We start from the raw sequence: 72089 nt of genomic DNA on the forward strand, positions 1-72089 counted from the left end.
CTCATTTTTTTAAAAAATTTAACAACTTATTTATGAATTTTATATTTTACTGTAATATTTTTTTGAAGAGTTTTTTCTTATTTAATTTAATATAATAAAAATAAAAAATAGTTTTTTCTTATTTAGTTTAATATAAATAAAAATGTATTAATAATTTTTTATTTAATTTTTATTCACGACTTATATTAGTAGTAAGGAATTGTTTTGTCTAATATTTGATTATTACTCTTTTAGTATTTGATGAATGAGTTTTTATTATTATTCAATTCTTAATTCTTAATTAATTTATTTTTGTGTTGAAAGATTTTTATTGCTGAAAGAATTTTCATTGTTATATTTAATTATTGGGATCAAACAATTTTAAAATAATTAATAATTAATGTAAATATAAAAAAAAAAGAAATATAGAGTTAAAATAATTAATAATGAATGCTCATATATATAAAATAAAATTAAAATAATCAATCATAATAAATAATAAAAAATTATAAAAAAGATAAAAATAGAGTGAAATAATAAATGGAAAGGAAAGAGAGAGAAAATATATTAATATTTAATTAATAAATATATAAATTTAAAAATAAAAGTTAACACGGTTATTAAGAGGCTAAATGAGTTAATTTTTGATAATACATACATTCAAATGACATTTTATTAATACATACGTTTAAATGAGCTAGTTGTACATATGTATAAGAGAGTTTTTTTCCTTGATATTATTTTGTAATTAAAACTAATACTAATATCTTAATTTTATTTTTTATTATATTGTATTTAATTAAAAATATAAAATATTATTTTTTTATATCATAATTATTTAAAATATATAAAATATTTAAGTGTGTCATAATTTAATAAAATATAAATATCTAATATCATATCATACTAATTATATTTTTTCATAATAAAAAAGAGTTAAAAATTATAACACAAACATAAATAATATAACACAAATGGATAAACACGTTTAAGTTAAATATAAAGTTTTATCTAATAACATTTATTATAACATTGTTCAATTTTTTTACTAATTATAAATAAAAAACTATCTACAAAACATAAATAATAAAAAAACAAACTCTTTAAAATATTATATATTAACAGTGATAAACATATTTAAGTTAAATATAACATTTTATTTAATAACATTTATTATAATATTGTATAATTTTTTAATAACATTTTTTAAAAATATTTAATATCTAACTTTTTTTTACTATTTTAAATATTTTTTTTATATAAAATTGTTATTTTATTTTTAAGTTTTTATTAATTGCCACGATATCATATCATATCATATCAGGGTGGAAATGTCAAAGATATCACATTATATTTACCCTAATTATGAATTCTAAAAGCACATATACATACATTATAAACGAGAAGAGAGTGAGACTAAAAACCTAAAATAAATAGAGAAAGTTTAGTGTACGTAATCTTAATTATAACTTTATTGAATTGATTCTCCGAAAGTAGGACGTATGACATTGTTGGTCCGAACATAAATAAGATTCTTGTGTCCACTAGTAAAAAATTGATTTTTAAGGAGAGCAAAAACCTTCGGAGAAATATAATATGCCTTCGGTAATAGTGGTCGGTGAAAAAAAATAGAGTATTTGGGAGGGCATATATAACTCTCGGAAATAACTTATTTGGGAGGGCATAAGGGCTCTCAGTGATAATTTATTTGGGAGGACATAAGGGCTCTCAGTGATAACTTATTTGGGAGGGCATAAGGGCTCTCGGAGAAAACTTTAATTTATTAACGAGAGCCTTCATATTTACCAAAAGTAGTCGCCTGTTGCTCTCGACTATTATTAGTTTTTTATTTTAAAATAAAACGATTATAAACCGAATATTACTTATTTAAACCAAACAATTTCAGACATAAATCATAAACAAATTAAAAATATAAATTCCATATACCAAAATTCCAATAATCCAAAAATACATTAATCTAATAAACCTAAATCTCAATTCATCCAAAAATACAATTATTTAATAAACCAAAAGCCCAATTATCCAATATAACGTACAAAATATTAAAAGATAAAAACAAGTCTAAGTACTATATCTACCAGACTGGTCCGGAGGTGGAGGATATCTGATATAGCTTAGAGTAGATTTAAACTGATAACCTAGTTATAAGTAGGGGTGAGCATTAGCTGGATTAATCCGAAATCTAATCCAATCTGAATCCTAAATACTAATTCGGATTGGATATTTCGAATTGGATTGAGATCGGATCGGATTGAATTAAATCAGATTGGATTAGGATTATTCAAATTATCCAAACTATCTAAATAAAAATTTATTTTTTAATTTATTTTTCTTTAAATTATATTTCATCTAAATATAATATATATTTTACTTATCATCACTTTGACAACGATATTTATTTTTCTTATTATTTTTTTATTATTATTTTTTAAAATTCAAATTTAATAATAATAATAAAATTCGGAATTTTATTTTTTTTTTAAATTGTGTTGACTAATTTCAAGTTAATATATATAAATATTTTTTAGTTTGGATTATCCAAACCATTTTCAATCAAATCCGTATCCGATCCGTATTAATTAGTAAAATGGTTTGAATTACGGATTGGATAAATTTAGTTTGGATTTAATACGGATCGGACAAAACGGACTGGTTTTACCCATTCGCTCACCCCTAGTTATAAGTGAGAGATACCTTAAATTTAAGTGGAAAGTAGAATATATGGAGGATGAGAATGAGATTCACAATTGCAGTCTGCAATTGAAAATATTAGGTGAGTAAGAAATTAACGATAAGGAAGAAGAAGATAGGAGATAGAAGATAGAGAGAGAAGTTGACCTTAGAAGGTTTCTGTAAATATGTCGGGTACCCTTGCAGAATATGATCTCTTCTTTATATACCCATCATCTGCCATAATTAACTTCCCGCCAATTCCATATATTTGGCTACTATCTTATTAATAATTATTTATTTCCATATAAATAATTATTAATTAATTATTTCATATTCTGGCTAACTGCCTTATTTATAATTATTTATTTTGCATAATTAAAAATAGAATTGCTAACATGAGTTACGTTTACCCGGTCAGCTTATTTTAGGGTTAGGAAACATAACCCTAACAATCCCTTGTAACATTAGCCTCCCCTTTAACGTTTGTTCGACCACGAACAACACAATTAAAATGAGAAGTTGATGTATTGCCAACCAATCCGAGTTCTGGGAATTCTGATTCCAACCAAGAGTCATCCTCCCATGTAGCATCATCGTCGTTGAATTAGACCAATGAACTAAATATTGACCAATGTTGTGTCCATCTTTCCAAATAACTTTTTCATCCAAAATAGCAATCGAAACAGCTGTTGACTAAGTTTGTAGGGATGGAATATGTGGCATAGCCACTTCATTTCCTACTTTCTTTTTAAGTTGCGACACATGAATCACATTATGCATCTTAGCTGTAGTAGGAATATCCAATCTGTAAGCCACTTGTCTCACTCGCTCTATAATTCGGAAAGGTCCATAGAACTTTGGGCTAAGTTTATGAGTTTTCCTTCTAATTGACATATGTCGATAAGGCTGTAGTTTAACGAACACCCAATCATCCACTACCAAAACACAGTCCACTCATTTCTTGTCTGTTTGTTGCTTCATTCGATGTTGGGCTCTGTGAAGATGAAATCGCAATAATTTAAGAGCTTCCTCTCTGGCTAATAAACTTCTATCAAATGCTTCTACTCTGGAATCACCGGCCAAGTAAGGATAGTGAACCGGAGGTGGCTGACCATATACAATCTCATATGGTGATGATAGTGTAGCCGAATGAAAATTTGTATTGTACCACTATTCGGCTAAAGGCAGCCATTTAGCCCATGTTTGCGGTTTTTGACCAGGCATACATCGCAGATATGTCTCCACACTTCTATTTATCACTTATGTCTGACCATCGGTCTGAGGATGATACGTTGTTGACATCGCTTGGGTAATTCCCTATAATTTGCACAATTCCTTCCAAAACGTACTGACGAATATCTTATCATTGTTGCTGACGATAGTGAGTGAGATACCATGTAACTTGAATATATGATTCAGAAAGACATGAGCAACACTACTTGCTGAATAGGGGTGTCCCATACTAATGAAATGTGCCATCTTTGAAAGTCGATCAACTATGACTAAAATAACTGTATGCCCTTGTGATTTTGGTAATCCTTCTATAAAATCCATATATATGTCACTCCAAATAGAAGTAGGAAACGTCAATGGTTGCAGTAAACCCTTCGTACCTTGATTTTCCCATTTTTGTTGCTGACATTCAAGACAATTCATAAGGAACTCCCTTACATCGCGCTCCATACCACGCCAATAATATGACTGTCTTAGTTTCTGATATGCCACCATCACACTTGAATGGCCTCCCACTGCTGAGTTATGCATTGTAGATATTATGTATGATCTGAGTTCCTTATCAACGCCCACCATTATACGTTCGTCTTTTCTCAACTTCCCATTGATAAACGAAAAACCATTAATACCTTGAGGTTTTTTCTTAGTAACAACCTGCTTCAGATTCACGTCTTCATCCCATGTCTTAGCAATTTTCTTTAATAATACCGATGAGAATCTAGATAACGCTAGACAAGTTCCCTCTGAATTGACTCTAGATAGTGCATCAGCAGCTACATTCTCCTTGCCCTTCTTGTATTGCACTGAAACTCAAACCCCAACAGTTTGTAAATCCATTTCTCTTGATTAGGGTGTTTAATCTTTTGCTCCAAAAAGTGTTTCCATAGAATATCTGGTGGTTCTTCAAACCACACAAATTGTCTCAAAATATTTCTCAACTGTAAGGCATAAGAACAATTATAGAACTCTACATCTGGTGGTTCTTCAAACCATAATAAGTATTTGCATTTCATCCATGTTTTATGCCATAAAACTTTTTGAAAGCAAGATCCAACATCTTGAGGTTTCTCGAACCACAAAGTCTCGACCAAGTATGCTTGAGAAATGAGATCAAACGACAACATCCTATCTTCAAGGCCCAAAACATCTTCAAATATTTCTTTAAATTGTACTTCTCCCAAGTCAACCCGATAATGACCATTTTTTCTAACGTAGGTTGTCTTCGCATTCTCTCTGTCATCGTACACTTGGGAGACTTGTAATTTAATAATTGAAGAACTTGAATTATCGTAGATTTCTTCATCGAGATCAAGATTGTCGTGTTTTATATCATGAGTATGTGAAGTCTCCATTTCTTTTCCATAATAGGAGATGCGTCTTCCACTTTAGAATAATCGTCATCAAAAGAGGTTTCGTCTTTGTTTAGAGCTGAATATGTCAATGGGGAAGGCATCAATTGTGAATGTGTCAATGTGTAATGTGTCGATTGTCCAACATCTTCTACAGGTTGCTTGTCATCTTCCAGTAACTCATCAGATTCAACTATCAATTTTTGACGATTGTTTTCCCACTTTTGCCTTGTTATTTCTTCATCGGCCTTTTGTTTTTGTCTTTTAATTTCATTAGAGATCCTTCATGATTTTAACAAGTCGGTTATTTGTTGACACTGTTCTGCGATTACCTTCCACTGTTTTGACTGCACTTTCTTTTGTATATGGCGTGGATCGTCCCTTGCACATGACCCAAACTCACGTCGTAATAATTGTTTTAGCTCTGTCCACGTCAATCCTCTATTGAGAGTTTTCATGACCACGTGTTCCCTAAGCCATCGTAGTGCCTTTTCCCTCATGTGACTTGTCGTAAGATGAACCTTGTCTTCTTTAAGCGTATCGTTAACCCGAAAAAATCTTTCTTCCTCATAAATCCAGTCTTCGACATCTTTGACATTTTCTCCATAGAATTTTGGAAAATTCATTTTGACAACTCAGCGCACTTTATTCATTCATGCGATCGACTATTTTTACGAATTTCATTCAACTACCCGTCGATACGTGTTTCCACCATATTGCCAAGAACGTCGCTCTAATACCAATGATATAGCTTAGAGTAGATTTAAACTGATAACCTAGTTATAAGTGAGAGATACCTTGAGAATGAGATTCACAATTGCAGTCTGCAATTGAAAGTATTATGTGAGTAAGAAAATAAAGATAAGGAAGAAGAAGATAGGAGATAGAAGATAGAGAGAGAAGTTGACCTTAGAAGGTTTCTTTAAATATGTCGGGTACACTTGCAGAATATGATCTCTTCTTTATATACTCATCTTCCAAAATTAACTTCCCGCCAATTCCATATATTTGGCTACTACCTTATTAATAATTATTTATTTCCATATAAATAATTATTAATTAAGTATTTCATATTCTAGTTAACTACCTTATTTATAATTATTTATTTTGCATAATTAAAAATAGAATTGCTAACATGGGTTACATTTACCCGTTAGCTTATTTTAGGGTTAGGAAACATAACCCTAACAATCCCTTGTAACAATATCTCAATTCTTCTCTTTGTCTTTCTAGTTGTATTTTCATTTGTCTTTTTGTCTCAAGTGCTTCTCTTTGTGACTCAAGTACTAAAGACTCCAGTTGTTCTCTTTTCAATGTCTTCTCTTGTAATTCAGTACGCAAATGCTTGTACTCTTGCTCCTTACGCTGCTATGTTGCTCTTTACACATTATTATGATCAAGCATTGAACCTAGTATGAAATATGTGACTTGTTAAATACATTTATATAAATCTGTAAGAATTTCATAAATGCCAAAACGAGCTCTTTCTACATGTAGTCAACCAGCCCAATCCATTGTATAAACCTACATAAGTTAGTTATAGTAAGAAATCAATTTTTGATTCCAAATATGACAATCAAGCTAAAGAATAAAAGAAGTGTGAATATAATTGATATAATAATCTTCAAATTTACACCACTATATGTTAATTAGTTCCGAATTGATATAATAATCTTCAAACATGTAATCACAATCAATAGATGGTAAAACTCTCTCAATTTGTACACTAAATTTGTACATATTAAATCAAATAAGTCAAATAAACTGGTGATATCTTAACACAGTAATGTATCTGCATTTCACAGGTTTGTGAATAAATAGACAAAACTACAATAAGAAAATATATTATAGCTGCAAATAACCAAATTTAAACAGGACAAAGAGATTTGAAATACCAACAACAATTAAAACTTGATGCAAACATTTGTGTAGCCTAAAACTCTACTGCACAACAAAATATTGTTTAACTTGTACATAAACCATAAGGATACTAGATTATTAAATCCAAAAGGTTTTCAGAAGAAGTTGCTCTCGAAGAAGCCTTGAGATGGGTCTAAAAGTAATAGGCATTAGGGTAATTGTGGATGAGGTTGATTCGGTTTTTTAGCTAAACAACTATATTCAGACTTATATCTGATTAATCATAAAAGACCAGTTTGTAAGATTTTAATTGAACAACTCACTATCTTTTAATTGAGCAAATGTATCAAATACAATAGATAGTAGCAGTTTGTATAAATAATTTTAATTGAACAAATGGATCTGTATTTTATAGATCAATAACCTATTAAAATTTTCTAGTTCACCAATGAAATCAAGTAGCAATAACAATTTTAAATCTTTAACACTTGCAGAAAGTACACCAATAAAACGCAAATAAATCATTTTTATTCCTAACTTCGAAAAGTGAACCAGTTTAAGTATAAGTACCTAACTAACAATAGATAGAGATTATGTAACAGATTATGTAACACATTATGAATGTAATTGTAAACTAAGAGATTATAAGATTTACCCGTTACCAAAAGAATGAATTACAAAAAGAATAAGATGCCCGCGATTGCCTCTTGAACTGTCTTACATAGACTTAAGAATCAGTAATCCACTTACATGATAGAATGCTATCTTGCTTGATTAACCATTAATGATTATGGTAGTTCTTAATGTGAATAAATCAGTGGACGAATATCCAAGCTGTGTGGAAGATGTTCACAACAATCATCTATGTCCATCTGTTCAAAACACACTTTAAAATTTTATCACTTGAAGAAAATACATATGGAGTTATTATTATTATTACCTCAAGCTGCCTTAACATTTCTACAGTTGCTTCCAAGTCTCCCTTATTAGCGAAAAAGGCCTCTGCCAATGATTCTTCTGATATACCTAGAAATATCATCTCAAGGTATGTCAAACTCATATCAAACTATTCTTCCATATTTATCTCTTTATCATCATCTTCACCATATCTATCATCTATTGTGCTTCTTCTGTTGTTGCTGCTTTCGGATGTTAAACCATGGATAATCTCATTGGATAAAGCTATTTGGATAAAGCTATTGTTTGCTAGTACTGGTGTTGGTTTAATTTTACATCTTTAAGATCATTATTTCCCATCAAATTGTAATCAATCTCTTTCAATGCTTCATTTCTTCTTGAAAGTGGAATGTATGGTTCAACATATGGGTTCGGCGAAGAAGATTTTCCAGACTTCATTACACTGTTGGATTTTTATTAATCAGCCACATATATAGTGATGAACTTTAATTCTTCCTCTCATCAATCAAATAAAACAAATATGTTTTCATTAAGGAAAACCTAATGCATTCCGATGAGTTGATTCCAACAGATCAAGTTATTTAATATATCAAGAAACCAAAAGGAGCAAAATAGATAGAGAGAAAAAGAAGTTTCCATGACCTAATAATATGAATCAAATGAAGAACAATCTTGATAGTGGGATACATAACATGATTAAGAATATAACAGAAATCAAAACTCACATGATGTTTTTGTTCTTCTTCTCCAAGATTCCAGCCTGTGGTCAAATCAATCTAGGCGGAGGACGGAGCAGGCGGAGGACGGAGCAGGCGGAGGATGGAGCGACGGACAGAGCGGAGGATAGGTGGAGCGACAGATGGACAGATGAGCAGATCGACGGACCGACAAACGTAGCGGATCTGTGGATGGACGGAGCACATCTAGATGCGGAAGCGAGAGAGAAAGAGAAAGAAAAAGAAAGAAATAATGAAGTAAATTAAAGAATGTCAACGAGAAATATATTCTATCAACGAGAAATAATTACTTCTCTCGGTGACTTTGTTATCTATTCGCCAGGGAAAATAAATTCTCTCGGTTAAAAATAAAATATTCGAGAGCATTAAATCGCTCTCAGTGAGCCTCCTCGATAATTACACATTTTCAACTAGTGGTCGTTATTTCATTATTTCTTCCTTCAAAACTATTGTTTTGCATTCCACTACGGTTGTTATTATTTCATTTTCATTCTTAGGGTGATAGTTTTTCACCACAAACTGGTATTAGAGCCAATTATTCTAAGGCGGCCACAAGTCGTTTTTTTTGTGATTTTTATTGATTCGGTCAATTATTTTGATGATTTGAGATAGGGTAGACTTTTAGGGTTGATATCGAGAAGTTCAATGGGACAAAGGACTAAGAGATATAGAAGATGAAGTGGAAGGCACACTTAAGCAACATGGGAGTTTCTAAAGCACTCGAGGGGAAATCACAATTACCGTCATCGATGGATGCGGATAAAAAGATAAAGGTATTGGAAATGACCTATAACACCTTAATTCTTAGTCTCAGTGATATTGTGTTGCGAGAGGTTGTTAATGTCACAACGACAATAGAGGTGTGACTTTAGTTGGAGTCTTTGTATATGACTAAGACATTGTCGTCTCGGATTTACATTAAGTAGATATTCTTCAAGTTTAGAATGGATGAGGGGAGGGACTTGGAAACGCATCTCGATGATTATGTCAAAATTATTCTTGATTTGGAAAACACTATGGAGAAAATATAAGGATGAGGATAAGGTGTTGATGCTTTTGAACTTTTTTACCGAAGTCGTATGAGATGTTCGTAGACATACTCGAGCATGGGAGGAATGATCTTACCATCAATGATGTGATGATTAGGTTGAGATCGAAGGACCAAAAGAAGTAGAATGTAGAGAACCACGTAAGTGGAGATGGACTCTTGGTTCGAGGAAGAACCGAAAGGAGAGACAATAAAATTAAGAAGAAGAGGCGTTCGAAGTCTATCGGGAAGAAATTTAATAAATGCTACATTGTGACAAGGAGGGGTACTTTAAGAGAGATTGTCCATATTTTAGTAACGACGGGAAGAAGAGCGGAGAAGCGGCGGTTTGTCAAGTGTGGATGTTTTCGTTGTCTCAACTAATTAGTCCGACAAGTGTTGGATTATGGATTCCGAGTGTTTGTTTCATATGACACCTAACGAGAGTTGGTTTTAGACCTATGAGAAGACTTCGATGGGAGATGTTTTGTTAGGTAACAACAAGTCTTTCAGGGTGATGGGGATTAAAATAATATGTTTGAAGACGCATGATGAGATCGAGAGGGTATTGACGGATGTACAACATGTCCCAGACCTTCGGAGGAATTTAATCTCTCTCGGCTCACTAGACCATGATAGTTTTGCATGGAAGTGTTAAAAGAATGTATTGAGGGTCACAAAGGGGTCTCTAGTGGTAATGAGAGGCGTAAAAGAGAAGAGTCTTTGCGTCTTTCAAGGAAGCATCTTTGTTGGTGATATGGAGGTAGTGGCGGAGCCTCAAGATGTATCACCCATGAGTCTATGGCATAAGAGATTGGGGAACGCAAGTGAGAGGGGTTTGTAGGATTTAAGTAAGAGAGGCTATTTTGGCAAGACAAAATTTGATGATTCGAAGTTTTGTGAGAACTACATATACGGTAAAGCTACGAGGGTGAAGTTTGGGAGGTCGGTTGAGGTGACTCATGAGACACTTAATTATGTTCACTCAGACTTATAGGGGTCGGCGAGGACTACAGCTCCAAGTGGAGTTTGGTACTTTCCCACCTTCATTGATGATTGTTTGTGCAAGGTTTGGGTATACATCTTGAAATGCAAGGATTATGCATTTTCTAAGTTCAAGGAGTGAAAGATGACGGTAGAGACTCATATCGGGAAGAAGGTTAAAAATGTCTGAATAGATAATGGTTTGGAGTACCTAGGCGAGGAGTTCAATTAGTTTATCAAGGAAGAAGGGATGGATCGTCACAAAACCGTCCGACAAATACCACAATAGAATGTCTTGGCGAAGAGAATTAATAGAATTCTACTTGAGCGTGTCTAGTATATGTTGTTTGAGGTTGGTCTACCGAAGTGGTCTTGGGGTTAGATGGTTAACAATGTGGCTTATCTTATCAATTGTTGTTGATCGACGACATTAGAATGCAAGACACCAAAAGATGTTTGGAATGATGCTCCTCCAAAACTCAGCAACCTGAAGGTATTTGGGTGTGTGTCTTACATGCACCAACGGGGTGGAAAACTTGATCTGAGAGCGAAGAAGTGTATTTTCGTCGGAAACTCTGAGGGAGTAAAGGGTGAAAAACTTTTACAAGGACGGGGAGACCCCAAGTGCATCATTCGTTGTGACGTGGTCTTTAGGGAAATCAAGTCCTAATATGGAGCAACACAGTCAGTCAAAACTGGCGAAGTCGTTAGAGAGAATACCAAATTTTAGGTGTAGTTTCTAGGAAGGATTACTAAAGAATCGGTAGACACGGGAGAGACTAGTGAAGAGGATGAAACAGATGGTCCGGTAGAGGAGGAAGGTAAGGATACAAAAAAGAACATTAACTCCTACTAGTTAGGGTCGGCCCCAAAGTAAGGCAAACTATGCAGTTGCATAAGTCCCCCAACCTTCATAGGCCCCCAATTTTTATTATTAATTATATATTATATTATTAATCTTTTTTTCCTTTTTTTCTTTCTATTTTCATATAACATATTAAATATATATTATACAATATATATAACTTTTTTTTTATCTTTTTCCGTATTATAATATATTAACCATTTATATCTCATTTTATATTATATATAAATATTAATTATATTTCACGCTATTTTCTATTCTTGAAAAAATAAAAAATAAAATTATTTACATGTTTATGGGCCATAAAATTTAAATTTGCATTGAACCCCAAATCCTCAAGGTCGGTCCTGCTCCGATTTGAGATTTGAGAGATTTGGCTACTCCGATTTGGTGGTTTTTGCATTTCTTGTGATAGATGAGGTACAAGATTCAGAGTTGAGATTGTTGAGAAGCGATGGAGAGAAAGAAAATAACTGAATGGAAACATTCTATGGAGGAGGAGATGATATCACTTGACCAAAATGAGACATGGGAATTGATAGACAAACTCAATAATCAGCTGGTGGTTGGTTCAAAGTGGGTGTTCAAGTGCAAAGCATGTATAGAGAGTAGTAATAAGTCAAGGTTTAAGGCGAGAATGGTATCTAAGGGTTTCACAAAATGTGAAAGTGTCGACTTTAACGAGATCTACTCCCTGGTAGTGAAGCACACGCCAATTTGTGTATTGCTTGCTCTGGTGAATCAGTTGACTTGGAGCTCGAGTAATTGGATGTGAAGATGACATTTCTTCATGGGAACTTGGAGGAGAAGTTCTTCGTGATGCAACCGGAGGGGTTCGTCAAATTCGTTGATGAAGAAAGATTTGTCTCCTTAAACGCTCGCTTTATGGTTTGAAACAATCCCAAGAAAATGATATTGTCACATAAGTATCAACTTGGTAAATCACTATATTTTTAATCAAATTAAGAACTATCCTATTATATGCAAATCTTTCATCAACTTAAACATGTATAATCGACTAGTGTGTGCCATGCATGATATTATATGTTCTTTGCTTCTTAGGTCAATTTCTCTATAATCGATCCTAAATGATAATATACATCGGTCTTGGAGAAGGAAGACAAGATTATCTTAGTGACATATCCAAAGTACTTCTCGATGACATTAATTCATTTCTTATGAGGTATGTTATATCCTAGGTGAATATTTATGTCAATGTCTCATGATATTGTAGAATTCATGGGACCAAGTTTGTTGAGATCCCCTAATTGTAACATGTGAAAACTATCGCAAGCATGTGATGCGTAGAAAATTAATAATTTAAATTGAATCGGTGAGTTATTTATTGTTTTAATTTTCAATCATTGTCCTATGTTATTATAATCTATATCTTTCTGGGCCATCATTTCATCACATGACTAATTTCTCGCTTTATACTCTTTATCATCTTAAAGTTGAGAACTTGGTGATCCCATCCACCACAGAAATGGTTGATGCAAGGATTAAAAGATATGAATTTATGGAGATTAAAAATTCATTAGGAGATGATCTAATACATAGAAATACATTGATGTTCCATGCATTTTATCCAAACACTCGTAGGTGATAATAAGAAACATGTATATTTGTCCATACTTTATTTGAAACTTCACTGTCCAAAATAATTGTAAAACTTAAATTAATAACATGTACCACCGTGTGTAATGCTTCACCCCAAAACATTAGGGCAACTTTGTTTCTGAAAACAATCATCTAATCCTCTCAATAATTGTCATGTTCATCCTTTCTGCAAGGTCATTCAACTCAGGAGTTTTAAAAGTGTTTTCTAGTGTCTTATCCCATATTGTTTGTAGTATACATAAAAAAGATCACAATACTCACCACCATTATCACTGCGAATGCACTTGATGTTCTTTCTAGTCTCTCTTTCAACAAGATCATGAAATTCATTAAACTTGTTTAAAACCTCATCTTTAAACATAGATCCAAAACTTCCTAGAATGATTATCTATAAACGTTATAATGTAAACAACATCACTAATAGTTCATACATGTAAAGGTTCACAAACATCTGAATGCACCAGCTCTAAGATATCTGACTTTATTAAGGGAGGATTAAGCGCTTGAACGACACTCGAGTTTATTTTCCCACATCTGAAAATGAGAACAATTCTCCAAATTTGTCTTAGTCAAACCCGAAATAGCATTTTTTTAACCAGCAAATTCAACCCATTTTCACTAATGTGACCAAGTAAGTCTCCGGTGTCATAACTTCGAAGCTTCTTTACTTTGTACAACATTCACATTATCTATATTTATCAAAGATTGCATTAATTATAAATTTTAAAACTTATCTTCTTGAGCTATAACTAGGTTACATTTCGAAAGTTTCTATTTTACAGAACCAAAAGAGCTTAAGAAACAATCATCATCAAGTTTTTCAGTTGAAACCAAATTCAACATCATGTCTAGAGCATGTCGAACATGATTAATCAACAATGTCGACCCATTGTTAGATTCTAAGAAAACATCTCCAATACCATTAACATTATTTACGGAATTATTATTCGTCTTCAATACTCTAAAATTACAAGAAGTATAAGATTTAAAGTCATCTTTTTTTGGCGTAACATGTATGGAAGCTCCTGTACAAACACCCAAGTTAACTCGTCGCATAAAAGATTAATTGTATTCGCGTCGTGAACAGTAAAGAGAGCATACATAGTTGTTGAGATGCGATCTTTATAATCAACTTTCTTTTGCTTAGATCCATTCGCTTCATTTTTAGCTTGTAATAGTTCTTCTTCATTTGTCCACTTTTATCACAATGGCTAGTATTTTGACTTAGACTTGTTCCAACTCTTATATCTCGACTTATCTTTCTCACCTCTACTATCATGTATTCCCGGTTGTCAACAACAAACACATTTGACTGTGATGAAGAGCCTTGAGATTTTCGTCTCAATTCTTCATTCAAGATACTACTTTGGTCATCTCCAATGTTACTACAACAAAGAGAAACTTTAAAAGTCTACCATAAATCAGATAGAGTAGTCAATAACTAAAACCCTTGAACATCGTCTTCGAAGTTTATTCTCATTCCTGACATCTGATCAAAGACACCCTAAAACTCATTCAAGTGATCAGCCATAGAAGCATTATGACTATATCTCAAATGAATAATCTTTTGGAGCAAAAATAATTTGTTACTTCATCTCTTTAAAGCATACAAATTCTCAATCTTACTCCACAAAGTATGTGCATTTGTCTCATGTTGTATGTGATTATAATCATTTTCTTCAATAAATTGACGAATGAAACCACATACTTGTTTATGCTCAAAAACCCATTCCTCATCAGATTTAAAGATGAGTTTTTCACTACCAAAACAGGTATATTCAAAGACTTCAAAAATAGAAGATCTTTCATTTTACCCTTCCAGATATGATAGTTTGAACCATTCAACAAAATCATTATGTTTGTGTTAATCTCCATAAATCAATCAAAATAAAAATGCTTATAACCATGATCTGATACCTCTATGTTGGGAATAAAGAGGAATAATAAAACTTGTTATAATAAACTATTCCCTAGAAACAACAAACATAAAAGGAAATATAAATAAAACTAAAACACCAAGAATTTAACATGGAATCCTCCTCAAATCAATGAGTAAAAACTACGGAACTTTTGTTCGAAATGAGCTTCACTACAATCAAATGTTAAAATACGAAATAAATGAAAATAACAGCTAAACAAATAAGAGATCTCACTATCTCTCTACATGTGTATAATAGATAACTTTCTCCAACTTTTATAACAGATCGAGAACAACTCAATAGTCTTTTTCTAATTAGACAACTATGCCCTTGTTTAACACAAAAGAACTCTTGAACTTATGGACTTCTAGGTTTCTGAATTTCTAGGCTTCTACACTTCTTAAACAGGCTAAGATTTTTTATTACATATTTGGGATCCCAAATAAATAACTCAACAACTATTATATTATACAAGAGATTAACCCTTTGTCAACTTTTCATAAATTTTTATCATTATTATTTGTGCACACACATGTGCATTGTCTTAGTGTTACATGTTCTATGTAAGCCTATGTGCTTCATGTTTTCATTCTTGCAGACAAATGAATGAAAAAAAGATAGCCATGTAAGTCGTATGATATTGTGGACATGTTTGATGATCTTAGGATGTGTTTGATGAGGGGGAATTGGAATTGGAATTGACATTGGAATTCTAATTCCAATTCCATGAGAATTGGCATTGAATTACAATTCAATTCCTATGTTTGGAAAAATTACAAAATTGTAATTTAATTCCAATTCCTATGTTTGGGAAGATGATAGAATTGTAATTCAATTTCAATTCCTATATTTATAAAATAAAATACCGGTTAAAAATTGTTAACCTCTTAAATATGTGTTTATGTTTTTGACACGTTTAACACGTTTTTGACACGTTTAACACGTTTTTGACATTTTTAACACGTTTTGACATGTTTAACACGTTTTTGACATGTTTAACACATTTTTAGCATGTTTAACACGTTTAACACATTCAACACGTTTTTTACACGTTTAACACATTTTTGGCACGTTTAAACTCGTTTTGACATGTTTAACACGTTTTCACACTTAAAACACATTTTCACATGTTTAACATATTTTTTCACGTTTTTGATATGTTTGACACGTTTTTGACATTTTTAATACGTTTAATATATTTTTCACACGTTTTGACAAGTTTAACACATTTTCACGTTTTTGGCATGTTTAACATGTTTTTCACACGTTTAACATATTTTTCACGTTTTTGGCACGTTAAACACGTTTTTGGCATGTTTAACACATTTTTCATACACTTTACACATTTTTGACATGTTTAATACATTTTTAACGTTTTGGCACGTTTTTCATGTTTAACACGTTTTTCACGTTTAACACGTTTTTCACGTTTTTGGCACATTTAGCATGTTTTTGACATTTTTAATACGTTTAATATGTTTAACACGTTTTCACACGTTTAATATGTTTTCACGTTTTTGGCACGTTAAACACGTTTTTAGCACGTTTAACATGTTTTCACACATATAATACATTTTCGACACGTTTAACACGTTTTTCACTTTTAACACGTTTTTCACGTTTTTGGCACATTTAACACGTTTTTGACATTTTTAATACGTTAAACACGTTTTTGGCATGTTTAACACGTTTTTTACACATTTTACACATTTTTGACATGTTTAATACATTTTTAACGTTTTAGCACGTTTTTCATATTTAACACGTTTTTCACGTTTAACACGTTTTTCACGTTTTGACACATTTAGCACGTTTATGACATTTTTAATACGTTTAATATGTTTAACACGTTTTCACACGTTTAATATGTTTTTCACGTTTTTGGCACGTTAAACACGTTTTTAGCACGTTTAACATGTTTTTCACACAATAAACACATTTTCGACACGTTTAACACGTTTTTCACTTTTAACACGTTTTTCACGTTTTTGGCACATTTAACACGTTTAACACGTTTTTCACACGTTTAATAAGTTTTTCATGTTTTTGGCACGTTAAACACGTTTTTGGCATGTTTAACACGTTTTCGCACGTTTTTCACACGGTTTACAAAATTTTGACACGTTTAACACGGGTTTCACGTTTTGGCACGTTTTTCACGTTTAACACGTTTTGGCACGTTTTTCACGTTTAACACGTTTTTGACACATTTAACACGTTTTTGACATTTTTAATACGTTTAACATTTATAACACGTTTTCACACGTTTAATATGTTTTTCACGTTTTTGGCACGTTAAACACGTTTTTGGCATGTTTAACACATTTTTCACACGTTTTACACATTTTGACACGTTTTGGCACGTTTAAAACGTTTTTGGCACATTTAAAACATTTTTGACATTTTTAATATGTTTAACATGTTTAACACGTTTTCACACGTTTAATATATTTTTCACATTTTTTGGCACGTTAAACACGTTTTTGGCATGTTTAACACGTTTTACACATTTTAACACGTTTTGGCACGTTTTTCACATTTTTCACGTTTTACACGTTTTTGGCACATTTAACACGTTTTTGACATTTTTAATACGTTTAACATGTTTTTCACACATCAGACACATTTAACATGTATTTCACGTTTTTGGCACGTTTAACACGTTTTTGACATATTTAACACGTTTAGCATGTTTTTTTATACATTTGACACGTTTAACACGTTTTTTGTATAATCTACACATTTTGGCGCGTTTAACACATTTTTGGTATGTTTAACACATTTTGACAGGTTTAACATATTTTTGGCACGTTTAACACGTTTTTGACATGTTTAACACATTGTTGGCATATTTAACACATTTTAAACATGTCACAAGTGTGTTAAACGGGCCAAAACATATTAAAAATGTCAAAATATGGTAAATGTGCCAAAATTTATCAAACGTGTTAAACGTGCCAAAAATCTGTTAAACATACCAAAACGTGTTAAACGTGCCAAAAATCTGTTAAACATACCAAAATGTGTTAAACGTGCCAAAAACGTGAAAAACGTGTTAAACGTGTCAAAAATGTGTTTAACGTGCCAAAAATATGATAAACATGTTTAATGTGTTAAAAACGTGTTAAACGTGTTAAACGTGTCAAAAATGTAAAGACGTATTAAACATATCAAAAATATGTTAAACGTTTCAAAAACGTAAAAACGTATTAAACGTATCAAAAATGTGTTAAACGTGCCAAATAAGTGAAAAACTTGTTAAATGTGTCATAACGTGAAAAACATGTTAAAAACGTGTTAAACGTGTCAAAAACATGTTAAATGTGTTAAAAATGTGTCAAACGTGTCCAAAACATGTTTAAAACGTGAAAAACGTGTTAAACGTGTCAAAACGTATTAAAAACGTGAAAACGTGTTAAACGTGTCAAAACGTGTTAAACGTGTCAAAAACATGTTAAAAACGTGAAAATAATGTTAAACGTGTCAAAATGTGTCAAAACGTGTCAAAATGTGTTAAAAACGTGAAAATTGTGTTAAACGTGTCAAAAACGTGTCAAAACGTGTCAAAAACGTGAAAAATGTGTTAAACGTGTCAAAAACGTGTTTAAACGTGAAAATCATATTAAACGTGTCAAAAACGTGTTAAATGTGTCAAAAGCGTGTTAAAAACGTGAAAAATCGTGTTTAACGTGTCAAAAACGTGTCAACAACATGAAAAACGTGTTAAACGAGTCAAAACGTGTTTAAAATGTGAAAATTGTGTTAAACGTGTCAAAAACGTGTTAAACGTGTCAAAAACGTGTTAAACGTGTCAAAAACGTGTTAAACATGTCAAAAACGTGTTAAACGTGTCAAAAACGTGTTAAACGTGTCAAAAACGTGTTAAACTTGTTAAAAACGTGAAAATCGTGTTAAACGTGTCAAAAACGTGTTAAACATGCCAAAAACGTATTAAACGTGACAAAAACATAAAATCATGTTAAACGTGCCAAAAACGTATTAAACGTGTTAAACGTGTTTAATGTGTGAAAAACGTGTTAAACATGTCAATAACGTGAAAAACGTGTTAATTTGAAATTATAATTTCGACCTAAAAACATTGGAACTGAGAACTATCAAATTACAAATTCCATTGGAATTCGAATTCCAATTCCAATTCTTAATATTAAAGTGTCTAATAATCATAAGAATTGGAATTGGACCAATTTCAATTTCAATTCCAATACCAATTCCAGGGTTATCAAACACACCCTTAGAGTTTACTAGGTTGATCTAACTAGGTTTTACCTTTTGTCTTGTTTTATGATTTTCTTTGTTTTTTTTTTCTCTTTACGCCATTGCTATACTTTTTCCTCATGTTTTGGTTTCGTGGATATCAATCTAAATCGTATAAGAACTCAAATTGGGTTTAAATTGGAATGTTGATTTTGATAATTCTTAAAAGAGACAAAGGTACGAACTAATGAAACTCCATGATTAAATGTCATGCTAGCTAATTCTCCTTAATTCAAATAAATAAATATATATAATGTTTTACTACTATTTTTTCATATTAATATAGGATTGACAAAGTAAATAATTATATATGGATTTAGTTTTAAGTTTATTTTTTTATTAATTTATTTTCATTTCATCCATAAAGGTTACTTCAACTTTTAACAAAATATAAAGTAAGAAAAACATATCAAGAAGAAAGAGAGTTGTGATAACGTGGGTTCTAAATAGAAGTCATAATGTAACTAATATTATATTGCATTTCTTAAAATATTCAATAAAATTTAGGATGACATTTTTGTCTAAAATTTCCTTCTCCTCAATGACATATTTTTCATATAATATTTTTGATATTGTTCACTTTAATGTCAAAAAGTATAACGTTCTATAGGTTGACTAAATTTGAATTTTATTTTAAGTTTTAATGAATTATCTTATTATAATTTTCGAGACATGTCTATATTATAGTTCTTCCAAATGAAAACATTTTTCCCATTTATAAATGGAAAGAATGCCAATTGTACACCCCAAGTTGTAAGAAGATGTCAAATTTACTTATTAAGTATCAAAATTCTATTTATACCTATTAACTTGTAAAAAAATGTCAAATTTATTTGAAATAACGGAAATGTTAAACACCGTCAAAATTTTTGCCAAATATAATATCCACATATTTTTTATTTATTTTTATATTGTCATTACTTTGATTATTTTTTCATTCAAACAAAACATTAAAAATTGTCCTTGTCCATTATTTCTCTCTTTATCCCACAACTATTTATTTTTCTTCTTAACTTTTCCCTCTTCATCTCCTCTCTAATATGCATAGGGATTGTGTAGACAAGTCCCTTCCTAAAATGAAATTGAGGCACTATCCTTGTAATCAGTTCATTCAACCTTTATCCCTACTTTTAATTCAAATGGAGATATAAACACAATCTCTTTATATTATAAATCAAAAATAATTTATATTAAATTGAGTCTTTATAACTATCCAAAAAAATTGTAAAATTAAGAATTGAACTACAACAAGTTCAACTAAAATGACATTACATGATTCAAAATGAATTATGTGTGACAAAAATTTACTGTCAATTTAATATAATCTATTAATTTTGAATCATGTAATGTCATTTTAGTTGAATCGGTTGTAGTTCAATTCTTAATTTTATAATTTTTTGGGGTTGTTTTGAAGTTAATCTGTTTAGTTAGATATAAAGACTCAATTTGATATAATTTATTTTTGGTTTATAATATAAAGAGATTTCTTTCCATTTGAATTAAAAGTAGGGATAAAATGATATACGATAATATGATGTGTAGAGGGATAGATGTCGAATGAACTGCCTACAAGGATAAGCCTCAGTTTCATTAATTAATTTCATTTTAGGAAAAGTAATCTGTCTATACAATCTCTATGCATATTAGAGATAGAGATGAAGATGGAGAGAGAAAAGTTAGAAGAAAATGGATAATTGTGAGATAAAGAGAGAGAAAAAAATGGATAAAGAAAGATTTAATGTTTTGTTTAAATTGAAAAATAATTAAAGTAATATCAATTGACATTTGCATGTGGCAAAGTAATAATTAAAGTAATATTACATGTGGCAAAAAAATTAACGGTGTTTAACATTTCCGTTATTTTAAATAAAATTAACACTTTTTGACAAGTTAGTATATATAAATAAAATTTTAATACTTAATAAGTAAATTTGACACCTTCTTATAAGTTGGTGCGTAAAATTGACATTTTCTTATTTATAAATTATGTATATGTTCAAGTGATAACCTTCTTATTTATAAATTATGTATATGTTCAAGTGATAACCGTTCATTTAAAAAAAAAAAATGCTTTATTGGCAAGGAAGGCAGTGGACTCCTAGTAATTAGAAAGGTATATAATAATAATAATATTTCTTTCAAAAAGTAAAAATTTAAATACCTTGATTTTGTAAATCTATAACCAGATTTCATATTAATGATAATAAAATATTTTCATTTTGTAAATCTATAACCAAATTTCATTAATGATAATAAAATATTTTGATTTTGTAAATCTATAACCAGATTTCATTAATGATAATAAAATATTATGATTTTGTAAATCTATAACAAGATTTCATTAATGATAATAAAATATTATGATTTTGTAAATCTAGGCCCCTCATATAAATTTAGAACATTCTAAGAACTTATCAAACACATAGAGAAGTATTGTGAACAGTGGTGACGAGGAAGCATTGAAACAAACGGTTAGTCAAATCTTGATTTTTCCAGTCAGTAATTTTCTATTTTCTGCCTTCTTCATTGTGAGATCTAAAAGAAAAAGGATAATGTTTTTGCAAAAAGAAGGGATTTGTTAATAAGAACATTAGGTTTTTCAATTTTCTTTGTACCCTTTTAATTTTGATAGTGTTAGAGATAGAACTTTTTTGATTTAATAATTGTTGGAGAAAATATCTAAGAGTAATGTTTCCTTTTATATATATTTAGAAAATAGATGTGTTAATAAACAAGGAATAATAATTGTTTTTGCATTCTTTGAACAGGTAGTTTAATTTGGATCAAAAGTATTCTCTACTTAAAACTTATTGAGGCTGCACAAAAGCAACACTTCCCAAGAGTAACAAGAATCACAATGGGTCTAAATCCAAGATCTATGAGTAGTGGGGGTCAATCAAGTGAAACTTCAAGGTATCCTCTTATAAGAACAATACTTGCTTGGTTGGTTTATAACAAAATAATTCAAGAGAACACGATTGTTCGATATATAAAAAAAAGGAATGATAGACCTGTACTAGAGGGAACAATCAAAGGTCATGGCATCTTATGCCATTGTTGCTCTCAAATACTAACCGTAATGGAATTTCAAGCACATGCGGGTTGTGGAGGCCAAAACCGACCATTTGCAAACATTTGTAATGAGCTTCAAATTTCATTAATGGACTACATGGTTGAAGTTTGGGATATAACCCAAAAAGGAATTAAATTACTTGAGCACAATGAAATAGAGCGAAGAAACAAAACAATTGATGGGTACGATGCTGCATGTGTTATCTGCACAAATGGAGGGGATTTGCTAAGTTGTGCCAATTGTGTTTCAACTTATCACCTAGGCTGTGTTGGTGTAAAGGTAACTTATTAAAATGTAATATTTATGTCGTTTGTCTATTAATAGCTTAGGAAAAGTGTTTACTTAAAGTGAATTACTTGTGAATTTTAAGCAGGATGTTGTAGAAGGAAATTGGTTATGCCCCTATTGCATTTGCAAATTTTGTGGGAAGCCTTCTACAAACAAAGAATGTTTGATCCCATGTTCGCAATGTGAAAAGCGTTGTAAGTTAAAATATTTGGAAATTTCAGAACTACTCAAATTGCATTTTCTTTATATGATATATAAAATATAATATTGTTGTATATTGGTTTTAGATCATTGGAAATGCTTTCAAGAAAGGAGGACTGGAAAGCCTACATATTTGAACATCACATGTACACCAGTATGTGATCACAAATGTAGAAAGGTTGTTTTTATTTCCCTTTTGTTATATTCAATGAAATTTGACTTAAATTATCTTCCATATATATATATATATATATATATATATATATATATATATATATATATATATACATTGTACATTGAGTTGTAAATATTTGTTATTTTGGCTCAAAAGGTATATCAAGAACTAGTGACTAGAGTTGCGGTTAAAAATGAGCTTGGCGATGGATATTCAATGACTTTACTCCATCGAATTCACCAAGAGTTTGGAGCTACGTTTGATGAGGTGTATCGGTATATTGTTGGTCATGCAAACCTTGCAATAGCAAAGAGACTAATGGAAGATTGCTTTCAATCTACTAATGTTGGTCACACAAGTATCAACTTGATTGATCACTTTATTTTTAATCAAGAGTAAGAACTTTCATAGAGTTTTTCTGGTTATTTATTAAAATAAATCTGTTATATTTCATCAACTTGAACATTCAACCTTATCACTCCTATGTGTCATGCATAATATGAGTTATTTTTTTCCTTCTCAGGTCACATTTCTCTGTAATCGATTTTAGAGGATTTTATACTGCTGTTTTGGAGAAGGATGGCATGATTATTTCAGTCGCATGTCTCAAGTACTTTTTGTTTATATGTTTATTCATTTATTTTGAGATATCTTATATTCTAGATGAATAGTTATGTGCAAATGTCTCATGGTTTTGTAGAGTTAATGGGACCAAGTTTGCTGAGATCCCCCTAATTGCAACATGTGAAAACTATCGCAATCAAGGAATGTGCAGAAAATTAATGACTGAAATTGAATCGGTGAGTAATTTATTATTTTAAATTATTACTATATGTTATTATAATCTATATTTGTTTTGGTAAACATCTCATCACATGACTATTTTCTCACTTCAGACTCTTAATCATCTTAATGTGGAGAACTTGGTTATTCTATCCACCAAAGAAATGGTTGGTGTGTGGATGGCAAGATATGGATTTAAGGAGATTGGGAGTTCATTAACAGAGGATCTAATGCATAGAAATGCATTGATGTTCCATGATACTGTTAGATTATACAAGAGATTAACCCCTATTCAGGTTTTCACAAGCTCTTTATTATTTTTATTTGTGCACATATGTGCATTGTCTTAGTGTTCCATGCTCTAACTAAGCCTATATTGTTTTGCAGACAAATGAAAGAAAGGCATCGCCATGTAACTCAGACGATATACTTGAAGAACATAGAGCTTAATAGGTTGATTGACTATGTTATACTTTTGTCTTGTTTCATGGATTTCTTTGCATTTTTCTCTTTTTGCCTTTGTTGTAATGTTTCCTCCTGTTTTGATTTTGTGGACACCCATCTAAGTATGGTTTATTTTCACATTACAATAATTAGAGCTCTAAATAAAAATAGATTTGATGCAACCAACATTATAATTTTGACCTCCCTAAAATATTCAATAGATTTACCCCATTCTTTGTTATTCAACAAAATTTACAATGTGATTTGTCACAATTATTGAGTTGTCATATCGATTCTTAGTGATAGCTAGGGTATGCAAGTTCTGAAATAGTATATACGATCAGATATTTTCATTTATCTTGAATACTCTTTAATTATTTTCAAATATGCGGTCTAGAAAAGATTAATGATCGGGACGACCAACATTAATTTTAATTGATTTTATAATTTCTTCCATCTCAATGACTCCAATAAAATACTTTCAATATTATTTACGAGTTTCAATATCAAATCAATCTTTCATTTAAATATCTTTACGTCTTTGGGGTTAAGAATAATCATTTTAAATTAAAAAAAATTTTAAATAGTAGAGGCAGGAGGGATTAAGAGGATATGCAAATAATTGTAATTATGAGTTTTGTATTTTCACCTCTCCACCATTTAAAAATATAACATTCAACTATAAAATCTGAAAAAAATTGTTTTCAATTAATTAATAGAAGAAGAAATCTTGATCACATCCCTTACCTACAGGCTCGTAGAATTTGGGCCTAATGCAAATTTAAATTTTGGGCCCTTAAAATAATAAAAAAAAAATATTTTTTTAAATTTTAATAATATGAAATGAGATAAAAATGGTTAATATATATTAATATAGAAATAAGAGATTAAAAGATATAAAAAAGTTATTTATATATATATTGTATTATATATATTTAATATTAAAAGAGAAAAAAAAAGGAGGAAAATAAGATTAATAATATAGTACTATTAAATATAAAAAAAATAGGGACCTATAAAGTGGGAGCCCTATACAACTGCAAGCATATGCATAGGTTGTCTTACCCCAAGTCCGGCATAATTACATCCTTGCTTGTGGACTCTTCAAGTGATTTTTTTAATTTGTTTAAAGGGCCTCCGCCATAGTTAAAAATTAATTTTTGTTTCTTTTATCCCTTTGCTTTTTTATTTATAATAGTTTTGTTAATTATTTTTTCAACCCTTATTTAAAAGTTGATAGTTATACTCAAAGACCCACTCCTCGTTCAATTTCCTAAAAAAAATCATCAACATGAAAAATATTAGTATAAGCGTTCATCTAATGTTTCTCACTAATGAGATTGGTTATTAAAAGATTAAGATTCACATTAAACTAAAATCTTTACTAATTTGAATTTGTTAATTAAAAAATGTTTTATTGTATTCTAACTAAAGTAATATTTCATTTTAAATAATACACCAATTATTAGTGTTGAAAAATATGATAGGAATCTGAGACTAATAAGATAAAGAAGAGATAAAGTATCAACCAAGAAAACACGATAAATGCCACAAGATTTACATGGAAATTCAAGACGGGAAAAACCACGAGCAAATGAAGAAAAATTCACTAGGGTTAAAGTAGAATATTACAACTTAAAAAGAGAGAATAATAATTATGACAAATATTATGTGTGTAAATGTTGTAAATAAAATTCTAACTAAGACTATATATTTATAGGTCACATAATTAGGTCTAGTGAGCCCAATATCAAACAATTAAGATTTTATATTATATTATATTATATTGTATTATTATATTAACCTTCTCGTATTCTTTGAAAATGATAGTGAGGTAGTTCTTTTGCTCCTTTAGATGCCCATTTAGGAAGCATTGTCCCACTTCTCGGGATAACCCACATAGGCCTTGTGATCAATCGGTTATCTATAGCGATGAAATTTCCCATATAAGGGAGCATAAAGTCATGACCGAACTATTTGCACATGTCATGGGTGTAATAGAAGGTGACCCATTCCAAGCCCATAAACATGATCATAGGTTCATCATCCATTATGTATGTCATCTTTTTGATGGGATACCACATGATTAATTCTCTAACTTCGTCACCATTCTCTAAAAGAGGTTTAGGAGAAATTTTCTTCATTCTTCGGTATTGAAGAGTAGGGGACATGATGTCTCTAGAACATACTAGCGATATGAGTTCAAGTTTATCGGACAACCAAATGTAAAGAACTAGAGGTGAGACTCTTTTTCTCACTATAGAGGTTAAGAATGAATCATTCAACCCCATCAGTGTTTCAACCAGAATGATACTCGAGGGTCCTTGTTTTTCCTACGCATGTGGTATTCTACCTCCAAGATTTTGGAGGATGGCTTGTCATCCGCTAGAGCCAGGAAGAAGTGTGTCAACATGACCGTTATTTTCATCATGGAAGAGCCCATAGTTAGGGGATTTTTCCATCACTAACCTCCATTTTTGTCCATTTTTGAAAGTCGATGACATTCTTTTAGAGGATTGTCTCGGATGTTGTCTTAGTATATCTGTATTTCTCTTGCAAGAACTTCCTCAAGGATATTGATTCCACAAATAGCTTCAAATGCAAAATATTTGTGTTGTCCATCATAAGGATAGTTTAGAATTCCTTTATGGTTGGGAATATTTTGTTAAGTTATGGAGCCTACACTTATAATAAACTCTACATTGTTAATAAGAGTTTATTGAGTTTTTTTTTTGTTTTGGGCTTGGGCCTGACCAAAGTTATTTAGGTTTATTACCTGAATGTTTACCCTATAAATATGTGATTATTAAGGGTTTACATTGGAGAGACTTAATTCTAGAGAGATAAAGTGTGAGGCAAAAACTTTGTATTCCTTCTTCTTCATAGTGAAATCTAGTGGTGCCTGAAGTGGATGTAGCTCAATTTGAGTGAACCACTATAAATTTGTGTCTTCTTGTGTTCTTCTTTCTTGCATTTTTACAGATTGTTTCAAGCTGATCGGATTTAGGAGATACAAATCCTAACAACTGGTATCAGAGAAGTTAGGCTAGATTTGAGCATTGGAAACAATGGCAAGTGAGAATAGTATAGGACATGGGATTGGAAGATTCGATGGAACAGATTATGCCTTCTAGAGAATGCAGATTGAAGATTATCTATATGGAAAGAAGCTTCATGTTTCTTTGAGTGAGAAACCAGAGAAGATGGATGAAGCTGAATGGAAACTCCTTGATAGACAAATTTTGGGAGTTGTTCGATTGACGATAACCAATATGGTTGCTCATAATGTAGCAAAGGAGAAGACCACCATGAGTCTGATGAAAGCTCTTTCTGATATGTATGAGAAACCATCTGCTAACAATAAGGTACACTTAATGAAAAGACTCTTTTACTTAAGAATGGTTGATGATACTTCTGTCACTACTCATTTGAATGAATTCAATACAATTGTGAATCAATTGTTATCTGTTGAGATTGATTTTGGGGATGAAGTTAGTGCCCTCATTTTGTTAGCATCTCTACCAAATAGTTGGGAACCTATGAGGGCAACAATTAGTAATTCAGTTGGAAATGCTAAACTGAAATTTGTTGAAGTTGGAGATCGTATTCTTGCTGAAGAGGTTCGAATAATTGATTCTGGTGAAACATTCAAAGGTTCTACTCTGAATGTGGAAAACAGGGTTAGAGATAATGATAGAAATTTCAACCGAAGTAAGAGCAGATCTATGTCAAGGAGCAGGAGGAGTCAGTCCAAGTTTGGGAGGACATTTGAGTGCTGAAATTATGGTAAACAGGGTCATATAAAGAGGAACTGCAAAAAACCGAAGAAAAACGGTGATGATAAAAATGATGCAGCCAACGTTGTTACAGATCTGTCACTGATGCGTTACTTATGTATGTTGATAGCCCGATAGATTCATGGGTTTTTGACTCATGAGCGTCTTTCCACACCACTGCTCACAAAGAATTAATGGAGAATTATGTGCCTAGAAACTATGGGAAAGTTTATATCGCAGATGGTGAGCCACTAGATATTGTTGGCATTAGTGACATCAAATTGAATACGGCAAATGGTTCTGTTTGGAAGATTAATAAGGTGAGACATATTACAGGTTTAATGCGCAATCTGATTTCTGTTACACAACTTGATGAAAAAGGTCACAATTTTAGTTGTGGAAATGGTGTGTGGAAGGTGACTAAAGGAGCAATTGTTGTTGCTCGAGGTCACAAAACTGGAACGTTATACACGACTTCAACTTGTAGAGAAACAGGTACTGTTGTAGTTGATGACTCGAAGAACAGTGAGTTGTGGCATTGCAGGTTGGGCCATATGAGCGAAAAAGAGATGAAAATTCTTTTGAAGAATGGATAAATTCCAGAACTGAAGTCTGTTGAACATCAGTTATGTGAAAACTGCATTCTTGGAAAACAGAAACAGATTAGTTTCTTAAAGATTAGAAAGGAGCTCAAGAAAGAAAGGCTAGAGTTGGTACACACTGATGTGTGGGGACCTACACCTGTTTCTTCTATTGGCGGATCACAATACTACGTAACGTTTATAGATGATTCGACAAGAAAGGTATGGGTATATTTTATGAAGCACAAGTCTGAAGTATTTGCTATTTTCAAGAAATGGAATGCTTTGGTTGAAAATGAAACAAATCAGAAAGTTAAGTGCTTGAAATCCGACAACGGAGGTGAATATATCAATTCAGATTTCAAAGAATATTGTGCTGTGAATGGGATCAGTATGGTGAAGACTGTTTCCCGAACGCCTCAAGAGAATGGAGTAGCTGAATAAATGAATCGAACATTGAACGAGCGTGCTAGAAGCATGAGATTGCATGTAGGGCTGCCTAAAACCTTCTGGGTAGAAGCTATAAATATTGTTGCCTACTTGATAAACAGGGGACCCTTTGTTCCTCTTGAATTCAGAATTCCTGAAGAAGTCTAGAGCAATAAAAAGGTAAACCTTTCTTATTTGAAAGTGTTTGGTTGTTTATCATATGTTCATATTAATGAATGTGATAGGAGCAAGCTTGATCCAAAGTCTAATAAATGTTTTTTCATTGGTTATGGTGATATCGAGTTTAGTTATCGTTTCTGGGATAATCAAAATCGGAAGATCATTCGTAGCAGAAATGTTATCTTCAATGAACAGGTTCTCTACAAAGATTGTGTTGGGAAGATATCAGATGGTGATTCCAAGTTAGAAGAGACTGGTACAGTCGATTTGAGATATTTTTCAACTAAATATATACCGACTGTCGAAGAAGAAAAATGTGTTGTTGAAGATGAAATTGTTGAGAATGTGGCCCCAGAGGTAAATCAACAAACATCGGTTATACAGTTAAAAAGATCGTCAAGGAATCGAAAACCAGTTGAGAGGTGGTCTCCATCTCTGAACTATATCTTGTTGACAGATAGGGGTGAACCTGAATTCTATGAGGAAGCAATACAATCTGATGAATCAGTTAAGTGGGAGTCTGCAATGAAAGATGAGATGGACTCTTTGACGTTGAATTAAACTTGGGAGCTCGCTGAGCTACCAAAGGGAAAGAAAGCTTTCACAACAAATGGATCTTCAGGATTAAAGAAGAACATGATAAAACCATGAGGTACAAGGCAAGGTTGGTTGTGAAAGGATTTCAACATAAAGAAGGTATTGACTATAATGAGATCTTCACTCCAGTAGTTAAATTGATGACAATCAGAACTATTTTGAGTTTGGTTGTGAAAGAAGACCTTCATCTTCAACAAATGGATGTCAAAACTGTTTTTCTTCATGGTGATTTAGATGAAGAGATTTATATGAGACAACCAGAAGGATTTGAAATCAAAGAAAAAGATGAGCTTGTGTGTAAGCTTCAAAAGAGTCTGTATGGTTTGAAATAGGCTCCAAGGCAATGGTACAAGAAGATCGATAGCTTAATAAAAAGTAACAATTTTCTAAGATGCGAAGCTGATCATTGCTGCTATATAAAGAGATTTGATAAATCGTACATTATTCTACTCCTTTACGTTGATGACATGTTGATTGGTGGAGAAAGCTTGTATGAGATTAACAAGCTCAAGAAAGAGTTATCTGAAAAGTTTGTAATGAAGAATTTGGGTGCTGCAAAACAAATCCTTGGGATGAGAATTTTCAGGGATGAAGAAGTTCTCAAGCTTTCACAAGAAGAATATGTGAAGAAAGTTCTTAGCAGGTTCAACTTGTATAATGCAAAACCAGTTACTACCCCCTTAGCTAGTCACTTCAGACTATCTAAAGAGTAGTCGCCTTCAACAGAGGATGAGAAAATTTACATGGAAACTATTCTGTATGCCTCTGCAATTGGTTGTATTATGTATGCGATGGTTTGCACAAGACCAGACATAACACATGCAGTGGGAGTTGTTAGCAGATTCAAGAGCAATCCGGGTAGACAGCATTGAGAATTAGTAAAGTGGATACCACGATACTTATGAGGAAGTACGGGTCTCTCTTTGTGTTTTCGAAAGTCTAATATGGGTTTGGAATGATATGTTGATGCTGACAATGGTGGTGATGTTGATAGTAGGAAGAGCACAACATGGTACATTTATACTCTGGGAGGTACTGCAATCAGTTGGGTTTCAAAATTGCAGAAGATTGTTGCTCTTTCTAGTTGTGAGGCAGAGTATGTTGCTGTGACAGAGACGGCTAAGGAGATGATGTGGTTACAACCTTTTTTGCTAGAATTGGGTCAAGACTACAAGGAAAGTGTGTTGAGATGCAGCAGTCAGAGTATCATTCATTTAACAAAGAATCCTGTTTATCATGGCAGGACGAAGCATATACAGATTCGTTATCATTTCATCCGGTCAGTTTTAGAAAATAATGTATTATCTCTTGAGAAGATTCCCGAGAGTGAGAATCCAGCTGATATGTTGACGAAAGATGTGACAAATGAGAAACTGAAGTTGTGTGCAACTTCAGTTTGTCTTCTTCGTTAAGACACCGAATGGAAAGCCACTACCGATCGAGAGATGATGAAGTTAGTCTCCAAGTGGGAGATTGTTGAGTTATGGAGTCTACACTTATAATAAACTCTACATTGTTAATTAGAGTTTATTGGGTTTTCTTTTTTGGTTTTGGGCTTGGGCCTGACCAAAGTTATTTAGGTTTATTACCTGAATGTTTACCCTATAGATATGTTATTATTAAGGGTTTACATTGGAGAGATTGAATTCTAGAGATATAAAGTGTAAGGCAAAAACTCTATATTCCTTCTTATTCTTCATAGTGAAATCTGGTGGTGGCTAAAGTTGATGTAGCTCAATTTGAGTGAACCACTATAAATCTGTGTCTTTTTGTGTTATTCTTTCTTGCATTTTTACAGATTGTTTCAAGCTGTTCGGATTTGGAAGATATAAATCCTTACACATTTGTCTTTCTTTCATAAAGTATACCCATCCCACGTGGCTTCACCTCCTTTTTAATTGCATCAAGAAGTTTTCTTTTATCTTAAAGTTTATAAACCTCATGATGGGGGTCATTCCATATATCTCATGGTTCCACTCGTTTTCGTGGAAGTTATCGATCAATGGGACTTGGGCGATATACTTCAGCATAGACTTCATCAAAGATTGAAATTCAAAATATTAACAAAATGTGTTTGTTTTGAAGAATGAACATTTTTTAGATGTTAACTTAGACTATAAATGGATACACATTATACATATATAGTAGTCACGTAAGGGTTGTAGTGACGAGGTTTAGTTGTTTGGGCATGACAAACAACCAACTTGGAGAGAGTATCCAGGTTTTTTGTGCTAAGGGGAATTATAAGAGAGTATCATTCACCGATAATGGAGGGGATAAACCATCGCCATAAACTAGGGAATGTCAACTCAATCAGGAATTCCCCCCACCTCCATAATGCCTACGTAATATTGGACGACTCATAGCCAAAGGGTGGGGTCGATCCCATGCATTTTAGTTTTTCTCTCGCAACATCACTCATTTTGTAACAAGTTGTCGTTCCTCATCGACAATATTTTCACATAATTGTAGAAGAACTGACTCAAATCGTGTACTTCTTAGAAGTAATGTTAGGGTTATGTACCTTTTGAAATTTAGGCATTTATTAGGATGAAACATATGCGTCCATTAGGTATTGTACATGTTGGGATATGCATATTAAAATAAAAACGTGATTCACACATTTTTCAAAAACTAAGGCGGTGTTTGATAAAATTGAAAATTAAGATATGAACACTGAATAATGGATTTTAAGTAATTATATATTACTTATATAATTAATAAATTTAATATAATCAAATATATAATTTAATATATTAAATAAACAAGAATTAAAATAAATATTATATTTTGTTAACTAGTATATTAAATTATATATAAACAATAATAAAAAATATACAAATTTATCTCAAAAGAAAAAGAAGAAGGATTATAATGAGAAAAAATTGGAAAATTAATAAGAATTTATTTTTATATATATCCATATGAAAGATAATATATATATATATATATATATATATATATATATATATATATATATATATTCTTATTTTTTATTTTATAATTAATTTAGATATAATTATATTTTTATTTGATAATGTTTAAAAATAATTTCGTCAAAAATAATTGATAAAGAAAAAAAAATTATTGTACTTATAATATGAAAAGAAGAAAATAATATGAATTTATATATATAGCATTAAATGTGAGTTAATGGTAATATATTATTTTTTATTTAATAATTAGTTTAGATATAATCATATTTTTTATTTTCTGTTATTTGAAAATAATCTATTAAAAATAATTAAATGAATTATCATCAAATAAAATAAAAGAGAGAAAAAAAAAGTAATACGGCTTTATAACAGCTTATTATTTTCACTTAAATCTATAATAATAAGTGATTATAAATATGTTATCAAATATACTTATTTTAAATAAGTACTTAATATATTCAATTAAGTGATAAGTCAAGTTATCAAACACAATCAAGTTTATCTTTTCGAGTTAAACAATTTAATCCCTATAGAGTCGCCAAAAAGTTATAACACTGTAAATCCATTTTCCTGTAAAAGCTTCGAGGTTTGAGAATATCAACATCGATTTTTTTGATCCAAGGGCTTGGATAACTTCATAAATCTCCTAGGAACATCATGAACATCGTCTCAAGGTTTGATTCAACCTGGATGATGTTTGATTTCATCAAATAATTTTTTACCATAATTAGATTTTTGGTTTTAAGCTGTAATGAAGTGTAAGAAGTTTGTCAATAGCTTCCTTATACTTCATATGATTGATTGGTATCAAAACATGAACACTAGTTGTTCATTTGGACCAACTAAAAAACTTAAAATTTTCATTTATTTTGAAATTTTTTATTTTGACAAACATTATTCAAATAGGTGTCCAACATCATTGGAAATATGTTAGGAAGCTTCATGGGTTGTTGTTCTTGAGGATTAGCTCAAGAACAAAAAATCCAATTTTAGATTTTTCCAAATTCAAATTTGGGTTTTTTATTTTCGATCGATTGATCAGTTCTAGCTTTCACAAAAAGTTTGTAAATGATCATATAATCGTTTTCCTATCAAGAAATCTAACAACCATGTAATATACACACTTATTAAAACTGAAATATAAAAATTTCAATTTCAAATTAGAAGATTGAATTAGAAGAAGATTAGAAGTTTACTAAGAATTATAGAACACTCTTAAGACCTTAAGAAAGCTTTTAAGATGTTGGATCCGAGCTTAAGAATTGGTATGAAAATTTCAAAAATCCAGAAGCTTGTAGCTTCAATGACGAATTTTTTAAAAATTTTGATTGAGGTGGCTTGAGAGTGGATCTCTTGCCTTCAGAATTTTAGCGACACTCGATTAAGGATTTATTTATTTTTATTTAAAACCTTTAGGTTTTAATTGAATTGATTTTTTTTTCACCCTCTTGACTTTATTTTAAATCTTTTAAATATACAAAATATTTAAAATAAATATAACATTTATTTTGTCAATGTATTTTATTTTTATATATTTTGGGTTCAATAAATAATTTATTTGAGATGAAAGGAATATAACATTTAGCCTAAATTATTTATTTTAATTCTTTTAATTTTTTTAAAAATTAATTTGAGATTAAATTGGTAAAATATTTATCCCAAATTATTTTATTTGACATTATCCTTAATTAATTTTGAATTTAATTATTATAATAATTAATTCAATTAATAATTTATTTAAAAATAATTAAAATAATTATTTTTTAATATATAAATTAGGTATATAGAATTTTAGTTCTTAATATATATATATATATATATATATATATATATTTAATATATTATTAATTAAAAAGATTGAAATAAAAAAATAAAATAAAATATTTACTAAATATAAAATAAAAATTATAAAACAAATTAATAAAAATATTTAAAATAAAATAATTAAAAATATATTTAACTAAATATGTTAAATTTTAAATTTATTAAAAATTATATTTAAAACTTGTTTATTATTATAAAAATTATAAAAAAAATGTTTTTTTTTATTTAATTATGTATATATATATATAATTTTTCAATTAAAACCCATTAAAATATTTCAATAATATTATTTTTATTTAAAAGGCTTATATGTAATTAATATTTTATTTATATTCATATCCGTGAATTTGTACATATTGATTAGTTTTGTAGAATTAATTTAGTTAGATAGATATTATATAATTTATTAATTTTGAAGGGTTATTCAAATGATTTATGATAAATAAGTAAATTTGTAGAGAATTGTTTTCAACATTTTGGTTGGTTGTGATGTTGTGATTAAATGAATCACTTATAGTTTTATACTTAAAGAGAATAGAACAAAGAAAAAGGTTTGTTTAAACAAATATGTTCGGATGTATCTAAGTCGTCCTCCCCTCGTTACCATGTCAATCCGATGTTTGTCAATGGTTACCCTCGTCGTCTTACTCTTATCAATTCAAATCCCTTCTCTTCTATTCTTTTTCACTCTCTGAAGAACAACTACCCAAGCAAGAAGAGAAGAAGAAGATCTCAAAATCTCCCTCAAAACCTCCTAAACCCTAAGTCCCACCTCACAATGACGACCATTCAGCCTCCTCCGCCGCCGCCGTCCTCTTCCAATCGCAGACCCACTTGTCCTTCCTGCGCCAAACCTTCCCGCTTTTGCCTCTGCGTCCGAATCCAAAACCCCAATCTCCGTAACTCCATTGCCGTCACCATTCTCCAGCACACCCTCGAAAAGAAGCACCCTCTCAATTCCGCCAAAATCGCCACTTTAGGGCTGCAAAACGTTGCCGTTGCCTCTGTCTCCGATGTTAACATCCACGCCACTTTTTCCATTCGTGTGATGATGGAAACTCAGAACCCACCCAAAAAAAGTTCAGATTTTGATGAATCTTTATTTTACTTTGACATCGCCAAATACGGAGAGATGAAATCACCACCACTAGAGTCTATCAATCCTGAATTGACAGATGATGCGCTGTCAAAAGGGTTTGTGGTGAAAAAGATTGACAGTGCGGGTTGTGAGGAGTTTGAGATAAATGTTCCAGCAGGATCTATGCTTCTCTTCCCTAGTGAAAGAGCAGTTGGAATTCGGGAGAGGAGGAAGAGTGATGATGGTCATAAAGAAGTAAAGAATTTGATCGTTCTTGATGGGACATGGGCAAAGGCAAAGAGGATGTACAAGGAGAATCCATGGCTGGATCTGTTGCCCCATTTGAAGTTGGAAATGGAGATGATGAGTTTGTACAGTGAAGTAAGGAGTCAGCCAAGGGATGGATGCTTGTCCACCATTGAAAGCATTGTATATGCTTTGAAAGGCTTGGGAGATGAAACTGATCATGGGCTGGATGAACTATTACAGGTCTTTGGCTCGATGGTTGAAGATCAAAGACGATGCAAGGATCAAAGAAGATCAATGACCGGTATGATTAATTAATTTTTTATTTATTTCATTTGGACTAGATTAGTGTATCATCTCATCAAATCCAACAACATTAATATACATGCCATTAAATTCATTCTGTTTTGTGTTCTTCCTTCTTGTTGTTCTTAAGACATCCTCCTCTTAATCCAGACAAAGAGATAATCCATGTCTGATCTGACATCATGGATTCATCATCTTGATTTCTTTGCCAACTCCAAAATGCATGAGTTGAGTTGACTATCAGCTCGCCATGGCCGAAGCTTGCTTCTCTGAAAACAGACCATTCAGGCCGTGGCTTTACATACCTGCAAATCAAGCCTTTAAAACATTTAAACGTTAGAATATGAACAACACCAGCAGCAACATACTCGTATGCTAAACGTTCTATTTTCCCTCCATCACCAATTGTAATATGGACAGTACCACAAGGATTCAATCTTCCATTATACACACGTACCTGCCAAATAACCCAGAGAAATAAAAGATCTCAAATTCGATTCTGAATTAAACCACTTTGATTAGTTCTGGTCTCGAGTCATACTTGAGCGCTCATAAGCATGAACGTGGCCGGCAATAACAATGTCTGCACTGGCACCATATAACAACGGTTCTATTGTGGTCATCATATTATCCCCTTCACCATGATGAGCATAATAACTGTTATACAATGGAACATGAAACACTACAACCAGCCAAGGCCTTTTCTTCATTCTATCCACTTTCAAGAGATCAGTCTTCAGCCATCTGTATTGATCAGAATACATATCATACATGGTGTAACAACTAAGCATGATAACATGAACTCTGACAACATCAAACGAATAATAATGATTCGAACTCGATCCACTCTCCTCAAACGGCATCTTCCATCTACTTTCCTTTTCATGGTTACCTTTCGTACCATCCAAGGCCTCGAACTAGCCAACGGCTGAACCAACTTGCCAAACGTGTCACATCTAGACTGAATATGATCGGCTTAGGACAAGTCTCCCGGGAGTAGGTAAACGTTGTACTCACAATGTTTGATGTGTTCAAGTGTTGTTTTAGTCCAACTGGACTGACCTAAATCACCAGCCACAGCAAAAGTTAATGGGTATTTAGATGGAGGGGTTTTAAACTTGAATTAGGAACCTAATCATCCACATCTATAGAAATAGATAGTTTCATGTTTCAATGGGCCGATTATAGTAGAATGAATCTTTCCTGATTTGTAGAGTAGAGATAAGTGAATGAAGTGGATGATCAAATATTTTTTATATTTATTCAACTCTATCTATATAAATAAAAAAATGTGATCCAAAATCATACCAAAAAAAAAAATTTATGAGATTATATTATTTAATGATGTATATCTATATTTTTTTTTATAATGTTTTTTCTAAGAAAAAGAAGATTTTTTTTCTTATAATAAATATGATAAATATTTATATCTCTTATAATAAATATGGAAAAGAGAAAAGAAAAAATAAATTAATAAAATAACATTTTTCTCTCTCTATCTTCTTTCTCCTTCCCTTTTATGTGTTTTGTTTTTCTGATTCAGTCATATTTTCCAATATTTTTTATATTTATTCAACTCTATCTATATAAATATAAATTTCTCTTAATACATGAAGAAATCATAAATAAAAGAATGAAGAAGACTAACTTACTGATGTTAACCAATAAAAATAAAAATAAATCAAAATTATCTAAAAGCAAAAACAATAACTATAAAAAAATTAAAACAAATTTAATTACTAATAGGATTTTGTGAATTAATGAGATATGAAAAATGAAGAATGAAGAAAGAAGAAGAAAAATAAGAGATGAAGAGTAAAAGAAATTGTGAAAACTGAATAAGAAGTATATAAGAACTAAAGAAAAATAGATAAGAGTGATTGAAGAATAATAATAACAAAAGAAGAAGAAAAATTAAAAAAGAAGAGATAAGAGTTATTGAAGAAGAATAACTGAAGAAAAGATGAAATAACGGTAGAATATGATGAATGAAAGATATATTAGGAATTAGAGTTTTACTTTAGGGATTATGGGCCTTCATATTGAGCTTTGAAGAGAGAGGAAAAACAAATATTGTTTAAAATTTTAATATTAAATAAAAAATATTTATATATTATGAGGCTCGAAAAAGCTCGATAAGCCATCAAACAAACTTTATATGAACTCGAGTTTGACTCGAATAATAAACGAGTCGGCTCAAGCTCGACTCGAACTAGGTCAAAGTCAAGCTCAAGTCGAGCTTTGACCGAGCAACTTGCGAGCGGCTCACGAGCGACTTTACTCATTTGCAGCCCTAGGTGGTTGTGATGGTGGTTGAATATTTGGTAGGATTAAGGTAAGTTGAACATTTGGTACAAGTAAAGAATCTTGAACATTTGGTGTGGGTAAAGGAGCTTGAACATTTCTAATTTTTGTAGCCTTTTCCTTTGTTGAGGTATTTTTTATGTTTCTTTTGGTGTACTATCTTCCTCAATATCCCTAAAATAATTACACCAAATAAGTATTATAATTAAATTCATATCTTAAGTTCACATAAATAAAATAAGGCTTTTGAATAATACATCGTCTGATTCTAGAACTGGAACTACTTTTTATTTTCTTTAACTTATTTTAGGCATATCTTATTGTGCGTAGAAGACTTTTTATTAATAAGAAACACAGTTGCAAACGAGACAACTGATAGAAATTGGAGAATCTACCCATATGAATTTAATAGGGAAATTTGTAAGTCTTCACATTGTGAAATTAAATAATTTATGTGGTATGGGTCAACATGAGATGAGACGAGATCAATCATATACGACAAGTTAGTTCACAAAAGTAGAGACAATTTCTTACATTAAATTCTAATATGAAATTGTTAAGATTGTTAGATTCACATAATGTTACATTGTATAATATTATAAATCATTGTCTAGTCCACTTAAGAAGTTCTCATCTATATTTAACATAGCATTCTCTAGTATTTCTAGCAAGCAAGGGTTGCCTCCTCTTTTACCATCTAATATCTCAAGGCCTAATGCTTTCAGAACTAAGTCAGACAAAATATATAGTTTAGTTTCGAGTAATTCTCTTAGAAATGACAATTTTTATCAATTATATCCCACATTTGAAAGATTTATCAAGTCAATCCACTAATTTCTCAAGGCCTATTGCTTTTAGAACTAGATATATTGATGAGAAAAATAAAAGATTTATCATTTTTTCAATTAGATCCCACATTTGATAAACCAGATATACTAATTAGAAAATATAACTACATGTTGTGGATAAAGAGTTTTCTTGAACTGCTCAATTAACATTTAAGAAGTGTATAAGGTATTGAAGGGAGAAATGGGAGGGAGAAATGAGGGAAAAGAACATTTGAAAAGTGTATAAGATAAAATGCTCATCCTCACTAGGTAGTAGTTACTATATAAAATAAATTATGTTGTTGTGCTACATTATTTTAAATTTTCTTTTATTACAGGACAAATTTGTTGTGATTAAACATAATGAGGCCCGATCGTGTTTGGATGTATAAGAAAAGATCCACAAATGAATTTTTAAATGGTGTTGAAGATTTTATGTCATTTTCTACGAGTCAGCTTTGTTACATGGATGACGACAAGATTAGGTTCCCTTTTATAAAATGTGGTATTCAAAAATTTATCCTAAAGATTTTTGTCAAAGACATTTGTATACAAATGGCTTCATGAATAACTATTATACGTGGACCGCTCATGGGGAACAAATTCAAAACTCAAATGTATTCCAATATCCGAAGAGAAGATCAAGTCGAGGAATGATTGAATCTAGTGAACAAGTTAATGAAGAACATTTCAATGCATATGAGGAAATGATATTCAATATTGCATCAAGTAGCCAAACTAGTGTCCAAAATTAAAGTTCAACTTCTAACTCGTATCACACACATCACTTATCTGCAAATTTTTGGGAAGCATTGAACGAGGAACATCAACCAATCTATCCTGGTCATCCAAGTGAGACTAAATTATCTGTCACTGTAAAACTTCTTATTATAAATTCTGAGAACAATTGGTCTGAGAGGGCTTTCAACCAAAATCTGGATTTTATTAGATCTTTATTTCCAAAAGATAATAATCTACTAGAGAATTTTTATAACACAAAAAAGTTGGTCAAAGACTTAGGATTGCCTGTAACGAGGATTGATATTTGTATAAACGAATACATGTTGTTTTGGAAGGATGAAAGTGAAGGAGAAGTATGCAAGTTTTGTAAACTTTCCAGATAAAAGGAATATAGTGATAAACGTAGGTCGTACAAACAACTCTTTTATTTGTCATTGGCTCCAAGATTGCAAAGGCTTTATGCATCGAATGTGATAGTCAGTCATATGACATGGAATGCTCATCATGTTGCTGAAGAAGGGATAATGTGTCATCCTTCAGATGGAGAGGCGTGGAAGACATTCGACAACTACTATCCAGAATTTGCAAGACAACATTGGAATATCTGATTGAGACTTTCTTTTGATGGATTTGCACCATTTGGTCGTGTTGGCCCGTTATTTTAACACCTTATAATCTTCCTCCGTGAATGTGCATGACAACGCCATATATGTTCATTTCTCTAATTATTTCGGGGCTAAAAAATCCAGATAAAAATCTTGATATATTTCTTCAACCGTTAGTAGAAGAATTGAAAATATTGTGGAATGACGCTGTGCCTACTTAAGATGTTCTAAATGAGAAATATTTAATATGAGAGCAATGTTGTTGTGGACAATTAGTGATTTTCCTACATATGGTATGTTGTCTAGATGGAATACTCATGGGCTAGATGGGTGTCCAATTTGTATGAAAAAGTTTAAATCATTTTGATTAAAATACGGTCAAAAGGCTTGCTATTTTAATTCTCATAGGCAATTTTTGCCTCAAAATCATCTCTACAGACTTGATACAAATTATTTACCAAACATCGATTTGAGATGACCCCTCCACCACATAGGCTAAATGGTGATGAAATATGGTCTCATCAATACGAGTATGCTACAAAGAACCCTCACGGAAATCCTCCTAGTTTTAATGATTCTCACAAACGGGCGAAAAAAATCATTTTTTGGGAACTACCATATCGGAGAAAACTTTTATTCGACATAATTTGGATTTTATGCACATTGAAAAAAATATATTTGAAAATGTCATAAATAAGATTATGAATGTTAAAAGTAAGACAAAGGACAACTTTAATGCTCGGAAGGATATGTTTCTTATTTGTAATCGGACAGAATTGCATATTGATCCTCAAAGTTTAACGCATCAGACCAATAAGGCAACTTACACTTTGACGCGGGATGAAAACATAATTATTTGTCAATGGCTAAAAGGTTTTAAATTTCCAAATGGATATATCTCAAATATTTCTAGATGCATTGATAAAGATGATTTTAGGTTGATTGAATTGAAAAGTCATGTGTTTCTCAAAAGACTCGTTCCTATCGCATTTAGGAGATTATTGCCAAAGTTTGTGTGGGGAACATTGACTGATCTTAATAATTTCATACATGAACTAAGTTCCATATCATTGAATATTTCTAAAATGCAAACATTGAATCAAAAATTCTTGTCACACTTTGCAATATAGAAAAAATATTCCCCCTACATTTTTTTATTCAATGGAACATCATTTGGTGCATCTATCATATGAAGCCAAAATAGAAGGCCCATTTCAATATAAATGGATGTATCTCTTTGAGAGGTATGTACTTCTACATATATCTTACAAATTTTATTTGTAGTAGTAATATTATTCATTAATATATACATGTCAATGTTGAACTTTTCATAGGTTTTTACAAAATGTAAATCAAAAGGTAAAAAATAATTACAATGCATATCTTCTAGAGGAAATTTCAACATTTGCCTCGTATTATTTTGAATCTATTATGCAATGCAAACGAACACAACCTCAAAGAAACACCGAAGGCCCCATCAACCATTTCGAACCTCCAATTTCTATTTTTAATTTCCTTTGGCGTTCTAGTGGGGCGGGAACTAAAGGATACTTAAATAGTCAAGAAGAGTTAGTTGCTTACACATACGTTCTTTTAAATTGTCCTGAAGTTGAACCATATTACAGGTAATTTCAAAATAGTATCGATTAGTTAACCAAAAATTATTTTGTAATTATTAAATTAATTGTTCTCTTATAGGATGTTTTGTAGTTTGAAAGTTGGATTGCCCGAAGATGAAATATATTATCAATTCACATGATGGTTTCGATCTAAGGTGAGAAAATTAACTTAATTATTATGTCATTATATATGTATTTTCGTTTTTGAGGATATTTATTTGCCATTTTTTATAATTTAGATTCTTTTGAGGATCATAGTCAAGTTGCTTCTAAAGGATTGTTGTATTATCTCTCATACGGCCCAAAAACAAGCGCAACAACATATCCAATGTACTTTGTTAATGGGTTTTTGTGGCGTTCTAAAGATTTTGGATCAAATAAATTAACTATGAATGGTGGTGCTTGTGTGAATGTTCATGATGCGGACTACTATGGACTTCTAGAAGAGGTAATTGAAATAGACTATCATGGTCCTTGTTTACGCGTCGTTCTATTTAAATGTTTATGGTTTAATCCATCACGAGGTACAAAAGTTGATGCAAATTATAGGATGGTTGACATAAACATAAAATAGAAATATTCTTAATACGACTCATTCATCCTAGCATAACAACTTATACAAGTCTATTATTCCATCATAGTAGGATGAATCATAATAGTGATTGGTTAGCCGTAATAGGACATGTTTTAATTTCAATTTATGAATAGACGTTTTAATTTATATATTATTTCAATTTGTAATTGAAAATTATGATTGACATGTATTGTATTATCAACATGTTTTTTTGCTTAATAAAATAATATTTTAATAGCAATAAATTGCATTAGGTGAAGAGAATGTTAATTTTAGTTTGTATATTTTTTAGGGTTTGAGTTTGCAACATATTTTATAATATATTAAACCATCCTCAAACTTATTTTGTAACTTTTGTGTAATATTTTGTTGTCAAAGGAGTTGTAAAATAATTTTAAAAAAATGTGATACATGTTATTTAACAGGAGTTCCAAATATTTTATGTTATGAATTTGCAAGGAAGTTTGCAATTTAATTTTTATTACTATGTTGCGGAATAAGTACCAAAATTTCTATGTACACTTTAATTTACAAAATTAATTATAATTAATTATGTTGCGGAATAAGTACCAATTTTTCTATGTACATTTTAAGTTACAAAATTAATTACAATTAATTACATCTTATAAATATATAATAATGCAATATGTTTTGCAGCATATATAATATAATATATAATTTTCTTGTTAAAACAATTGTGAAATGATTAAACCATGTATATTTTATTCTTCCTTACATATTTAAACACTTTGCAATTTATTTGGTAATTTTTAACATTTTTTAGTGAGTTTAAAACTAAAATCTAAAATATGCATTAGTGTGCAACTTATTTGGCAATCTATATTTAGTTGTATGTAGTTAATAAATTGAAAATATTGTAAAAATATTTTCATAGTAAAACCTGTTAGAAAATTCTAATAAGTTGGTATTTTAAAAATTTTAAGCATATTATTTGTAATTTTACTGTAAAAATATATTATATTATCAATACATTATATTTTGTTGTAAAAGAATTGACAAAAGAATTTTTTTTAGAAAAAATAATTAAACTTTATCAAATAATTTTCAACTTATATTATATGTTATGTTACAATTATTATCGCAAAATTTTGAGTTGGTAAAATAGTTTGAATAATATAAAGTCAAAATTATATTAAAATGGCTAATGATATAGTTTGTAACATTGATTCAAAATAGTGTTGTTTTTATAGTTGCAATTATTAAATTCAAAAAATTAATTCTCTTATCGAAGATTAATATGAATTTGAGAATTAAACGACTCTTTTAACCCTATTTGTTTTATAACTTTTTAATTTTTTTGTCAAAATAGTTTAAATTATAAAATATGTTGTAAAATTTTCACTATCTCATTTTTTTTGTTAAATTTTGGGTTTCTATTCAATTATTTTTCAACATTTTATTTTATGTTATAAATATTAGTTGCAGTGAAATAAACGTATGAAGTTATGTGGATTTAAGTTTAAACAGAAAAATATTATTTGTTAGAAAATTGATATTGAATTTGTTAAAATAATATAATTAATACATATTTTAAAATATAATTTTATTTAAATTTGATATTAAAAATGAAAAGCGTATTTTAAATAAATTTAAAATTGTTTTTGTTAAAATTATGGACTAATGAATTGAAAAATGACAAAACTTTTGAATCAAGTCCATTTATACCTAATATTTCATTCGTTTTCTGTTTATATTCACATTTTTTTGGATTTTCAAATTATTCACGTTTTCTCTCTCAAATCCTAAATTATTTAATTTTAATAATAATATTATATATATAATTAAAATTAAACAATTTAAATAAAACAAAAATAAAAATATTATATATTAAAATTAATTTTATTATATAAAAATTAAAATATAATGCATTACATATGAATTTTTTTAAGAGAGGGTGTAGAAGTAAAAAGTTTGATCGAAAATCTCGTTATTTGAATGAAGTCTTATTTATAATGGATTTTTTTTTAAACTAAGGAAAACTAACATGACACCCGCAACCATTACACCTTCAACAGAAAGCTCTAGAAGCTCTTCTAGATAGAATCTAATTTATAGTGAAATATTTACCGATGATAAAGAGTACTATTGAGGTTGACCACAAGAAAGGCCTTCTAGTTTCGTTCTAATTTAGGGCATAAAAAAAAGATGTTTAGGGGGGAAATTCAGTAGAAATACTTTCAAAGCGCTTAACTTCTTAAATAAGGGGAATCTGGGGCCTCCATCTGAATGAATGGAGTATGATAACGGTATTACGATGTCACTCAACTCATGGAAGGTGTGGTTGACTACTTTAGAACACTCTTCAGCGAAGGGAAATTGTCTTATTTTTTTTCATAAGGGAGAAGAAGAATAGCTCATTAGATCCATGCCATTTCGAACTCCAAGTCTTAAGCGGACCGAACCGCGTGCGGGAAGGTTTCGCATCACACAAATCAGGTTTGACATAATTTGTTGTTCCAGGTACATGAAAAAATGTTTTATTATTGTAAATTGTTGTCACATTGTCATAAAGAATGAGGAGATATAATCAATGACTATATACTTCTGCATTGTCGGGGTGGTTGATATCTCAAATCTAGTATGAAGTATGACTGTGATTCATTGAAAGTTGATGAGTCCTTGAGTAGTTGTTGGAAGTAGAGATGACAATGAGGCAAATCCGAGAAATGCATTTATCATCTCTGTCCCATTTTATTTCGAAGATTTTTTTAACTACCATTCTCATCCTGTTCGGTTTTAGAGAATTTCTACGGGGCACCTTTATACCACATTTTAAAATATGTACAATTTTTTTAATTAAATTATACAAATGAAATTTTTAATGTTATGTACGTATAAAGTAGTAAATTGAAAATTTATATTAATAAAAAAATAAATTTAAAACTCTTAAAATATGAATAATAAATAAATATCTTAGTTTACTATATATTCCATTGTCTCTTTTAGTATTTGGGACATGATCGGAATGGAATGAGATCGGGACGGAGTCAGGACGAAAGACACAAATATCATCCCGCATTATTTTTAGTCAACTATCGGTCAAATAAGAGAAAAAACTCTCGTAACGGGATAATTCGGATCGGAAACCGCAGAGCGGATTAAAATTATCATCTCTATTGGAAGGTTTGGATTGAGACAACCAAAATAATCAATACGTGATGACATTTTCAAAATTTTAGTTATAAATTAAACTGTAATTAATACTTATAAATAAATAAAATAATGACTAATAGAAATATAATTTACTAAGCTTTAATTTTTATTTTACAAATTAGATTAAGCAAGAGGTGAACTTTTCAGATCAATCGGCCATCAATAGATCAATCAAACCCAACAAATTTATTTCCTAATATAGAATATTTTTTTGGGTAGGAACAATATAATATTAATATTTTACCTAAATTATTGTATATCACAAATATTCGGTAGGTATTTTTGGTATCATATATTGATGTGAATAATTTTTTTTTTGATATATCATACTTTGTCAAATAATTTTAGCTTTCTAAATAGAAAAAAAAAAAAATGTAAAAAGAAATAAAAATAAATAAAATAAGAAGAAGATGGTAACATGATGCCATTAATAAGAAATAAATTAAATAATTATTAGTCATAGATATGAAAGTGATGTAATAGGCGTCGTTGGGATTCGGGTATTTTAAAAAACCCAAATGTAATTATTACAAAGTTGTACGTACTATTTTAATATTAAAATAATAGTTTATTTATTTTCTTTTATTTACCTTTCTTATTAATTATAGTTTTTTATTTTTTTTTCTAAATATTTAATATTTAAAATATAAATTTAAAATGAAAATGATAATTTAGTCATTTGAAAAATTATGTTAAGTGATAGAATAAATAAGAAATTATTGTTTTGAAAAGTGATTTGATGAAGATTAAAAAAAAACATAAAAACAAGGCCTTAAACATGTTTGTTTTGAATCTTCTGCACAAAAAAAACTATCTTTTAAAAGTTTTTTAACTATTACTTATTCACAAAGAGGAAATTATCTCATTTTAGTTATTATCTCACTTTAATTTATAATTATTATATCACTTTAATTTAAAATATTTGCAAGTAAAGAATATATTAAATAATAATTTAATTAAAATTTTAAGATTAAACCTTCAATATGTTTTAGTTCTATTTAAATTAAGTTATATAGATAATGAATTAAAATAATAATAGTGAAAGAAATCATCATTTAATATATAGTAACAAATTCATTAGATAACTCTAGTGACAATTGTTTTTTACTAAAACCAAGAGTGATGAATGTGTGACATAATGTTGATCTAGAAATTGTTTTTGTAAGCATTTAGAACTTCTAACTTAGATGCCTCAAATTAAAAAAATAAATAAATAGAAAGACAACTATTGATCTAGAAACTATTTTTATTGTAAGCATTTAGAAGTTTTAACATATCTTAAGAGAGTTGCATAAAATAAACATTTTTCATTGATAATTAATTAAAGTTACTATATGTAAAAGTAAAAGTAAAATTAAAAATTTCCTTCATTTCCTTGCCATAAGAATATAATATATTGTTCTTCACATAAAACAAGTTATATCTATTTGATATATACTTAAACAATGCTCACCTTGTTTGGAGCTGATTTTAAGGTGCCCAAAGAAGTAGTGAAAACTATAGCTTCATTTAAGAATAGCCAGATTTCATTTCCAACATTAATAGAGATAAGAAACATATATAAGTGTTTCCAAATGAATCATATCCATCTCTATTTAGAGGAGACTTTTTTTTGTAGAATTTAAAGAGAAAAAAAGAGTTTCCAAACAAGGTATTAAGTTTTAAATGAAATAAATTAGAGTATGTCATTTATTGTGAATTTTTTTAAGAGAAGATAAGATCCATTGACTATAAATTTGTTAAAGTCATTCCCTTACCCCTTCAATAATTTAATCAAGGCATCATCCAAAGTCTATTCCAAATTGGACACTCAACCTTATTAATTTACAATATTCCAAAAACATCTATAAATACAACTCATCTTTATGAATAAGTAAACAAACTTAAAAGATGGCACATTTGAAAACGTCTTCTTATGCCCTATATTTCTCCTTTCTTTTGATCCTCCTAAGTCATGAGGCTAAAGGAGCCACCTTCGAGATTCGCAACAACTGCCCCTACACAGTTTGGGCAGCCGCCTCACCAGGAGGCGGTCGTCGCTTGGACAGAGGTCAGACTTGGGTTCTAAATGTTGCAGCCGGCACCAAGATGGCTCGTATCTGGGGCCGGACTAACTGCAATTTTGACGGCAGTGGTAGGGGTCATTGTCAGACAGGCGACTGTGGCGGGGTCCTCCAGTGTACCGGATGGGGACAACCTCCTAACACCCTGGCAGAGTACGCTCTTAACCAATTCAACAACCTCGATTTTTGGGACATCTCAGTCATCGATGGATTCAATATTCCCATGGAATTTGCCCCGACTAGGACAGGACCGGGCAAGTGTCACCCGATCTCTTGCACTGCTAACATTATAGGGGAGTGTCCTAACCAATTAAGGACCCCGGGTGGATGTAATAACCCATGTACTGTTTTCAAGACCCCTCAATACTGTTGCACCAATGGGCCTTGTGGTCCCACAGATTTATCAAGGTTTTTTAAGCAGAGGTGTCCGAATGCCTATAGTTACCCTCAAGATGATCCCACCAGCACCTTTACATGCCCAGGTGGTACTAATTATAGGGTTGTGTTTTGCCCACTTGGTGCCGCTCAAGATTTACCTATTGAAGAAATGTATGAAATTAAAGAAGTTGGGCAGGAAGAATAATCTAGTCATTAGGTCTTGTCACTTTAATGTGACTTATCAATATTAAGCGTCCAAATAAGATCTTAAATAATGGGACATTGTTAAACCTTTTATTTTCTTGTATTTCCTCGTCTCATAATAATGATCAACATCAGCTGTCACTTTGTGATATAATAAATGCTTCTTTATTATAATATTTAATTCCTAAATCGTTCCTATAAAATATTAAGAAAATTATCTATATATATATAATAATGCTTAATAAATAAAATGGGGTGAGATCTGTTGTCCCAAGTGAAGCTGTCTCTTGCTGTCTTATTTATCAAAATAACAAAATTTTACTCTCCACTCTTTTATGAGACAGCTAGTGGGACATTATCTTGGGACAGCGGATCTGAATTCAATAAAATGTGGGAAAGGTGACATTTACGTTTTCACCACAACTCACATAGACTTATTATATTTTATAACAATTTAACATATATTTTTTTTTTATGGATAATACGTAATTAAGTTGTTTTTGCAACAATTCATATTATATCGTCCTTAATGTCAATATTGTAGACAAGTTTTGACTTTAAATATAGTTATCTTTTAGCTATAGATAGATTATCCTTTTCTCTGGTTTGTATATACTTTTCTATGTTGTGTTATTTGTTGACGTGTGTTGATATATTATTATTTGTTGATGTGTTGATATATTATTATTTGTTGGTCGAATTGAATTTTTTTTTTTTTAACGATTTAAAGCCATTTTTTTAAAAACCCAAAAAGAAAAAAGATAAATGAATTTTAGAGTTAGAGCAAAACTCTAACCTATTGAATCAATCCACAACAAAACAAACTGATTAAATCAACATACTACCTACAAACATAAAATCAACAAACATCCTTTCACATAATAGATTTTTTATCTCGCCTTGAGCCGTGTATTTTTGTGATTTTATCATACTTATCGACCATTCTTTAAAAATATCCCAATTCTACAAAGTTGTGGATACTCACCTCCACGAAGGTATAAGCGCATGGACATAAAAAAATAATGTCCCCCAAATCTAATCTTCACTCACATTCATTTACCCCCACAATTGATATACAATACTGCCAAAATAAAATTTGAAAATATTAGCAGTAGGTGTCATATTCTTGGCTTTGTTAGCACCAACTCCTTGATATGAATACAACTTGCTGAAAACTGTTTAATCTCATAGCTTTAGAAAGTTTACTTTCCAAATGGTACTAGCTTTAAAATTATCCTAATTAGATCCTAATTTAATATATAATAAATTAAAATCTGAATGCGGCGGAAGCGTACCTTAATTAATCGCATGAATCTTCTCTTTCCTTGTAATAGAAAAAGTCTTTAATCTCTCTATCTTTAGACTTTCTTTATGTTGAATGGTTCTTCCATTTAATGAGTAAGTCAATAGGTTTCTCTCTTTGTTGATGGGTGAGACGCAAAGGAGAATTGACGTTACATCAAATTGGGATCATTACCGTTACATATAACCAACAATAAGCAAGTTATTATGGTTTGGCAATTTCTAATTTAGCCATTTTATAAAATTATAAATGTCACTTAAGTATCCTCACTTTATATTCATGACAAATACACACATAAGCCATAAACTTAATTTCACATTAGATCACATTATTTTGGCTTATATTAAATATGACATATGCACAATTATTTATTATACAAGTGACCCTAAAAATTCCAACAATCTCCGACTGGGTCACGTATGTACAAAAATAAATGTATCAACCATAATGCGCCTGAAGTTTTATGTCATCTCAATCATATGTTGTATAAACAATTTTATCAATTAAACATATCAATATAGGACTAAAGAGCTCGTCGTTGTATTTAAGCACAACTAGACCCAACAATGTTCACATAAATCAATACAATTAATTGACAAATCATATCATGAATGTGAGGAATGAAAATTACATGCAAGGTGATTTTTTCATGTCAATTTTCAACTGGTTCTACTTAACTTTAGTGAGATAATACTTTAAACATAATTATACAAAGTGTAATGAACTGAATAATACTTATGTTCTGATCAGAATAAAAACTTTATAAATATCTATAAAATAATTAAACTGGAAGATGTCAAAATTACAAACTCCCACTGAAGTTAGAGATCGTTGATCTCTACAACACTCATACGAGCAATATCCTCATGAAAGACATTAGATGATAAACGTATTGCCATGAGGTTCATAACCATAGAGTTTGTACATATATATTTTATAGAAATCTATCTACTTTGTATCATTTCTTTCATAAAATAAATTTGATGTCAAAATCACTTAATTTGATGCCTAGTAACATGTCATAAATTTCGCTGCAATAGTGGATGACGTCATAAGTGTTTGTTTGACACTTCTTCAAGAAACGACAAAACCAGTTAGCGAAAAATATTATCCGAAGTAGATTTATAATATTGTCAAGCTCTTTCATTATCATTTTTAGGTATAACAATATTTTTGTTCCCAATATACTATAATACCAAATATGACATTTTAAACAAGCTCAATCTACCCTGCATATGAAAATCTTTTAGATGCCCAACCAAAAACTGAGTTCTTAACCTTTTCAACAAGCAATTTGCACTAAGACACATGATGTTACGTAGCCAAGAGAGGTATAACAAGATACTTGATTGGAAGTGTACCTTATTTGATTCCCATCATTCTAAATATGTCATTCTTCATCTAATCATTCACACCATCATAAAATGCTAAGCTTTTGCGTTCATTAAATAGAAAGTAGAGCTAATGCATCTTTAATAGTTTTAATAGATTACATATAAGCATGAGCTACATTAAATAGATCATATACAAAACAAACATGGGTTATGCGCTCCTCCTTGCAGTATAGATGGTAGATGTATTGGCGTATCCTAAACAACATTTTAAATATGGAATCGATGATCTACATTATGAAGACAAAGATGTATGAAGAGAGAGGGTCCCCTTACCTCACCCAATTTTCATATTTGGAGAACCTGTCATGTATTCCATTCACGCACACAATAAAGTATGTAGTAGAGACACATTGCATAATCCATCCAACAAAAAAAACTTGGGGAAACCCGATACAATCAAGAAGTTATTTATATCATCCCATCATCTTGAATCAAAAGCCTTTTGAATGTCAATCTTAAAAGCCACTATATGAGATATGTTCTTCCTCCCATAACCCTTCAATAGACCTTCATAAGAAGAATATTGTGTGATATTGAATGCCTAGGTATAAACGTAGATTGCCCATGACTAACAATGCTAGAAATAACACTTTTAAAACGATTTGAAATGATTAAAAGAACATTGCAGCATGATATTGGCATAAAGTCATTAATCCTTTCAAGAATGAAGTTCTTCAGAATAAGATTCAAAACTATAACATTCCATTGCTTAAGCATCTTTCCATTCTGAAAAAACTCTAAGAGTGTAAAGATGTATAACTTATTAAGATTAACTCGAAGAACAGAACAATCACTAAATAACCATTAAATATCTAAAACATTCCTAAAATTTCTATAATTGGCATGTATCATACCGAGTATGTCATTGACAAAAAGCATACGTGATATGTCAAAAGGATACATCTTTGTCCCACAGCTCATCCCCCACAGATGACACTTACATTTTTTACGAAGGCCATTATTTTTTAGAGGGCTTTCATAACAATGACAAACAAAAAAAGAGAGAGTGAATCACAATTATGTAATTTATGGAGGATTATTCCAAAATCGAACTCATTTGAGTTCCAAAACGATAATTGTTGAAATAGAGCAAACTGAATAAACCATTAAAATAATGTCAAAAGAATTTCTACCGAATATTCCAATGAAAATTGAAATGATCCTTAACCGATAGTTGGTAAGTAATGCCAAAAAAATCATGCAAAATGATAGTTGACTATCCACATATAAAACTGAAATCGTAAGAAACTTGTACAAATCATAGGAGGATACCTATAAAGACCTCCATATAAAATATTAAATTAAATAACTCATTATTGAAAATATGAAAAAACGATTCTATATTCGATAATTTTGCCTCCTTAACAGCTAAAAACTGGACAAACACGGACTTTTCTTAAATTGAAACTTTTCTTTTTTTTTATTATGAACCTGACTTATAAGCTCACATAGGGGGTTCAATATTTGATATGAACCGAATATTCGATTGAATTCAAATTCACCGAATTCGGATTTTATTTTTGGTTTTTGAATCAAATTTCAAACCCATTCGAATTCAAATACGGTTTTCAAATTAGTTTTTGAGTTGGAGTTTCAACTCGAAAATCAAACCAAAAACCGAATTCATTTTTTTATTATTTATTATACACACTATATAATTTATTATATAAAATACATAATTTATTATATATAATGTATAACGATTTATTTATTTTATTAAATATTATATAATTTATTATAATATATATATATATATATATATATATATATATATAATAATGCTTAGTTTGAATTTGCTTGGTTTGTTGGGTTGAGAACTGTGGTTAATTTGAACATATATGTGAGAGTAAATGGTTACTTGGTTCGGATCGTTCGTTGATCCACCCATAATTTTGAACAGTTAAAAATAATATTAAAAATTCTATATGTATTTTTTGAACTTACAACATAACAAAACAAATACAACTCCTTCACCAACTAAGATAATAAGATTTTATATTTTAAATTTAACACCAAATTTTATGAACATGATATTCTTAATAATATAAGTTTAACGTTTTAACTAATTAATATATATATATATATATATAATAATGCTTAATTTGAATTTACTTAATTTGTCGGGTCGAGAGTTGTGGTTAATTTGAATATATATGAGAGTAAATTGACACTTTGGTCGGATTGTGGGTTAAATCTCTCATAAACTTGAAATGGTTAAAAATAAAATTAAATATGCTATATTTATGTTTCGAACTTACAACATAACAAAACAAGTACAACTCTGTAACCAAATGTGATTGGAGTGTGACTTTCCGAAGGATAATAAGTCGGTAACAAATGTGAGTGGTTAAAAAATATGAATCAAATATTTGATTGACCAAAGTGTGAGGTCACAAGGTTAAATGTTGATTGATATTGGTGGTTTATTTTTCTATAGATAAGAGACGTGTGAGAGTTTGATTGAGATGTGGTTGCCAAGTGATAAGAGGTGGGTAACAAAAGATTGTGAGGTCACTAAATTAGAAGTCAATTGAGATGGGTGATTAATTTTTTGAAGGATAAGAGGCATGTGAAACTGTGTTTGAGATAGGTTGTTGATTTTCTAAGGAATAAAATGCATTTGAAAATATGATTGAGATTGGTGGTTGATTTACCGAATTATAAGAGGTGTGTGAAAATATGATAAAGAGGCATGTGAAATATGATAAAGAGACACATGAAAAAGTGTGAGTCAAAAAATGTTGACTAATTAACTAATTAGTAATAAATATTAAATATAAAATATATATACATATACAAAATTATAAAATTATTTCAACAAGTGTTCACATTTCATGTTTAAGACTAAGGTTCAAATCTCAAAAACTATAAACTTAAAAGTAATTATTATAAATATTTGAGAGATAGATATTAAAGAATGCATTCTTGAAAACACAATTTTAAACAAGGGATGAGAGGCATGTGAAAGTGTGAGGTCACAAGATGGAGGTCGAGTAGTGTGTGATTTGGAAGCCGAAGGGATAAAGAAGCATTTGAAAAAATGTGAGTCACAAGATGTTGGTCAATTGAGGATGTTAGTGGTTTGTTTGACGATGTATAAGAGGTGTGTGTGATCAATTCATATTGGTTGTTGATTTGTTGGAGTAGAGGTAAAATATGTTGTCTAAGATTGTGATTGTATTCTGAGGGAGGTAAAGAGGTATATGAGTGGATAAAGAGGTATATGAAAAAGTGTGAATCACAAGATAAGTGTCAATTAGGGGTTAGTAGTTGGTTTGACAATGGATAATATCCGTGTAATCGATTGGAATTGATTGTTGATTTAATGAAGTGGGGTAAAATAGGTCGACTAAGAATGATGAGTGGTTTTCCGAGGGGATAAATAGGTATATGAAAAGTGTGAGTCAAGAGATGTCGAATAAGATTTGGTGGGTGGTGTGCCGAGTGGATAAAGTGGTATATGAAAAAGTATGAGTTAGAAAAGGTCGGCTAAGATTGGTGGATGGTTTGCTGAGGGGATAAGAGGTGTGTGAAAGTGTGTGAGATCACAAGATGAATTGTCGATTGAGATTTAGTGATTGGTTTGCCGAAGTGAGGATAAATATAAGAGGTCTTCTTAACAAATTATATATTAGTGGATAAAAATATATGAATGAGATGTTGATTGACCAAAGTGGTCGATTAGGGGATTTATTGTTTATTTGTTGAAGACGCATATGAAAAAAGGTGACTCATAAGTTGAAATGTCAATAGATGAAATGTCGATTGAGATTTGATGGTTGGTTTGCCGAAATGAAGGTAAATATATGAGGTATTCTTAACAAATTAAATACGAGTGATTAAAAATATATTAATGAGATGTTGATTGACCGAAGTGGTCGATTAGGGAATTAGTTATTGATTTGTTGAAGAGTCATATGAAAAAGTGTGAGTCACAAGTGGTCGACTAAGATTTGGTGGGTGGTTTTTCATGTGGATAAAGAGACATATGAAAAGTGTGATTCACAAGAGGTCGACTAAGATTGGTGGGTGGTTTGTCGAGGGGATAAGAGGTGTGTGAAAGTGTGTGAGATCATAAGATGAAATGTTGATTGAGATTTGGTGGTTGGTTTGCCGAAGTGAGGTTTAACTTAAGAGGTATTCTCAACAAATTAGATATTGATAGTTACAAATATATGAATGAGATGTTAATTAACCAAAGTGGTCGATTGTGGGATTGGTTGTTGATTGGTTGAAGTGGGGGTAAAAGAAGTCACGACAAGAGTAAATATGATGAGATGTGAGGTGGGGATTTGTGGTTGATTTGTCAGGATAAAAAGTCGATAATAAAAGGAGATATCGACGGTTAAAAATATATAAATGAGATTTTGATTGACCGTAGTATAAACGTGTGTGTGAGGTCACGAGATTATAGGTCGAAATTAAGATTGGTGAGTGATTTACTGATGGGATAAAGAGACATATAAAAAAGTATTAGTCACAAAATGAGAGGTCGATTGGGGAGATTGATGTTTGATTTGACGAGGGATAATAGGTATGTGAAAGTGTATGTAAGGTCATGAGATGAGATGACAATTGAGATTTTGTGGTTGGTTTGCCGAAAGTAAGGAATAATTTAAGTGGTTGGTAACAAATGAGATATTAGTGGTTATAATATGTATGAATGAGATGTTGATTGACCGAAATGTAAAAGTGTGTGAGGTCACGAGATTAGAGGTCGATTATGTTTGGTGAGTCATTTGTCGAGGGGGCAAAGAGACATATGAAAAAGTGTGAGTCACAAGATGAGAAATAAATTAAGGGATTAGTATTGGTTTGACGAGAATAAGAGGTGTGAGAGGTCACGAAATGAAATGTCAATTGAGAGAGTGCTTGGTTCAATTAATAGAATGATAAATATGAATGAGAATGATAAATGTGTGGGATGAGAATGAGTATAATTGATAAAAGTGTATGTTTGATTAAGGTATTAATTATTTACATTGCCATTAATAATGTTTGTATCTATATAGAAAAATATCTCCATTTCATTTTTTATTATATTTTATTTTATTTTATTAAAAATATAAAATATTATTATTTTTATATCATAATTATTTAAAATATATAAGATATTTAAGTGTGTCATAATTTAATAAAATATAAATATTTAATAATTTATTATTAATTAGATTTTTTAAAAATTAATTATTATAAAATAATTGAATGATTCGAATTTTAAACTAATTATAAATAAAAAATATCTACTAAAAATGAATAATATGAGACAAAGTTTTTTAAAATATTATATATTATTAGAGAATACACACATTTTCATAAAATATAACGTTTTATTTAATAATATATAATATGATATAATTTTTTTAATAATAATTTTATTTAAATAAATTTTATATTTAATTTTTATAATATATTTTAAATAATTTTTTATATGAAATTGTTATTTTATTTTTAGTTTTTATATTTATATTTTAATTAATTTATTATAATTTTATTATTAATAATTAATATTTTAAATTAATTATATAAAAATGATTATATTATTATTTTGTTATCGTAGTTATTATTAAAATTTATTTTAATAATTATATTTTAAATAATTCCTTGATATTATTTAAATAATTGAAATAATTTTTTAATAAATAAATTAAAAATTATTATTATTTTAATTTTAGAAAAACTTGTAATATAATTATAAAAATAAAATATATATAATATTATAATTATAATTATAATTATAAGAGAGTAAAAATAGAAAAGTGGAAATAATGGGAGAGAAAGTGAATTCCACGAGAATGAGATCGATCCTCCCAATTTAGAGAGGAATGGATGATTACTGGGTATCCACCAGTAATTAAATCAATATTCTGGAATTAAACTCATTAACCAAACACCTCATTTTATTCCCTTTCCCATTTTCGAGTTCAAAAATCACGTACTAAGCATCCCCTAAGATTTTGTGATTGGTTTACCAAAGTTAACCGAAATGTAAAGTGTGTGATGTCATGAGATAAGAGGTCGATTGTGATTGGTGAGTTATTTGTCAATGAGACAAAGAGACATATGAAAAAGTGTGAGTCACAAAATGATAGGTCGATTAAGGGATTTATGTTGCTTTGATGAGGTTAAGAAATGTGTGAAAGTGTGTGATGTCACGAGATGAGATGTCGATTGAGATTTGGTGGTTGGTTTACCGAAGTGGGGGTAAGAAAAGAAGTCGGGGTAATATAAAAGTGGATGGTAATAAATGATATATTAGTGGTTAAAATATATGAATGAGATGTTGATTAATCGAATTGTAAAAGTGTGTGAGGTCACGAGATTAAAGGTTGATTGTAATTTGTGGGTGATTTTTCGAGTGGATAAAGATGAATATGAAAAAGTGTGAGTCACAAGATAAGAGTTCGATTGGTGTAAAAAAAAGTTGCGGTAAAGGAAAAAATCATGAGATGAGAGGTGTGATTTATGGGGATAAGAGGCGGATAATAAAAGAGATATCGGTAGTGTAGACACCCTATTTTTACACCCAAAGTATCCAATAAATAACACGGTCTAATATAGCATTCATGATTGTTTATTGGACTGGGAAAATAAAAACATAAAAAGATCTTTTGAAAATTGACTCTTAAAAGCCTAAAAACAATGCTCCAAACGATGAATTCTAAAAATGCTCGAGTCATGAGTGTCCTCATACCTTCAAAATGACTGGTACGAAAAATCGTAAACTCTGAGTATGATATTGTTGTTTACAATTGTGTGCAAATGATGTTCAAAAGAGGAGAAACCGAAGAGAGTGAGTCGAATCGATGAGTCAACTCGCAAACCGGCAAGTCAACCTGGGTCAAAGGAAGGTCAACCGATTGGAGGGGGGATTTGATCGACCATTTGGAATTTGAATGTTGTAAAATGGGGGTTTATTTGAAAATGAAAGAATTTTTAAAAATAAAAGGTGATCTTGAACCTTTAGAAGGTCATTAAGCTTCAAACGGATTCAGAACTTCAAAAATCCGTCCTAACATTAATAACATTAATACTGGATGAAATTCAATCATATTTTTGGGGGGTTTGAGAGGCAAATGAGTCCTCCACAAGGACTATTTCAGCTCGAAATACTAACATGAAGAAAATGTGTATAAATGAAGATCAACCTGGACACCCTTGCACTCATAAATTCATAACTCGAGTTCTAGTTGATACATTTGAGTAACTCAAATTGGGATAAGAATCTAATCCACGTACCTTTAGAGCACTCAAATTGGTCCGAATAATGGCTCGACATTTAGAGCACCTTCCAAGCCGTGCAAGTGAACCTATTCTTCAGGTTTGAGTCCTAACGGCTAACTAAAGGTAGCCTACATTTTAAAAATTCATATCGTTCAATTTACTAGGCCGTTTTGGGTGAATGTGCTATCATTAGAAAGCCCATTGAGTCCTCTTTCCAATGGTACCAAGTAGGCCTCCTAGTTCGTTGTGTAACGTACCCTAAGTAGCCTGTAATGATATTGAAGCATATTGTGACCCATCTCTGTACAGTGTTTTCTTGATCAGCACATACTCTATTTTTTGAAACTCAAAACTTGAGAGTTGTAGTAAGGACTCATGCCTTTCCAATGCCTACTCACTCATCTTGTGAGGATTCATGACTCAAAAGTTGTGAGTGTTTAAAGTTTTGGATGAAGAAACCGTGAGGATGCTGAAGGCTAAATAAATAGTGAACTTTGGAAAATCATAACACGGTCCATGGAGAGAACTATTTGAGCTGATTCTAAAAAGGGATTCAAGTTCGTTGGGTTATGAGTTCACCATAAAAATTTCGGACTCAATGGATAAAAACTCGGTTGGGTTAACTCATTTAAGAAGAAGTTGCAAAAGAGGTAATTGCAAAAGATAAAAAAAAAGAGTGAAAACTAAAAATAAAAGAAAGCAATGGAATTCCATTTTATTTTAAAAAAGGTCGAGCGTACTCCCATTTAATGAATGGTTTGATTCTCATTTATTCAAAAGGGATCCGATTCTTAGTTGGAGGATATTTAATCAGTTTGGGGGCAGTTCCATTTTGAGGGGAGGAGCAGTTTCTCCAAGCGAGTTATGTTCTTGAGCAAGGGGAGTTCATCCGGTTCCATTCTGAAGTTGGCTGTTCGTTAGAGGAAATCATTGTTATTCTGTTTGGTCTCAAAGGGAAAAGGACGGACAACAAAAAGTAGAGAGGTCAGCTGTAGTCTGAAAAAGATACCGACAGAGTAGAGATTCCTAAGAAATGTGTGATGAAAATGAGATTGAAGACGGAGCTTGTATGTCGCGTGTGAAGATTAAACTCGAGAGTTGAGTACACTGAAAGAAAGCAAAGAGTCATCCAGCCACGAGAGGAAATTGCACTTGAGAAGATACCAAACCAGGAACAACAACATAAGATTCCGACGCAGATTCACGATTCTTCTGGCGAGTTCAGATCATACTTTCGGTCCTTCAATCTTCATAACTCAGGTATGTTTCTCGGCTCTGTCTTTCATTAGCTGCTTGAGACATCGGTTCCGTGCACCGATGCCAGTTATTGATAATATTTGAAGTTCTTAGTTCATTGAATTAACGACTTGATTGTTTATTTGCTGAATGAGACTGTTTGTTGGTTAATGATAGTTTTTTTGTTAGGATTAATTTAGATCTAGGATAGGATTAAATCTTATTTTGATCCTAAATCTCTAGTCTATCGATATAAAAAACGGCAAATTTCAGTCACCAAGGAAGAAGATTGCAGGCAGGTTCTACAAGCGAGCTTCAAGGCGTTCTTCGTTAGCTTCAAGATTTCTTGGTAACTGTCGTCTGTTATCTTTCTTTAGATCTGCATGGGAATCCTTATTGATTCCTTTGTGCTCTTCTCCATTAAACCAAGATATCCCCCAAAGAACCCCGATAGGAAAGCGAATTCCTACTGCAGTCGACTCCGTGATTCCGAGACGAAAAATACACAGGACGATGCTTGTCCGGTTCAGCGATCTGGAAAACAATATCGGTTTTGTTCTTCGATGCTGAAGTCTGGGTGCATTGAAATAGCGAACATGAGACGATGAATGCAATGAGCTTTAAGGAGACTCGCCATGATGGCTCCTGGACGCAGGGGCGGATGACCGGGTAGTTCAAAATATTTTGTATGTATTTGAAAATAACGACGGTAATTCACCACTATTATTGATATTTCCCGTCGCTAAAGAAAAGTAAATTTGGTTTATTTTGTTTGTTTATTTGATATTATTAACAAATTAGCCCATATAGATTTTTTGATAAAAAATTAGTCCGAGTAGATTTTAAATCTTGACTCCGCCTTTGCCTAGACGAAGTACCCAACGGCGGAGCGAGCTATGGTGGGTACTAGCCCATATGGTGGGTACTAGCCCAGGGTAAACTTGTTTTAAATACTCTATATATATTTATATATATTTTTTAATATATAAGTTTATGTCAAGTTAGTTTTGAAACTTAATTGTATAAAGAGGTCAGGTGATCAAGCTCTGGCCTCCTATTTTTTTTTTTTTATCAAATTGATACAATTTTCATTTCTTATTATACTATTCTAATTTTAATTTTAATAAAATAATTATTATTAATATTTTATTTTATATCAAAAATCATTTCTTATATACAAATATTTATAATAACATAGATTTTAATTTCTTATTATATTTTAAAATATAATTTATATCGGTATAATTTATTATACTATTCAAATTTCATATAATTTTAATAAAATAATTATTATTAATATTTTATTTATACAAACATTAATATTTAATATACAAATATTTATAATAACATATATTTTAATTAATATATAAATAAGATTTATTTATATAAATTAAAGTATAAAAAAATAATATAAATCATATAATAGTATTATTTATTTTAAAATTATATTTATATGATAATTATATATTAATTTTTTTATTAATTTCAATATAATTAATAATACAAATTACTTATAAAATAAAAATAAAAATAATAATTTATATAAATATAAGAGTAAAATAATTTTTTATATTTAAAAAATTATAAAAAATTATAAATTAATATTATAAACAAGTTAAAATATTTATATTATTTAGTTATGTATTTAAATAAATAAATTTATATATTATTTATTCTTCCAAAAATATTTATAAGCATTAATATTCTATAATCGTTTTTTTACGATTTTGTATTTTTTTTTTCTTCTTATTTTCATGTTTTGTTTTATTTTTCTGTATTCTCACTAAATTAGGCTGAAATCACTAAAGATTTTTTTTTTTTTTATTTATATAATAAGTTTTTTCTTAATTAAAATTTAATTAATTTAACGTCAAAAACTTTCTTAACCTAATTTTTTTATATAGTTTTAAATTTATAAAAAAAAAATTAGATTAAGTATTTTTATCTTTGATTAAATTTTTTATATTTATTTTATTTAGTAAGATATTTAACGGTTTGCTTAATATATTCACTTATTATCCGTATTAATGTAATACCTACAAAATTTTCAACCTAGTGAAAAAAAAATCATAAATTCGACATACCGCTTCAAAGGTTAATGATACTGGAAATCGCCAAGAGCCGGAGAACAATCCAAGAAGAAGACGGAGGCGATCTATTTTGTTATTTCTGATTTCCCCAACTCTTTTAAGAGTTGCAAAGAGGCCCTCATGCCTTTATTCCTTTTAAAATAACATAAGTACTTTAATTTCAATTAATTAATTAATTCGAATTTAAAGTAATCCCTAAACATTTCCTTTCTTTTAAATTGAACCCCGAACTTCTGTTTCATTCCATTTTGACTTTGAACTTTAAAAATTAAAATTAAATATTTTTTTAAGGTTATGTTTGTTTTCAGAATTTAATAAACAACTTTAAAACGATAATTCAAAGGTCCAACCATTTTTTAAACTTCTCCAAACTTTTCCAAAAATTAAAAAATAATTTTTTTCTGAAATTTTTAGGACCTATTTGAAAAAATTTGAAACAATAAAAAAGCTATAACTTGAATTTCATGAGTCCAAAAATCCTAAAATTAAAAATTTTAGCTTCTTAAATATATTTTTAATGGCTATAAAAGTTTTTTGAATTTTTGGGATCCATTTGGAAAAATATCCATCTTTAAAGTGTAATATCTAGTGTTCCTTAATTACGAAATTCCAAACTCGATTCCTATAAGCTTTTAAAAATAATATTTTCTGATATTTTTAGGATCTGGTTGGCAAAATTTGTTACTTTAAAAAAAGTTATAACTTGAATTTAATGAGTCCAATAATCATGAAATAAAAAAATGTAGCTTCTTAAATATATTTTCAATGCCCATAAAAATTTTTAGAATTTTTGGGATTCATTTCGAAAAATGTCCATCTTCGTAGTGTCACATCTAGAGTTCCATAATTCCTAAAATTTTAAAATTTATTTATATGAGATTCTAAAAATATTTTTGACCATCATGTATAATTTTGGGAATTTTGGTAATCATTTTTGAAAATAACACGTTTTAACGTGTTATATTCGGTGTTTTCTCAACTCTGAAAATTTAAAAAAGGAAATACTCAAGATTTTTGATTAATTTATTCTCCCTTCTTCATTTAAAATGAATAAATTTTCTAATTCCGAATCCTCATCTCCTCTAATCGTGATCATTTTTCCTTGGGAATCAACCCCAAACTTTTCATTGTCTATTGTATGGCCACGACCATCATTTGATGAGCTAGGATTCATGAGAACTTCTCCTTTTGGAATTATAGTTTTCTATTGATTGTATTCTTCAAGATGTCTTCAGATGTTTTGGTGTATTCAAATTCTTCTTATAATAGTTTCATAATGACATTGATTCTATAAATTGTTTGAGATTTAAAACGTTTTTGTTTTTTATCATTTAGATTCCTTGAATTCCTCTATGGTAGGGAACATTTACCTATCTCCCATAAAGAAAGTCTTAGAGATTGGATCCATCACCTTTGCATTCGCATGATCAAATTCGTGTTTATATTGAAATTGATGAATTTCATGATGTAGTTTAACTCGTAGGTCTTGTAATTAGGGGTGTTCATCTGTTCAATTTTTCCAGTTAGTTCGATTTATTTGAATTTTTTAGCCAATTTAAAAACCGAACCGATTTCAAATAAATTCTATTTAAACAATTTGAATTTTATAATCGTTTCTAATTTTGAATAATTCGAATTTGAATCAAATTTGATTTTCTTTTTTCTTTTATTGTTAAATATAGAATTAAATTATTCTAATTCAAAACATAATTTGAATTAAGATGTTGAACGGAAGAAATAGTTGTTGAATAGAGAAGATATATCTTAAATTCGAAATATGTGTTGAACGGGAGAGATATATCAAGATTTGAAAGTCTTGATAAAAAAGAAGCTCTAAAGATAGCGAGATTGAATAGATCGAAACTCTAGTAGCTAGAGATGACTGGAGGATTGTGTTAAGAGAATAGAGATGAAAGAGGAAGGTGGCATATGGAGAATTAGGTTAAACGAATAAATATGAGGGAGGCTAGAAGAGATGTTAGGTTTAGAGAATATAAATAATGTGGGTGGCTGAGAAATTAGGTTTAGATAATATAGATGAGATGATGGAGGAATTATTATATATTATATATAATATATAATAAGTTATATAATATATAATAAAAATGAATTCAATTTGGTTATTGAGTTGAAACCCTAACTTGAATACCAATTCAAAAACCGTATTTGAAATTCGAATTGGTTTGAAATTCGATTCGAAACTTAAAATAAAATTCAAATTCAATTTATTCAAATTCGGTCGTATATTCAGTTCAGACCAAATATTGAACACTCATACTTGTAGTTACATTCAAATTCATTAATGTAGTCGATTCAAGAGACCAATGAGGGGCCTTCTAGCATGGACATGGTCTATAGAGAAAATATTGAAAATAAATAGACAATGACGTTTTTTTTAAACGAAAAACGTATTTGCAAATATTTATTTGTTTATAAATGCATACGTATAATACATATATGGTAGTCACATAAATGTTTAATAACGATGTTTTGTTGCTTGGGCATGTCATACAATGAGCCTGGATAACGTATTCATAATTTTGTTGCTATGATGAATCATAAGAGAATAAATTAGGAAGTAACAAATCAACTAATAATTTTTCCTCATCAGCACAATGCATATAAATGCATATACCCCGAATGACCACTCATTGCCAAACAGAATGATCGATTCCTTAGCTTATATGTCAAACCTCTTGCATCATCGCTTGTTTGTAAGAAGTTGTTATTCATTATCGCCAAACTATTCATTAAATTAAAAGAAATATGGACAGCATCCCGTGATTTATTTTGTATACTTTTTTTTTTGAAGACAATAGGGTTATTATGTTCCCTTTGTATTTGTCTAAGCATTTATTATGATGAAACCTAAGTATCATTTAGGTGGTATGTCTTTCTGATGTATCTATTATTAGAGTTTTAAATCGTAAGAACGTATCTTCTTTGATAGCCATTTTTTTTTCAAATTAAACAATTTATTTATCTAGTAGAGTCGCCAAGAATTGTAAGCATCTGAAAAGAAGACTATTGGGATAGGCATTGACTTTTTTGAGTTTGGGTTAAATATTATTTGATAATTAATTTTAGGTTGGCCATCAAAATTCATAACTTTTCTCTTTTCGAATCTCAAAAGATACTAAGAATTGAATGATAAATATGATATAATAAAATTTAATTTATGAATTAAATTAATAACCAACCTCTTAATTTAAAGAGTCGTTAAGTTATTATATTACATATTTTTTTTTGGATTTCATGTTTGTTAATACTCGGAAAAGAGTTTTCACGACATATATTCCCATACCCGTTAAAAACAATTTGTTTTAAACAAAATTTAAACTTTATTTAGAAAAATTGAATTTTTACATTTTATTTATTCAATTATTTTTCACAATTTATACATATATTTAAATTTAGTCTTTTAAAATATTAAATAAACATTAATACTTGCTATTGATGCCGAAAATTATAAGAAACATTACCAAAAAATATCAATTTAAACCGTTTAGATTTAAAAATAAATCCAAACGGGCCTTTAAAAATTAATTTTTTATAAAGATATTCTAAATATATTTAACAGTCCTTTTCTACTTTTTTTTTTTTTTATTATTTTAAAATTGGTTAGAGCCTTTAAATATAAAAAAAAACATTTAAAATTAAAAGTTAAAATCAAATAGGCCTCTAAGTTTATTGGATTGGTCGCCGGGTGACCATCGATTCGTGAAAGCCGATTCGACATTGTGTTGGGGACGGAGTTAATGCAGTCCAGTCTCTAGTACGTACATGTTGATTGATCGGGCGAGACAAGGATGACTCAGACGCGAGAGGCCGAGTTTTGGCCTAGTTGAAGTCATCTTCAACCTTCACTCAAGACCAAAACTTTTGACTAGAAGGAATTGTTTGCGATTTTGAGGGTATAGGGAGTTTCGTCTCCCCATTTGGAACTTGTAACCCCCGGAAAACCCTTTTCTCTAGTAAAAACCTGAGATACGAAAAATTTCAACCTCGATTTGCGTGTTAAAAGAATCTTTTTAAAATAAAACAATATTTTAAAAAATTTAATAAATATGTCATGAATTTTGAAATTAATTATAATAATAATTAATTTTTTTATCAAATTTTAATTAATCTTTTAGATTTAAAATAATCAAATAAAAATTTGATTAATTTTTTTTTACTTAAATTAATTTTAAATAATCAATTTAAAAGACTATTTGTTTGATAAATAGTCAGCAATTGAATTTTAGTTTAAAATCAATAAAAAGTATATGTATACAAACATATTTTTAACCAATGTTTAAATTTGATTTATGGTTTGGTGATAATCGGAAAAAAAAACTTTCGCGCTACATCCTCCGTACACGTTAAAAAGGTCTATACTTTATAAAATATTGTCTTTTAAAAATTTGGTATATAACATTTTATTTTAACAAATTATTCTTTTAGTCTTATATATGCTGTGTATTTAATATTGAAACAATAATATTTAAATGCTGGTACTTGTAGTTGATGATGTTTAAAGACATTAGGGTTTGAAAATAAATCCTAAACAAATCCTTATCAAAATATATTTGTGAAATATTTTAAATCATTTTCTAATCTTTTTAGATTTTTAGAAAATGGTATAGGGTTCTAAAATTAAGAAAAATAAATTTGAAATTCCAAAAATGGAACTAATCAGAGTATAAGACTAGTGCTCGTGGTCTTAGGTGCGATTTTCATCGGTCGGGGTTAAAACCCTCCATCCTATGTCAAAATCCCCCTCGATCGAGGTTTGGGGATTGTCGGTCGGGGTGTTGAAGTCCCTCGGTCGGGTGCGGGTAACCTTAGTCGAGGTGCGGGAATCCTTAGTTGGGTTCGGATGTTTCTCGGTCGAGGGTTAGTCTTAGGCTAAATTTTGTTGGTTCTAAGTGTGAAGAACACTCGGTCTTGGGTTAGACTTGTGCTAACTTTTGTTGGTTTTAAGTGCGAAGAACACTCTATCAAATGTTAGCCTCGGGCTAACTTTTATCTGTCCTAAGTGCAAAAAACACTCGGTGATGGGTTAGTCTTGGGCTAACTTTTGTCAGCTCTTAATGCGAAGAACACTTCGGTCCTGAGTTAGCCTTGAGCTAACTTTTATCGGTCCTAAGTACGAATAACACTCAGTCCTGGATAAACCTAGGCTAGGTTCTCGGTCCTCAAGAACATCAAAACTTTCGATTTTGATGTTTTAGTTTGAGGCTCAAATACTTTAATCCATGGGCATGGGAAGCTTCCAATAGTTCCTAGGATCATTTATAACATCTTCCTGATGTATCATTCAATTGATAAGAAGTTCCATTTAAACCAAATAATTTTGGTACAAGAACCTGTTTTTGGTTTTGGACTTTAATGAAGTGTAAGGAGTTTGTCAATAGCTTCCTTATGCTTCATATGGTTGAATGAAATCAAATCATGAACACTCGTTATTTGTTTTGACCAATTCAAGATCTGTAATTTTTTATTTTTTTATAATAAAATAGTTTTTGATCAAACATGATCGGGATGAACTGGAATTGGTCTAAATAAATTCTTAACATCATTAGAAACATATTTTGATACTCTCTGGGTTTCCGTTCTTGGGCAATAACTCGAGAACAGAAAATTCGATTTAAAAATATTTCAAATTCAAACTTAGGGGTTTCTGATTTAGGTTGATTGATTGAGTATTGCTTCAATAAAAGCTTATAAATGATCTTAAGATCATTTTCCAATCAAGAAATTTAATAACTAGATAATATACGAAATTGTCAAAATTAAAATATAAAAATTTCAATTAAACCGGTATATTAAATTATGGTGTGATTGGAAGTTTACTTGGAGTTGGAGAACAGTCATTAGCTCTTAGAATAGCTTCTTGAACGTTTGAATCAAAGCCTTAAGGCGTTTTACAAAAATTCCAAAATTTCAGAAAAAGCTTGAAGCTTTAGTGGTGAATTGTTTTCATATATTGAGTGAGGGCTTGAGAGTAGATTTATTGCATAGCCTCCTAAGGTCGTTCATCAAACAAGTGGACTAAATCAAGTCAAACATTCATTGATGGCATTTTGGTTCTTCTCCAGCGAGTTGTCCGCATAGGTCATGATGATGCACCTATGCGTAGGGAAATGATCACCGGAGTAGGGAGATCACTTCACATTTTGAACGAAACCAAAAGGTGGAGAAACAAAAAGTTTCATCTTTGAAAAATCGAAGATAAAACTGTTCTTATCTAGTTCGCTGTCGCGAGGAAGAAGTCAATCTAGACAAGAACGATGTTGTTGCGTTCTTCTGCGTTTGAGCGCTGAGGAAAGGATGAAACAGTGTCGATTTGATCCTAAGCGCGGACGCTGGGAGTTTCGTTAGCGCTCCATTGGTGATGTGCGATCCGCGCCCATCTAACGTTGTTGGAGGCGTTTATTTATTGATCCTATGATACATGAGCTTTCTTCTTCCGTTGCAGTGGGCTACGCGGATGGCCTCTAGGCGTTGGATAAAAATTCAGCGCTTATCCAACGATTACCAGATATGTTGCAATGAATTCTTCAGACTTCAGATTTCGGCTGCAGTAGATCACGCTTCATTTTTCGCCTAATGGTTTGTATATAATTAATTTTTCTTTCATCCATTTGGCTTTTTTATCTATAAAATATACGAAATATTTTTAATAAATATGACATTTATTTTGTTAATTTATTTTAATTTTTGTATGTTTTTGGGGTTTAATAAATAATTTATTTAGGATAAAATTGATATAATATTTATCCTAAATTATTTATTTTAATCCTTTTTAATTTTTTTAAAAATTAATTTGATATAAAATGAGTATCATATTTATCCTAAATTATTTTATTTATTTACCTTGACCATTATCTTTAATTAATTAGGATTTAATTATCCTAATAATTAACCTAATTAATTATTTTAATTATGTTTGACTTAGTTTTAATTATTTTGATTTTATTTATTGAAAATAATTATTTTAAAATTTATAAATTAAGTATGTAAAATTTTAATAATTACCAAACTTGTTAAGAATATGCCAGAATTGTTCGTTTAACCGGTAATAACCTAGACAAAGGTCTGATGAAACTAATTTTTTTTAGTTGGAAAGATTTAATTGTTTTAAGGTTCTGATTTGAAACCTAGATTTACCAATAGCTTCATTGGATTCATAAGAACCAAAAGCAATCAATAAATCGTTATTGGCTGCACATTTTATCCATTTTCAAAACTAAAATTTGAAGTTTATTTTTAAAATATTGAGTTCAGGTAAACATGTCTTATTAGCCATGGAAATGATTTTAAAAATTCGTATTATCATTTGGAAGTGATTATGAAGCTTTTTGGCTTTCTGAACTAAATCTCAAGAATAAAAATTCGATTATTAGAAAATTTAAAATTAAATTTGAGCTTTTTTTTTTATTTAGGATGAGTTGATTTAATTGGATTCGGTAGAAAGTTCTTAAATCATTTCAAATAAAAAATTGAAGGATTACTTATTATAAAGTTTATTAAAATAATTACATATTTTATTAAAACAATACATTATATATTCAAATAAAATATATTATATAGACATTAAAAAATAAAAAAAATAAAAACATTCTAGAAGATAAATTTAAACTTAGCCAAACTTATTAAAATAAAATATATATTTTATTTGACTTTTTTATTTAAGAATTTTTACCTGCCTTCTATTCTAATTTGATTGAATAAATTTTATTTTAATTTATAATATTTAAGTTAATTTTTATTTTAATTATATATATATATATTAGTTTTATAAAATTAAATAAATTATAAATTTAATAAATTTTACAATAAATACAATTATTCAAAAAGTTTGGGAGAGAGAGCGAAATAGGTGGGCAGGGGCTGAATCCAAAGAGAATCATCCATCTAAATAATGTGAGTACACTCCTAGGACAAAAGAGTAGGTTCAATCCATATTCAAAAAAGGTGTGTGGTTCGGAAGAGCCATTATCAATGGTCATGGCCCATGGGTCCTCTACACCAAGATATCAATCTCCTACACATTAATTATAAATATTTAAAGCATGTTAGATAACTAAACATTTGATATATTTACAAAATTCAATAAATATATATATATATAAATGATAAATAAATAATACAAAATAACACTCCTAACCTATAAACAATTTACAAAATCTAAAATTTTATTGGAAAAAATTCATTGATCATATAATTTTGTTGAGAGACACTTTAAATGTGAGTTAATTTGAGTGGTTAAACAATGAAGGTTAAAGTAAAGAAAATCGAACGAATTAGTAAAATAAAAAATTTTGAATGACGATTGAAATTATTATTAATCAAAGAGTTGATAAAATAAAACATCAAAAAATGTCAAACTAAATGATAATTAATCATTTATATATAGTTGAAATAGTAAAACACTCGTTAAAATAAAAATAATCGAAAGATGACGGTACAAAAATCAGATGAAAAATCAATTTCAATAACTCTTTTTTAAAATATAAAAAACAATTTGAGATTCAATAATTTTGTGTTATTTATTACTAAGAAAAAGACAGACAATGACTCAATACAAACCAACAAACAACTAAGGGTATGAATTTTAAAACGAAATACCTTAGTACATTGGAATTATTCAATCCCCTCAAAATTTGAAAAATTTTCTACTCTCCTCCCTCAATTAATTTTTACAAGTTGACTATTCTTTAACTCTTCTCTATTTTTTTTTAGTTTGCTTCTCATCTTTTTATACATATAACTTTTTAAAAGATTCATTAATTAAAAATACAACTGTAGATTATTATGATTGAATTTCTTTATTTGAGTGGGTATATATAAATTGAGTAATTTAATATATATTTAAATATTTTACATATTTTGAATAATATGTTATTAAAAACAGCTAAAAATATGATGATTTTGTTTTAAAAAGTAATAGTCTTATTTAAAAGTTAAAATAATTTAACTTGATTTATAGTTAGACTAGTTTAGTTTGAACTTAGAACCAACTTTTTTTTCAGATTATTATTATATTGAACATTTTTTATCAATAAATATTATTATTTGTCTTATGTCTGGTCACTTAACAAAAAAAAAATACACGGTAACTCCCGAGAATCCTATAGTACGCATTGCGTGTGTGGTTGGTGCATGTTAGCATGTCGACACAGAGTGACTTGAGGTTCGATGATTTCAAACTTAGTTTGCGTGTCAGACATATTTTTAAAAATAAAACATTATTTTTAAAAGATTTTGATAGTACTGGTAGTTTTAAAATCAATTATGTAAAAATAATTAATTTTATTCAATTTTAATAATACGTGGATTTACTGTATTCAAATGACGATTTAATTTTTTTATAAATTCTGATTTAAATTTATTAAACATAATTAATTTAAGAAAGATTATTTATTTTAAGACAAATTCGCCAATTGATTTTAGAAAATTTAATAAATAGGTGTATGTGTACAAACGTATTTGCACTAGAGTTTCATTTGATTTGAAGTTTAGAGATACTCGGAAAAGGCTTGCGCTATGTCCTTCACACCCGTTTTAAATACGGTATCTACTTAAAAAGTTGGCTTATTGAAAATCGGTTGTATAACATTTTGAGTTTTAACAAATTATTTTTCTAGTCCTAGTCATGCTTCTAGATTTTAACATTATTTAAAATATTGAAACAACAATATTTAAATGTCAATACCTGTTGCGGAAGATAACTAGGATAGAAATACCAGAAAATGTTAGTCATTTTTAAAGACATTAAGATTTAGAAATAAACACCAAACGAGTTGTTGTAATATTTTTGGAGAAATATTAAAAAAATATTTACAATTATATTTTCTATTATTTTGGGATTTTTAGAAAATGATTACAAGTCCCAAAATTATAAAAATAATTTTAGATTTTGAAAAGTGGAACCAAATAGGCCTTAGGACTGAAGTCCTAAGGCTGAGGTTTGTTTTTATCGGTCGGG

At 30.0% G+C, this 72089-nt stretch overlaps 3 protein-coding genes and 1 pseudogene across 3 annotated transcripts; 3 read left to right on the forward strand and 1 right to left on the reverse strand.

Annotated features, from left to right (window-relative positions):
- The first annotated feature begins 22317 nt into the window (after window positions 1-22317).
- On the forward strand, window positions 22318-24430 carry LOC124934755 (increased DNA methylation 1-like). Its single transcript, XM_047475264.1, has 8 exons — window positions 22318-22812; window positions 22907-23015; window positions 23109-23176; window positions 23354-23592; window positions 23721-23807; window positions 23898-23997; window positions 24094-24276; window positions 24368-24430. Exons 1-8 carry the CDS (start codon window positions 22318-22320, stop codon window positions 24428-24430), a joined length of 1344 nt encoding a protein of 447 aa, XP_047331220.1.
- A 10892-nt stretch (window positions 24431-35322) lies between these two features.
- Window positions 35323-36466, forward strand: LOC124935833. Its single transcript, XM_047476266.1, has one exon. It carries the CDS (start codon window positions 35364-35366, stop codon window positions 36387-36389), a length of 1026 nt encoding a protein of 341 aa, XP_047332222.1. The 5' UTR covers window positions 35323-35363; the 3' UTR covers window positions 36390-36466.
- Window positions 36467-36468: 2 nt separating this feature from the next.
- On the reverse strand, window positions 36469-37619 carry LOC124934756 (annotated as a pseudogene).
- A 10477-nt stretch (window positions 37620-48096) lies between these two features.
- On the forward strand, window positions 48097-49064 carry LOC124934239 (osmotin-like protein TPM-1). Its single transcript, XM_047474739.1, has one exon. It carries the CDS (start codon window positions 48112-48114, stop codon window positions 48865-48867), a length of 756 nt encoding a protein of 251 aa, XP_047330695.1. The 5' UTR covers window positions 48097-48111; the 3' UTR covers window positions 48868-49064.
- Window positions 49065-72089: the final 23025 nt, after the last annotated feature.

The sequence above is a fragment of the Impatiens glandulifera genome, chromosome 4 (assembly GCF_907164915.1).
Source record: "Impatiens glandulifera chromosome 4, dImpGla2.1, whole genome shotgun sequence".
NCBI classification, from domain to species: Eukaryota; Viridiplantae; Streptophyta; class Magnoliopsida; order Ericales; family Balsaminaceae; genus Impatiens; species Impatiens glandulifera.

Bases quoted from the DNA above. Each gene is read 5' to 3' on its own strand.
- LOC124934755 (XM_047475264.1), top strand. From the start codon at position 22,318: ATGGGTCTAAATCCAAGATCTATGAGTAGTGGGGGTCAATCAAGTGAA. The intron at 23,016-23,108 runs GTAAGTTAAAAT...TATTGGTTTTAG, and splicing joins TTCGCAATGTGAAAAGCGTT to ATCATTGGAAATGCTTTCAA. The intron at 23,998-24,093 runs GTGAGTAATTTA...TTCTCACTTCAG, and splicing joins TAATGACTGAAATTGAATCG to ACTCTTAATCATCTTAATGT.
- LOC124935833 (XM_047476266.1), top strand. From the start codon at position 35,364: ATGTTTGTCAATGGTTACCCTCGTCGTCTTACTCTTATCAATTCAAAT.
- LOC124934239 (XM_047474739.1), top strand. From the start codon at position 48,112: ATGGCACATTTGAAAACGTCTTCTTATGCCCTATATTTCTCCTTTCTT.